This window comes from Netta rufina (assembly GCF_964035555.1).
Source record: "Netta rufina genome assembly, chromosome: 9".
NCBI lineage: Eukaryota > Metazoa > Chordata > Aves > Anseriformes > Anatidae > Netta > Netta rufina.
In genome coordinates, this window is record NC_140132.1 from 16,429,476 (window position 1) to 16,499,033 (window position 69,558).

At 52.9% G+C, this 69,558-nt stretch overlaps 3 protein-coding genes across 3 annotated transcripts; all 3 read left to right on the forward strand.

Annotated features, from left to right (window-relative positions):
- The first annotated feature begins 4,313 nt into the window (after positions 1 to 4,313).
- Positions 4,314 to 21,593, forward strand: BCL6 (BCL6 transcription repressor). The gene is made up of 10 exons (XM_084291856.1): positions 4,314 to 4,503; positions 13,178 to 13,216; positions 14,220 to 14,387; positions 15,347 to 15,568; positions 15,705 to 16,688; positions 17,241 to 17,422; positions 18,497 to 18,664; positions 19,641 to 19,771; positions 20,086 to 20,223; positions 21,061 to 21,593. Exons 3-10 carry the CDS (start codon positions 14,227 to 14,229, stop codon positions 21,202 to 21,204), a joined length of 2,130 nt encoding a protein of 709 aa, XP_084147982.1. The 5' UTR covers positions 4,314 to 4,503; positions 13,178 to 13,216; positions 14,220 to 14,226; the 3' UTR covers positions 21,205 to 21,593.
- Positions 21,594 to 27,936: 6,343 nt separating this feature from the next.
- On the forward strand, positions 27,937 to 29,161 carry SST (somatostatin; the record flags this gene model as incomplete). Its single annotated transcript, XM_084291672.1, has 2 exons — positions 27,937 to 28,074; positions 28,949 to 29,161. The coding sequence occupies 2 exons, from the start codon at positions 27,937 to 27,939 to the stop codon at positions 29,159 to 29,161; spliced, it is 351 nt and encodes a 116-aa protein (XP_084147798.1).
- A 5,306-nt stretch (positions 29,162 to 34,467) lies between these two features.
- Positions 34,468 to 40,892, forward strand: LOC311212641 (cytoskeleton-associated protein 5-like; the record flags this gene model as incomplete). The annotated part of the gene is made up of 3 exons (XM_084292140.1): positions 34,468 to 38,082; positions 38,315 to 38,607; positions 40,751 to 40,892. The coding sequence occupies 3 exons, from the start codon at positions 34,468 to 34,470 to the stop codon at positions 40,890 to 40,892; spliced, it is 4,050 nt and encodes a 1,349-aa protein (XP_084148266.1).
- Between the last annotated feature and the right edge of the window lie 28,666 nt (positions 40,893 to 69,558).

The following is a 69,558-nucleotide window of genomic DNA, read 5'->3' on the forward strand; positions in this document are numbered from 1 at the left end:
ATCTTGTTCATTACAGGTTTCGGTGGCCAACAGGGACGGCAGGGCAGGGAGCACTGTCCCTGCTGAGCGCTGGCCTCCCTGGCCCCAGCCTCTGTCGGGGAGGAAGGAGAGGAGCTGATGCTGACAGGCAGAAAGCAGCCCGGTAAACTTGAGCAGTTTGTTATGATGATGCATGAAAAAAAAAGAAAAAAAAGAGGAAAGAAAAAAAAAAAAAGAAAAAAAAGAAACCCCATGTGATTTTTATGCAAATCAGGTGAATGGACGGTTAAAAAAACCCTAAATGTCAGGTAGATAAGATCGCGTACACCTTAAGCAGTGTCATGATATTCTTTTGTACGTTACATTCATACTGGAAACCAAAACGTGTTACAGAAATCAGACACCCACAAAAAGCTCTGAGATTGCACTGCGAACAGGTTCCTGCAAAGCACCAACCTCTGACAAAAAAGAAATAGTAAAAAAAAAAAAAAAAAAAAAAAAAAGTAGGTTAGATTAGAAAACAAGATAGTTGGGCTGAACCAGGGAATACAGTGTCCCCGTGCAGCGTGCGGCCCGGCCTCGGGCACGCACCTCCATGTGCACCCAGCTCCCTTCCAGCAGCGTCGTGCAGGCTGCGGCCGCCACCGTCCCCTGCTGCCTCCGGGTGCTCCTCTTTAAGGCTGAACAGCCCCCTCCTGGACACAGCTTTGGGGTCTGCTTTTTGGAAGGGGGCTGGAGGAGGCTCGTGGCCTGAAGGAGTTAATTTCTGAAGGGCAAAGTGATCACGGGGCGCTGTTTATGTCCTGAGCTCAGGCGCTTCTTGACAGGGTCACCTGTGAAGAGGTGCGGGCTGCGGGGATGCCTCGAACCCACCGACGTGAGGGGAGGTCCCGCAGCCCCTCACCTCTCACCCCTGGCTCCGAAGGTCCCCATAACAGAACTGTGGCCCTGGCAGGGGATCAGAAAGCGTCCCCAGCGCCACTCAGCCCAGCAGCTCAGCCAGGGCACATCACCCTCCGTCATGCCCAGCACGGCTCCGGCCCTGCACAAACGCTCTGCCAACACCACAGGGACCATTTTGTGGTGGCGATGCCCCCATCCTGGCATCACCGAGCAGCACCGGGGTTGCAGTCCCAGCTCCGAGGAGAGGCTGCCCAGGGCTGGCTGCATGATGTGGGCATGGGGGGCCCTGTGCCAGAGGGGTCCCGGCAGCCCCGCTGCCCCTCCGTGTGCTGCGAGCTCGTCGTCGCCTTCCTCTTGGGCAGCTGCCACCAGCTGCAAAGTGACCACCCCGAGCCAGGGCCAGCGGGCACCCAGCTGGGCCAGGAGAGGGGCAGGAGGTGACAAGGCCTCGTCCTGCCCGGCACGGACCCCTCTGGCCTGTGGGTGACAGGCACGGCGAGGGGGATCCTGTGGAGATGTCCCCTTCCCTAGCACCCCGGAGCTGCCATTGCTGCTTGCATGGGGTGCTGAAGCTGTGGTGGGAGACAGCGTGGGAGCCCCACGGGTGATAGGATAGAGGGATGAGAAGGCATGAAGCTGCGGAAGAAATAAAAAATATAATAAAAAAATAAAGAAAAAAACACTCTATTATAGCACCCAGGCCAAACAGGCACCCGCTGAGTTCCCGGCCCAGCAGGGATGCCGGTGGGTGACCTCCGCATCCCCACTAAAGGGGGGGGGGACACGACGCAGACTGAGGCAGAGCCAGCCCCCCTCCCAGTGCCACCATAGCAGAAGTCACGCCTGACCCCGGGGCTCTGCAAAAACCCCGCTGCGAGCCCTCTCGCCCTGCCTAACTTTCTGCAAGCGTTGCGTCCAGCCAGGCACAGGGGCCGGCTAAACCGAAAGCGTCACGCTGCAGAAAAATGACAAACAGCAAGAAACCCTTTTTTTTTTTTTTTTTTTTTCTCTGCTCTTCTCCTTAACCCCTCCACCCCCCCTTAGGCCTTTTAATTTCCGTGCTGTAAGGAAGCACAAGCCCGGAGGGCAGTCGGTGCGACTGGGTCCCACGAGCCGGCCGCTCGCAAACACCTCCCGAGCCTGCTCCCGGGGCCCGGAGCCTCGCACGGCTCCGGCCGTGCTCCCTCGCTGGGAATCCCATCTTGCTTTTTAACTACAGCTTTCGAGCATATCTGAACCATCTCAAGTGTCTCGGCAGCACCGTTCCGATCTTGCCACCGGGCTATTTTTAATGATAAGATGAGTCGGATTAGCAGAACGGCTTTCTTCTTATTCCCCCCCCAACCACCACCACCACCACCACCACCCTTCCACTCCCTGACTTCAGAGCAGGCACTGAGCATTTCGGCTCCCGAGCCCGGCTGCAAAACCAAAATAAAGGCAGCACCCGGCACGCAGGAACTTCCCAGCAAAGGCACCCGTTTCGTGGGGCTCGGCGGCGACTGAATCAGTAGCTCCGAGCGACTGTATTAGCGGAGGAGCGAGGGCACCGTGACCCGTGGTGGTTATTCTCATAAACAAATTTCTATTAATTGCAATGGGAAAGGCAGCCCGGCCCGGAGCGTGCCCTCCCCCTGCTCGGCCACGCCGGGCAACCCGCAGCCGAAAAAGTGTCGGGGCAAACGGCACAGCGGGCTGGCGATGTGCTGATGCACCCCCCCACCCCCCGAGACAAACCCAAGCCGCAGGCCCCAGCGCCGGCACGGTCGCTCGAAATAAATACGCAAGGCTCGAGGCTGGAGAAGTATAAATCTCTACAGATTTACATACAGGGCGATACATTTACATACGGGACCGGAGCAACGCTCGGGTGGCGGCCCCCTCCCACCCCCCTCCGTCCTCGCCCTGCAGAACCCAACTGGAAGAAGGGTTTGCAGAAGTCTTCGCCTTATCCCCACCGCCTCCCCGCAAGGGCCAGCGCAGGCCTTCGCCCTCCCCACTTTACACCCGGCAATAGGAAGGGGTAAAAAGTGCCCGGAGAAAAACCCCGGGCAGCCCAAGCTCGTCAGGAGGAGCCGCCGGCGTTTTTGCACCCCAGCAGAGATTCGCGGAGCAGCGGAGGAACGCGAGGATGTGAGCACTTACAGGCTGGGCTGCAATAAGAAGCACAAGAGCTACAGAGAATTAACCCACCGCTCGGGAGTCCTGGGAAGGAAAAGAGCGAAAGCGTCTGAAAATAAAGGAAAATAATAAGGAAAAAAAAAAAAATTGACATCGTCATCCTTTCTTTTTTTTTTTTTTTTCTTTTTTGCCTCCTCTCCTCCTCGAGAATCCCAGCGTTAAGGAGCAAAGCCGAAAAAAAAATAAAAATGCAAAAAGTAAAAATGAAATAAAATAAAAAAGAGAAAAAAAAAGCGCATGGGGGTGTGGGGGGGGCTTTCAGGAAAAAGCTTCTGGCCCCAAGAGTAAATCCCATCTGAGGCTGTGAGCCGAGCGTGGATGTGTTTGTAAAAAATTAGCAAAAAAAAAAAAAAAAAAAAAAAAAGAGGCAACGGAAGGAAAAATAATGAAAAATGCAAAATTCCAGTGCAGTGCTGCAGGATCCAGGCTTTTTCTTTTCTTTTTGTTTTTTAAAGGGGGGGGAGGGTTGATTGTTGGCATGAGAAAGTTGTCCCCCCCCCACAAAAAAAAAAGGATAGAAGGGAAAAGGAGAAAAAAAGGAGGGGAAAGGGAAAAAAGGGGGGAAAGGAGGGAGAAAAGGGGGAAAAGGAGGAAAAGGAGGAAAGGGGAAAAAAAGGGGGGGGAAGGAAAAAAAGGGGAGAAAAGGGGGAAAAAGGAGAAAAAAATGGAGAAATAAAGGGGATAAAAGGGAAATAAGGGGAGAAAAAGGAAAAAAAAGGGGGGGTGAACAAGGAAAAAGGGGTAAAACGGGGAAAAAAATGAAAAAAAAAAACCAAGAAAAAAAAAGGAAAAAATGAAAAACCAAGTTAAAAAAAAAAAAAGGGAAAAAAATGAATTATCATTTAAAAAAAAAAAGCATATATTTTTTCACACGCCCTCTTTGCCCCCTGCGTTATATTTTTTTTGGGGGGTAGGCGAAGAGTTGGGGGGGGGGTCCACGTGCGCTCAGCCCCGTCCCCGCTCTCGCACCCGGGACCCCCCTTTAGCGTCCAGCGCGGCGCGCGCGCGCGCGCGCTCCCCCGCGCCCGCCCGCCCGAACGCGCGCGCGCGCGCGCGCGCTCTCGCCGCCACCCCGCCGCGCCCCCACGTCACGCCGCCGCCCGCCGCCACGTGACCCCCGCGGCCGGGCGAGACCACCGCGGGGGGGGGGCCCACCGCGGCGAACGGGGGGCTCCGGCACCCTCCCCGCCGCCGCCTCCCCACCGGGACCCCGGCGGGGGACGCGGAGAATCCATTCGGGACCACCGGAGGGGGGGCGGCTCCCCGGCGGGGCGGCGGCGGCGGCGGGGAGGCGGTAGGGGAGGTCCCCGTCCCTCCCCGCGCCGCGCGCAGTGGTAGGGCCGGCAGCTCAAATTCCGAGAATTGGGCTCTGTTGATTCTTAGAACTGGGGTTCTTAGAAGTGGTGATGCAAGGAGTTTCTAGGAAAGCCCGGAGACCAGGTGATTGCTGCTTCTATTGCCGCGGCCGATTTTACCCTTTAATTCTCTCGCTCTTTTTTTTTTTTTTTTTTTTTTTTTTCCTCTCTCTTCCCTCCTCTCTCTCTCTCTCTCTCTCTCTCTCCCTCCTCTTTCCCTCCCTGCCCCGCTCTGGCGCCCAGCCGCCCCTATATATTTCTTACCCGTTTTTTTTTTCCCCCCCTTTTTTTTTTTTCTCTCTCTTTTTTTCTTTTTTTTTTTTTATCCCTCGGCAGGTGCCCCGACGGCACTTTTAATCCATCCAAAAAATAATAATTTTACCACCCCCTATTCCTCCTCACCCCTTATTCCCCCTCACCCCCTTCTCCTAATTTCCCCCCGTATTTTTTCATTATGATAACAATTCGCCTCCCCATCCTCAATTAACGCGCTCCTTATTAAATCAACCCGGGGACACCCCAACCCCCTCCTTACACCCTTAATAGTAAAAACAAAAAAAAAAAAAAAAAAAGGAGAGGGGAAAAAATAATAATAATAAAAAAATCCCAGCCCCGGCTGCCCTAACGGGGCCGGCTCCTGCAGGGGGGGTCCCCGACGGTGGTCCCCATGGGGTGGCTGGGGGGTTTTGTCCCCCCGAGCGCTGCTGTCCCCCTGTCCCCATCCCCGTGTCCCCCGGGGGGGCCCGGCGCTGTCCCTGCACCTGCAGGCGGCCGCAGGACGGCGGCGAGCGCGGCCGCCGGGGAGCTCCGGGCTTTTTATTTTGTTGGTTTGTTGTTTTTCTCGGGCTCGTTTCTCGGTGGATGGAGCTCGGGCAGGGTGTTTTACGTTCAGTTTGTTTTATTATTTGGTGTTATCGTCCTTTCGCTTCTGGGGGCTGTTCCGCTCCTGCTCCCCGCGTGTGCGTCGTGGCGCGGCACCGGGCGGCTCGGCCCTCTCTCGGGGTGATTTTTTTTTTTTTTCTTCTTCCCCCTTCTCGGAGGATTTTTTTACCGCAGTCCAAGCTGGGGCTTTTTTCCCCGTGTGTGTGTGTGTGTCCCATTTCGGCTCCTTACCGGCTTTTTGCAACCTGTGGCGGGGCCGCGCCGGGATCTGTCAAAAGCCCCCGGGGGGCGAGAAGCCGGGCGGGGATGGAGCGGACTTTGCGGCATTTTGTCGGCCCGGGGAAAAGAAGCGGCGTGGGGCTTGGGGGGGGGAGAGAGAGAGAAAAAGAGCCACGGCGGGGAGGCTCGGCTTCCCTCCCGGCCTCCCTCCTCCCCGGGGCTCGGTGGCAGGAGCCGCGCCGGCCCCGACGGCACGGGAGGCGCAGCGAAGGTGCGGGGAGAGGGAGAAGCGGCTCTGAAAATACCGCGCAGGGGGGGGGCTCCGAGAGGTTTTATTCCTTCCCCTCCCCGTCTTTTTCCTTCCAGCGATGCCGCCGCAAACAGCGCGGTGGAGAAGGAGGAGGACGGGGGGTTCCTCCGGCCGCTCGGGGATGGGGTGCGCTTTGGGGAGGGGGTCGCTTGTCGGGGTACGGGGGAGCCCGACAACCCAACCGGGTTGTGTGTCCCCCCCTTTTCGCCGTGGCAGCCCTTTGCCGTGTGTTTACTACCGCGGCGGACTTGGCGCGGCGACAGCAGCTCGTAAATCTGCCGCCGGGAGCTGCGCGCCTGGCCCCCGGCCACACGCTATTCCTGGAGCGAGCCGCGCAAATAGCGCGCAAACAGCGCGCAAACCCCGCGCCCGGCCCCCTCCGCACCCCCCTCCTCCCCCCCCTCCAAAAAAAAAATAAAAAAATAAATGCGCAAAAAAAAAAAGGCAGCAAACAGCGTTTGGGAGAAGGGGGAAAGCTCTTTCGGTGATGCGTGTTTTATTTTTATCATTTCATTATTATTATTTTTACACCCCCCCCCCCTCCTTTAAAAAAAAAAAAAAGGGAAAACAAAACCGAAAAAGCCCAACTTTGTTGTGAAAACTTTCGTGGTCGGGCGGCAGCGACCTCTCCCGGCCGTCCCCCCCCTCCCCTTTCCCTCTCTCCCCCCCCCCCCCGGCCCCAGCTCTCCGCCTCGCCAGCCGGCCCCCCCGCCCGTAGTTTGCAAAGTCACAGTATGAAATGTTATGAAATCGCCTCTTGGGAAGGAGGGAAACAGAAAGCAGGGCGTTTGTTTAGAGAGGAAAGAAAAAAAAAAAAATCAGCGGCGGCCTCTCAGATGTGCCTAAAAAGCTGCCTTTGACCCCCTGTTGCATTTCCAGGGAAAGAGGCGAGTCGGGGCTTAAAATCACGGGTCAGAAACAACAAAAACAAAGCCTGCCTCGCTTAGTTTTTTCCACTGGCTTCGGCTAGGCGCAGGATCGGTGCGAGGCGAGGCTGAGCCAGCCAGCTGGGGCTCAGTCCGTCGGTCCCGCAGCTGTCCGGGGCCGAATTCTTCCCCACGCCGCTGGACGTGTCAGCAGGGCAGGCTATGGGATCAAGCCCTGGTTCGATCCGGGGCTGCGTATCGATTCCTGTCCGGAGGTTTTAGATGCTTTAAAATATATATATATTTGCTGTGTTGTTTTAAAGGTCGGCAGGATAAGTGCTTGAAGAACAAACGCAGGCTTCCACCTGCAGTCCCTGGTTGGGGGGGTCTGCAGTTCAGAAATCCCTTAGAAAATATTTTAGGGCAGACCTCTCTTCCTCTCCCTCCGTAGGCAGAGCTACGGAGGCAGAACCTGAGGTTCTGTTATTTTCCTGCTAGCGATGGGATTGCTGGCTTCAAAAAAAAATAATTAAAAAAAAAAAAAAACACCTTACGTTACAGATAGCAATTTTTGCCCCGTGAAACAAATCAGCCACCCATCTAAAATATTCAAAGGGTGTCTAGCAATTTTCCAGAGGAATGGATTATTACATTGTTCCAGTAAGAAAAGACTTCATCTCCGAGCATTCAATTTTGACTGGCAAAACAGATCAAAGATCTCTTGGGATGCATTTCAATTCCAATTTCCAATCCCCCTCAGTTCTGCCTGTCTGAGTCAATATTCAGAGAGGAAGTGGAGGTTAACTAGTTAGTTATTATTGAGAAGGAAGAAGTTGGAATGAGAAGTGATTCTTACAAATCTCGCTTTAAAGAGGGGAGGGGAAAAAAAAAAATCTGTCAAAAGTCTTTATGCTACTTTTTAGACGTCCCTATTTGCAGCCCTGGGAGGACGTAAGCCTGCTGTCTGATGAGACAAAAATAACCCTAGCAGAAACATTAAGTTTTGAAAAACAAGGCTGGAAAAGCTCATAAAAATAATGTTGCTCAGACGCGTTTTAAGAGAAACAGAATTACATCGACAAAATTATATGTTTTCCAGGTTTGGTTGGGGTGTTTTATTTTCCAAGGGGAAAAATTGGTCCCGCAGCAAAGCTGACTGGTGCCATCTAGTGTCGGGTCTTCTCCTTCCTCCCCGGCCAGGGGCTGAGCCGGGAGGCTCGGGAGAGTGGGAACATGTTTATTAACGCTGCTTTTTAAAAAAAGAAAAAAATGCTTGCTAGCTCGGAGGAAGGTGGCAGAGGAAACTCCGGATGCCGCTGAACTTACTTAAGGAGCCTAATTGGAAACAACCGAGTGCTTATTAAAGTCACTGACATTTCCATATGGAGCTCTCTCTGCATCTGGTCATGAAATCACATGTGAAAATCTTTCCAAGTTGTGGTGCTAATCTGCCCTTGAATTTCTGCCTAATTTAGGTTGTATTGTAAAGCTATGCTTCTTTTTTTTTTTTTGCCTTTTTTTTTTTTTTCTCTTCCACATCATCCCCCCCGGAGGGGCTGAAGCGTTCAGCCACCAATGGCAGCAGCCTCAGGTTAATTTGTAGGCATGTTTTTTAGTAATAACACCGACGCTGTCCTCCAAAACCCATTACAAAGACAGGTGGTAAAACTTACTGAGGCGGTCCCATGTTTTTTAGCAGCAGGGGTGGATGTCGTCTTAATTTGCTGGAATACCCCATTAAAAATAAACTCGTGTTACAGAGTCTGTAGGTGAGTGAAATGAAGCTCTGACCTATAGACAGACTATACGGTGTTTGTCGTGGCTGAAAAATACATTTCATGCCCGTTTTAGTCCGTGTGCGGTAGTGTTTGGGCTGCAAACTCCACGAGAAGGGCTTTTACGGGTTCAGTTGGATCCCAAAATGTTGTTTTCAGGTTTCTGAGAAGTTTGTAAAATCTAAATTTAGTGAAAAGTTGCCTGCATGCTCGTAACCTCTCGTTCCGTTTTTATAGCGGCATGGGAGTCTATAAACAGGAGCCCTGTATGCTGAGTGCCTGTATTCTTTTCTAATCTATTTTTAAACCATTCTTCTGTTTGGCAAAAAGTGACACTTGGTTTCCATGTTTACAGCAGGCATTGGCAAACCTCAGGAGTTCACAGTTTGCAGTTTGGTTAGATGAATATCCAAAAGTTAGCATCTGACCACTCAGCTTCTTCAGACTGCAAATTTAGACTGCAGATGTAGTCCTGCCTGCTTTTTTTTTTTTTTTTTTTTTTAAATCCGTGCTAGGTCTTGGGTTCCCATTACAGCAGGGCACCGGCAGCCAAAAGACACACACACACCCCTGGCCCTTCAATCAGAGCAATTCAGGGCTGCTTTCAAAGCCCAGCAATCTCAGTGGAGCTTCGCACCTAGAGCAGGGAGAGCTGTGGGAGTTGAGAGGGGGGCAAATTTGGGGCTGTTTTTTGGTTTTGTTCCTCCCCATTAATTTCTCCTGACTGGTGTGCCCCCTTTGGCTTGCACACCAGGAACCCATGAGGACAGTGGGCTAAATAAACACGGAGGTGTCTCTCCCCTGCCCAGGGACCCCCAACATGTATTCATGTCTCACCCCAGCTAGGGGGGATGCCGAAGCTGGTCCTTGCTGCCACAACGAGCTGTGTCTCCCTATCAGCCCCAGGCAGACAGAGACAGGGGGGTCAGTACAGGGTGGGGACAGCGGGACCCCTCCTCTGAGCCCAGCTGGGACAGGGATACCCGGCCCCAGCTGCACCCTGCCGTCGGCTCGGCGCGGGGCTTGGCAGCACGTGGCGTCAGTCCCTTGCTCCTTTGGCTTCAGCCGGGACGAGTCCCTGCCTTCCCTTGAAAAATTAATGTGCCAAATTGCTTGGGGTCATTGGAAATGCTGAAGGAGGCTCAGCTCCTCGCTTCCCAAGGGCACTCGCTGGCTCTGCCTCCTCGTCGGCTCTCGGCTACGTGAAGGGCAGGGGGAGTCTTCCTTAGTGGAAAATGTTGGAGGCAGCTCTGATGTCCCCCCCCCTCCTGCTCTGCTTTTTCTTCTGCAAAGACCAAAACAATGCGGAGACTTGAGCTGGGCCAGCTTTCAAGGGCAATCCTTTTAAACCCTCTTTTGAAGTACAAACTATAAAGTTCCCTGCAGCGCTCAAGAAAATATGCAGTTTTCCTGGTTCCAAATGCTGATAATAAACCCGTCCGGATAATGTATTGCATTTCCTAGAAACATTTGTTTGCTGGCAGGAAATTGGATCAGATTGAAAGTTAGCAGAGACCGCTCGATATAGCGAGTGCAATCTGCTCACGGAAGGGTACGATGGAAAAAACTACAGGGCTCGCACTGGCGATGCTGCTTTTGATCTGTGCTGACACAGTGCGCTAGGACTCCTCTCCGTCTCTTCTTCGGTTATTATTAACCAAGCCACGTTTTGGCCTAGACGCCAACCAGAAGCTGCTAAATTAATAAAAACCGTGCTGTGACAGCTAAAGGACGCTTGGTGCCCCCTGATTGTGTGATGTGGGGAAAGCCGAGCTGGGAACTTGCATACCCCCAGCCCACAGCATCCTCTTTACGGTGGCTCGCGGCACCCCTGACTGTGTCCTGGGTCCCCCCCCTGCACCCCATTTCTCTTTCTGTGCCTCTGCTCCCTGCGCTGGACAAAGCGAGCATCCCCTCTTGGTTTTGGGGGAAGCTGGCAGCCTGCTGGGTAGGCAGGGGGGTGCTTCCCTCTGGGGCTGGGCTGGGGGGGGGGGTGGCAGGATGGAGCTTCCCCTGGGCGGGCAGTTTCGGAGCTGTGTGTGGGATGAGGCTGTGGGGAAGAGAGACTTCACCCAGCCGCCCCTCCAGGGTGAGGTGAGGGAGTCAGCGCTGCGGGCTCTGGAGCAGCACAGGGTGGAGGGGTAGGAGAGCTGAGCTCGGGGGGGGGTGGTCGGTGCCCCCACCCAGATTGTGTGTGGTGGGGGGAGAGGGGCAGGATGCGGGGTATCCCCCAGTGCGAAGAGGATGGGGAGGAAGGCGTCTCCGCTCTGCACAGGGCTGTGGGAGGATGGATGGAAAGGGATTCCCTATAAATAGGGGAGTGGATGGCTGCAGGGATTTCCCTGTGAATGGCAGGAAGGCAGGATGGGGGGTGGGTCCCAGCTTCTCCCCCCACCCCCCCCCCTTCCCGTGCCTGTGGCCGGGAACAGCTGCAGGGGTCTCCCCTTTGCATGAGGTGGAGCTGGGGGGTTCCCCCAGCCGTGGGCACTCCCTCCCTGTGCCCACTGTACTGGCCCCGGGGAGGACAGTGCTGGCCCTGGGCTCCCTTCCAGGAATGGTTTTTCTCGGGGAGGTGCCGGCAGGGAAGGGCCGTTCCCTGAACCGCTGGGGCAGACCCACTGCCTTCCTGGAAGGCAGCAGCGGTGACAGTCCCATGTGGCCACCCCCGAAATGGGCCCCGACCTTCCTCTCCGGGCACAGCAAGCCCCGGCGTGCAGCCCCGAGCACTGCCACTGGCCCCCACCTGCGAGGTACCGGGCAGGAAAACTTGGTGAGGGGGGACACTGGGGTGATGCTCTGAGCCCAACTAAACCTTGGGGGCACATCCTGGGCTGGAGAGGGGTGTGGGTGGAGAGGGTCATGCTTGGTGGTTCCCTAGTTCCCCACCGCTGTCCTTTTTTCTGCTGTCCTCCTCCCCGAGCATCCTCCCTGGGGTGCGGAGCTGGTGCTGTGCAGCGGCCGGGAGGGGCAGGGTTAACGCAGCTGTGCTCGGAGGGGAAGGAAGGTCCCTCTCCCTTGTGCTGCCCGCATCCTGCAAGCCGGAGGGCTTGGGATGCACCTGCCCGGCTCCCATACCCCACAGCACTGCGCTGGGGAGAGGCGATTTGGGGAAGGGGCTGAGCGGGGTCCGGCGGTGGGAGAGGAGCGGGGTGTCCCCGCAGCCGGCAGCGCTGTGGGTGAGGGAATTTGGTGACAGCAGCAGCGTCTCACGTGATGCTCACGGGCACAGAGTTCATCTTGCAGTTTGTTGGTTTATAGACGGGTCAGTCCTGGCGGCTGTGACACCGGGGTGAGCCACCGGGAGCCCGGCCGAGGTCAGGATGCGCCCCGGCCGCCCTAAATACGGCTGTCTGCTGGTATAGGAAGCACGGATGCGTGCTGGGCTGCTTGCAGGGTGCTGTGAGTCCCTGGGCTTTCGCTTGCTGGCAGTGAGCAAGTACAGAAAGGTCAGAGTCTGCAGTATTTGGGAAATGAGTCACTTTGTGTGTGTGGTGGAGTTTGAAGATAGCCAGGCTCGGAGTAGGTCTAGAAGATTTGCATTTTATGGCCGGGATAGGGCTGTAAGACACCCTTCTGGGCTTTGCGTGTGACACCATGCCTTAAATCACTCCTCTTCTTCCCACCTCAAGGTTTCTGGGGTTTGGGGTGCAGACCCACATATCAGCTGTGAGGGAGAGGGCAGGGGACACCCGTCCTCGCAGGGCTGGATGCGCTCCCCTCAGGTGCTGGCTGTCCTGCCGGATCCCTCTGCATTTTGGGGTCAGCCCTAAAAATAGCATGGTAAGGTTTTGGGGTTTGTTGGTTCACTTGCTCATTGCACTTCCTGTTCCTGCTGGGGCGGCTGCTGGGGACCTTCCTCCTGGTCGGTGCCAGGTTGGTTGTGTTTGTTGGTTTTTAGTCAATTCGGAGGTAGCAGCACGAGTTCTGGCAGCGAGCTCCTGGGTTTCCTTGCCCTGCTGCCCCAGCTGCGTTACCCGCGAAGCCAGCTGCTGGAGACAAAGCCTGCGGTTTGGGGGAAGGCTTTTCCAGCAGCCAGAGGAAGGCATTTGTTTTGGGTCCCCTTCCGTCTCCGCCACCAACTTCCTACGTGATCCCGGCCAAGTCGCTTTGTTTGGTTCTTGACGTCCGCATCCTCCCAGGTCCGCTTGGCAGCGCCATCCAGCGCGCTTGTGCTGGTGTCTGGGGCGTGTTGGTGTCCCGAGAAGGTTTATCGCTGCTTGGAGGGCCACATTCAGGCTCTTTCCAGGTTTCCGAGCGGAGTGGCAGCAGGTGTTTGTAAGTCATACCTGATAACGAGGTGCTGGGAATATGACATTGGTCTTGGATGTGGCGCTGCCCGGGAATTCGGTCTTGGCAGGGGAGAGCTGTCCCCGAAAGAAGTGGTGAGAAAATTCTCACTCGACTTCCCTTCCCCACCTGCCTTCAAGTTCCTGAGTCATGGAAATGAAAATCTCCTTGGCATACGCCCATGGTTTGGGCTAGAGGGTGTGGAAGAAGCTATGACGGGATTCTCAAAGCCTGTGGTTGTGATAAGAACGTACTGTACCGGAAGAAACAAATGTTAACCTTACTGGAGAGTGGAAGGTTTGTTATCTCTAGCTTTTATCCCACTGATACTCGAGGGAAACAGCAAGCTTGTGCGCTGCCCCGGCCAATTCATAATTATCGGCTAACGTGGTGTTTGTTTTCTTCTGCTTTTATTTATAGGTTTGAAAGAAACTTTTGGACTGTGAATTGAGGCATTGGGTATGTAAATTTAAATTTTGTGCTTCCCTCCCCCCCCCCCCCCGCTTCCCTTTAAAGTGTTGAATGAAATGTTTCATTAGCCCCAGCTGGGATTTGTTTTCGGGAGAGCAGCTGCTCTGTGGAAAACGCTGTACGTTCGCATGCCGCTGGGGAAGGAGGAGGAGACGGGGCTGCGGGAAGGGGCTGGTCACTGGGGAACGTGGTGCTGGAAATGCACGATCCAGCCCAAACCCGGGGCAGGGGGAGGTGCAGGCTGCCCCGAGAGGCTGGTGGCAGGGACATCTCTGAGACAGGTCAGTGTGTGTTGTGCTAGGAGAAGGCTTTGTGTGCCTTGACTAACCCAAGCCTTCCTCACTGGGATTGACTGGGCCGCGGTGTGGGTAGCAGCCCGGCAGGTTGGATGGGTTCTGCTCCTCACTGCCACCATCCATCCGTTGGGAAACCATGGACAGGTCTTCTCCAGGGTGGCCACCTGATAGCAAGGAAGTAGTTGGGCGGTGGGTGAGGGTTGGGTTGAAATCAGACAGCTCCAGCTGGGACCTCTGAGGCCTGTTTGGCTTCCCGTGGCTGGGTTCGCAGCCAGCAGGCTGGGGGCTGAGGTGGGTGGCAGCCCAGGAGGGATCTGAAGGCTGGCAAGCTGTGCTGGGAGCTCCTTGGGGATGAACCTGAGGAGCAGTGGTGGTGGTGGGAGGAGTGGGCTGGGGTGGAGCCGCCATGGGCGAGGCGAGGAGAAAAAAAAGAGCCGGTTAGCTAATCCTCAGGAGGGTCTGGGCTGGGTGGGACTGAGGCACGCCAGGTCTTGCTGTTGGCCTACAGACCTCACCAGGAGACCTGGCAGGCACTTGGCACGATGCGGGGCTGTTTGTCCCAGCACCGAGGAGCTGGGACACCCATCCTGGCCACCCGAAGGCAGCCCAGAGCAGCAGCTGCCTCCCCGCTGGGGTTAGGTGCTCTCCCGGCTGCGTCTCCATTCCCGTCCTTCTCCCGCTTGTGTTTCGGGCAGACCCAAGATGGCCTCGCCGGCAGACAGCTGCATCCAGTTCACCCGCCACGCGAGCGATGTCCTCCTCAATCTCAACCGCCTTAGAAGCCGGGATATCCTGACGGACGTCGTCATCATCGTGAACCGGGAGCAGTTCAGAGCCCACAAAACAGTCCTGATGGCCTGCAGGTGAGAGCGCCTGCCGCTTCTGGCCACCAGCACCGCTGCTGCGTCCCCAGGGAGGCTTGTGGGTTTTACGGGCAGGGAAACTGAGGCAGAAAAGCAGAATAGAAACAGGCTGCCAAGCAATTAGCACCAGTAAAAAGGGATTACTGAGACCTTACATCTCCAGCACGGTGCCCACGTGCGACCCATGGGGACAAGCAGGAGCACAGCGGACACGGGGCATCTCTGAAGGCAGGGCACAGACGCTGTGTGGGATGGGACAGGACGGGAGGGCTGGATGCTGCTGGGGTGAGCGAGTCCTCTGTGACCGCGGTGTCCCCTGCTACTGCTATTTTTAGAGCTATTCCTCCCAGGCTGCTGGCTGCACCCACCTCTGTGGATTTTCAAGCCTGGTTGGGTCTGAAATCCCTTGCCAGGTCCAGGATTGCTTCCTAGTGACCTGTAATTAACATCCCTCCACCGCCTAGCTGCATTAACTGCGGATGCCTTTCAGGGTTTCGTGCTGACAAGATGAAAAGATACGGAAAAACAAGGATTTGACTGCTAAGACATCTGAAAAATATTTTATCAACATTTCCTTTTTTTTTTTTCCTCCTTGTTAAAGAGGAGCATGGATGCCCCAAGAGGCTTCTGAAAGAAATGAATCACAGTGGGAAGGGGGTGGTGGTAAGAACAACAGAAAAAAGGTGAATTTCTAAACCGAGGCAGTGGGGAGTTGTTGAGCAGGTGAGATCTAAAAGCAGGCTGTGCCGGTTGGTAAAAGTGCAGCGCAGAAGACGCTTACTAAGCTAGGAAACCAAGCTTGATAATAAGGGGGAAGCTCAGGGAATACTGTAATTGCCTCCTTCTCCTCCTTCCTTATCACGCACAAAACTCTGTGAGCTAAGGGATTTCAGGTAAATTCTCCTTTCTTCCTCTGAATCGTCGTTAACACTCATCTTCCCTCTGCCTCCTCTCTGCAGTGGCCTCTTCTACAGCATCTTCACTGACCAGCTCAAGTGCAACTTGAATGTCATCAACCTAGACCCTGAAATTAACCCCGAGGGGTTTTGCATCCTCTTAGACTTCATGTACACATCCCGCCTGAACTTGCGGGAGAACAATATCATGGCTGTGATGGCCACAGCGCTGTACCTGCAGATGGAGCACGTGGTTGATACTTGCCGAAGATTTGTCAAATCTAGGTGAGCACCTTAGGTGAACTTTGGAGTTCCTGGCATGGTGTGTTTGGGTGGGAGGGGGGGGGACTGTCTAAATATCTGCGAGCTTATCCTTATGTGCTGAAAATGACTGCATCTCTTCCTTTCTGCCTGGTTCCAGTGAAGCTGAGATGGTGTCTGCTGTGAAGACCCCGAGGGAAGAGTTTTTGGCTGGCCGGATGCTGAGCCACCCAGAGGTGATGGCTTATCGGAGCAGAGACGTCTCGGAGAACAGCATGCCTCTCCAGAACGGGTCCCTCTGCAATGGGAGGGCTTTTGCACCTGGCTTGTTCAACAGTTTGTCTGGATCCTCCATTCCCTACCCCGGGTACAGCCCCCTCCCTCTGAATGGCTTCCTTGTGGATGACGAGTTGCGGGAGATGAGGATGCCTCTCTCCGAAGTCTCGAGGGCAGGCGCCTTCCCCAAGGAGAGGATCCTGCCATGCGACAGCTCCAGGACAATCCCCACCGAGTACATGAGAACCATCACCGACATCTCGGCCAACATGTGCCACGCCACCATCTACGCTCCGAAAGAAGGCGCTGCTGAAGAAGCCAGGAGCGACATGCACTACGGCGTAGCCTCTGGCCCCAAACCTGTCGTCCCCTCGATCCGGAACAATCCCTACTTCTCTTGCGACAAAGTGGCCAAAGAGGAGGAGAGGACCTCTTCAGAGGATGAGATCAGCCAGCACTTTGAGCCCACCAACACCCCCCTGGACCGCAAGGGACTTATCAGCCCCCAGAGCCCCCAGAAGTCAGACTGTCAGCCCAACTCGCCGACCGAGTCCAGCAGCAGCAAGAACGCCCGCATCAGTCAGAACTCCAACTCCCTCTTCACCAAGAGCCCCACAGACCCCAAAGCCTGCAACTGGAAGAAGTACAAGTTCATCGTCCTCAACTCTCTGAATCAGAACACCAAGCAAGACAGCGCTGACCAGAATGAGATGGGAACCCTCTCTCCTCGCACCTACATGCCCATGTCCACCTGCCAGCAGTCCATGGAACCGGAGCATCTCAACGTGCAATCCCCCACCAAGATGAGCGTGAACGGAGAAGACTCCAATATCCCCCAAGCGAGCAGACTCAACAACATCGTTAACAGGTGAGAAGATGTCCCTGGGGAGACAAGGACTCCCTTTGTTGTTGGTGAGGGTTTGGAAGTGTGTGAAATAGATGTAGCGTTGCACTGGGGTGTCCGGCCGCGGGCAGGTGGAAACCTCTGCACGTGGTGAAGCGCTGCCAGCGATGTCGGCTGGTGGTGGAACTGGGAACACTGGGTCAGGAATTCCTGGCTCGCTTCAGCAGCTCTGGATGGTTGCTGGAGCCTGGATTCGTCGAGCCTGGTTTTCACCCTGTGCCTAGAGCTTTTGGTTGGCTTTAGGTGCTGGAAGGGCCAAACTAGCGTGGAACAGTGTGCTATCCCCTGGACCTGGATGTTCCTAGAGAACTTTGAGGTCATTTTGTGATGGGCATCTGAAGGATGTGGCTCAGGGACCTGTTGTTGATCAGGGCTATGCTGTGCATCTCACCGCAAAGGTCTCCCCATAAAACGTGGATGTTCCTCGTGTCTGGAAGGGTGCAAACATCAAGGGCCCAGTAGCTCAAGCACAGCAAGAGCCTTCTCACGGCTGTGTGCGTTGCTGTCCTTCCACAGGTCCCGGGATGGGTCCCCTCGGAGCAGCGAAGGACAGTCCCCGCTGTACATGCATTCGTCCAAGTGCAGCTCCTGCGGCTGCCAGTCCCCACAACATGCTGAGATGTGCCTTCATACCCCTGGCTCAGCCTTTGGAGAGGAGATGGGGGAAACCCAGTCTGAATACTCTGACTCCAGCTGCGGTGAGTCTTGCATCCCTGCTCGCCTTTTTTTTCAACGGGCATGCGAGGGGGCTGTGCGCTCTGGGGACCCGTCCCCCTGGTGCCCCTCACCCAAAGGGCATCAGACCCATCTCAGAGGCTGGTAGATCCCAAGGTGCTTTACCCTTTCAGCTGGCTGAGCAGCATGTGAGATGCTCACACGTGGGAATTGCTTCCGTCCTCCCCTTCCCCAGACACCTTGTGCGGGGAGTTAGTCACCTGCTGCCAGCTTGGCAGCTCAGGACAGGAAACAAAGCGCACCCCACCCCGCCAGAACCACACGAGAACAAGCTTGGCAGATGTAATGACCCTAATGGGGATTGGGCAAGCTGGTGTGTCTCATGCATCCGTCACGGTGTCTTCATTATCAGGGAGCCCGATGTGCACATCTGGAGAAACGCAGATAATGAGGCTTGCAATCTCGTTGCAAAACTCCCCAAGCCCAGAGAGGAGTATCTGTGCGCTGATCTGCCTGCAGCTCAGGGAGGGGGAACGCAGGATTGGCACTGTGGTGTGCTCAGACGTCCATAAGGGAGCCAGGTGTAATGCTCACAGCTCCGCAGAGCGTTTAAGAGTTAAGCCAGATGGGCCTGCCTGCCTCTTCAGATCATGGCAGTCTTCCCGTTCTCAATGTAGACATCTGTACTCATAAAGGTTTGCACCTCTAAAGGTGCTGGAGGTCCAGAACTGAGCACCTGGCCTTCAGAGGATGCCTGGTAACTTGGGTGCCGTTGTGGGCCTCTGAAAAATGCCCAGGTGACCTCCCTGGCTTCTTAGAAGCAGCTTTATAGAAGCAGTAGCTGGTGTCACACTGAAGGAGAGGTGGCTCATGTTGCCTCTTCTCTCTCAAGCCATGCACGTTGATCCTGTGTGCGTGAGAAGGCTGTGGAGGTCATGGCATGGCTGACCACAAACACATCTGGGCCTCCCTCCTTGTTCCAAAACTCGCTCTGCCTTCTCCTCCCCACCTCCCCAAGCCATACACAGGCCCATTTTGGTGCTGGCCGCTCAGTGCCCATCTCATCCATCTCATCGCTCCCCTCTCTGCCCTCCCAGAAAACGGAGCCTTCTTCTGCAACGAGTGCGACTGCCGGTTCTCCGAGGAGGCCTCCCTCAAGAGGCACTCCCTGCAAGTGCACAGCGACAAGCCCTACAAGTGTGACCGCTGCCAGGCCTCCTTCCGCTACAAGGGGAACCTCGCCAGCCACAAAACCGTCCACACAGGTACGGCGACGTCCTGGGGGGCTGCCAGGGGCTGGGCTGCGTCTCCACGAGGGCTGAGCTCATTTACTGTAAAGCCCTGGGCTTTTCTAAAGGCCGCTTGCACAACGCGTGGCTGGGAGCAGATGTGTGGCCACCAGGTCACTTTGTGGTAGATTTAAAAGAAAATAAAGAAATCATTTAGGGGAAAAAAAATCTGTTTTGTTTTGTTAGTTTTTTTTTTTTTTTTTTTCCTACATCCTAGAAATCCAGATCCTATCTAGCCTGGCAGAAAGTCTGCTGATGGGAAAATCTGTGAGCGGATGGACTGTGTGAATCAGCACAATGAAAGCTGAGAAAGGAAAGGGATATTAAGGGTTTAGTCATTTGCTGACAAACCTGGGGATTTTTTTTTTGTGTGTGTGCTTTTATTAATGCCTAGCATGTCAACAGCCAGCTCCCCGGCTGGGGAAGGGAAGTGCGTGCTGCTGGGCTGTAAAGACACCATCCCACAGCCCCAGCTGAGCTCCACGTGGCCACGGGGGTAACCAGGGTGACACAAGCACCAGGGCAGGGTTTGAGGGTGTGGGGGCCAAAGTCCTCTGGCTCCCCAGGTCCTCTGCATACCCCAGGCCGGAACAGATCTGCTCTTGAATCAAAAACAAAAGAAAAAGGCAGGAAGGGTTAGGCGATGACTGTATCCCAGTCCCCACTGAGCTCATCTTAAAGCATCCTGAAGAAACTGCTTAAAACTTTTTTGCAGCTCCCCTCTAGCCATCTGAAAGCCAGCCAGAGCTGACAGCATTAATCGTAACCAAATAACGAATGGGAGCTGGGCTTGATCATCCAAAATTCTTCTTGATCATCCAAAGAAGCGCAAAATGGCCAGGACAGGATGTGCTGGGAGCACAGAGGGAGCCAGGTGGCTCTAGGTGGCTGACTCAGGGCCAAGGGGACATCTAAGGTATTTATGCCTTGCCCTTTTTGTTGGTCTCTGCAGGAGAAAAACCGTACCGCTGCAACATCTGTGGGGCACAGTTCAACCGGCCGGCCAACCTGAAAACCCACACACGCATCCACTCCGGAGAGAAACCCTACAAGTGTGAGACCTGCGGGGCCAGATTCGTCCAGGTGTGTGTGACCGCCGGGGCAGGGGACATGGCCGGGGTCCTGCCCAAGACCTGGGGTGCTGTGAGGGGGCTGAGGGACCACGCTTGCTGCCTGGGGCAGTTTTTCCTATGTGATTAGGGGATAAATAGGGACTTTGAGGTCTGTGGGGACCAGTTTGCTGGCTTAGTAGGAAACGTGGTTTCTGCCGGTTGCTGTTAAGGATTGGAGAAATCAAACCTCAGACATGTGGTCCTGGCTCCCTACTAGAACCCATATACAAATAAATACATAAAATAAGCTGCTGGGAGCTCTGACCCGGGACTTACTCCCCGCAGGTGGCCCACCTCCGCGCTCACGTGCTCATCCACACCGGGGAGAAGCCGTACCCCTGCGAGATCTGCGGCACGCGCTTCCGGCACCTGCAGACCCTCAAAAGCCACCTTCGAATCCACACGGGAGAGAAACCGTACCATGTGAGTGACCCTGCTGCTTTCTTGAGGGGCTCTCAGCTGGAGGGGGATGCTGCCAAACCCAGGGGGTGGGAAGACACCCCCATGCCCTTCACCAGCCTCTGCTCCGCGTGTCCCGTCCCCGTGTTGTGTGTTAGCCACAGGCAGCCTGGGCTGGGCACATCCGAGCTGCTCTCCTTTTTTTCCCCCTTCTCTGGAAGAAGGTCATGCTTCCCCAAATAGCTGCTGCTTAAATTACAGCCTCCTGTGGTGCACCAGGATGGGGCAGAGGAGCAGGCAGCCTCACTGGTGCTGGTGGTACCCCACCCTGCCTTGCTGCAGCCCTGGAGGCTCTCGGCTCTTTGCTGAGGCTTTTTTATCTGCTAAGGAGGGAACCAGGGCAGGGACTGTCATCCAAACATCCCTCTGGAGCCACCCTCTTGGCAGGGGTCAAAAGCAGCTCCCAAAATAGCCCTGTAGCTACTTTGAGTGTCTGGATTAGCAGCTTGTTGGTGCATCCATCAACAGCCAGGGTCACATCCTGAGGGACCTTTGCACGTCCCATAAATTTAGGTGTGCTGTGGAGAGCCTGGCATGTGGTGTGTGACCCCAGTAGAGGTTCCTGAGCTGTGGGGATGGAGCGACAGGGCAGAGGGACAAGGTCTAGGGACTCAGCAGCCTCCCTGCAGCTTCTCCCCCCGTGCCTCCACTTCCCCGGTGCCATCTGTGCAATGGGCGCAGCGTGCCCAGGTAGCTGGGGGAGGATGGGATTTTGCTGCAGTCAGGCCACCAACTCCAAGGGAAGGACATGTCCCCTGATGTGATTTTTGATGCCCTGCACCTTTGCCTCTCGCCCCACAGTGTGAGAAGTGCAACCTGCACTTCCGCCACAAAAGCCAGCTGCGGCTCCACCTGCGGCAGAAGCACGGGGCCATCACCAACACCAAGGTGCAGTACCGCATCTCGGCGAGCGAGGTGCCTCCGGAGCTCCCCAAGGCTTGCTGAAGGCCGAGGATTTCCCAGGAGGAGGTCAGGGGGGAAGCTGTCCAAAGGATACTTGCAACACTTTAAAAGAGGAGAGGAATATTAAAAAAAAAAAAAAAAAAAAAATTCATCACATGATGGAGTGCCTCTAAACCCATAGTGCAGATAGGTGGAAAAACATTAGAAACAAAACAAACAAAAAAAAAAATACACGGGTTTTATTTTTCCCAGTTATGTGAAACTAAAAGAAAGATAAAGTTATTCAGATCTTATTGTATATAAAACATAAAAATAAAAATAGTCATTTTAAATGTCTGTGCAGTGGAGTGTTAATAAACTCTGGAGTCTAACCTTCACAGCCTTTGCCGTTTGAAGATGAGGAATGTAATGTTGATTTATGGGAACAGATTTTTTCTTTTGTATGCAAAATGTGTGTTCTTTTAAAGAGAAAGTATGCTATTAAAGAGAGGGCTTTAACTTTTTTAACCAAAGGTGAAGGAATCTATGGCAGAGTTGTAAATATATATAGATATAAATATATAAATATATATATAAAATAAATATATATAGACCTTTAAAAAAGCTATATTAAAAATATATAAAATGCATTAAAGGCTCAGTTGGACTCTGCAGGCAGAAGCCACTCTGAGAATCTTTATTATGATAGAGCACTTAACGAGATATTTTAAAGTATTGCATCTGTACAAGTAAGAAAATATTTTGTCTAAATGCATCAGTGTATTTGTATTTTTTTGCAAGTGAAGGTTTACAATTTACAAAAAAAGTGTGTATTAAACCAACAAAGCTGCAGAAGGAATTTAAAATAATAATAAAGTGTAATTTTTTTTGTTCTAGTTCTCAGTCTGTATATATGTAAAATGTGGTTTCGCACGGTGCCTTTCTTTTCAATGGAAGTTTTCAATGTATGGACTATATTGAGCTCAGTTTCTTCTTCAAGGTACAGCCTGATGTTGCAAAAGGAGTTTTGGTGGAACTCTCTATCGGGGAATGTTTTTTTTTTGTTTGTTTCGTTTGTTGGTTTTTTTTTTTTTTCAGTCTTATTTTACATGCTTGTGTTATAAACAATCTCGGGAGACAGGGTTTGGGCTGTGTCTAAACTGCATTAATGCGTTCTGTAAAATATAGCTGTACAAATAAAAGAATAAAATGAAGAAAAGTGAAGCATGATGCTGTGAGAGGTCTCTTCTTACCCCTCTTCCTCGTGGAGCACCCCGAGCCCCAGATGCTGTCCCCGAAGGGGCTGAGCAGATCTCTTGGACAGGTCCCGCAGAGATGGCTTCTGGCATGGCCTTGGAGCAAGGTCCCCGGGTCCTGGTGGGCACCGTCCCCCTGTGCCACCTCCGTGGGATTTTGTGTATTTGAAGCGCAAAGCTGGCAGAGAGAAGGCAGAGCCTGCTGCCAGGTGACGAGGCATTTGTTTGCATTTCCTGGAAACCTGTGCGATTGCCAGGGTGGCTCGGGGAAGGGGGCTGCTGGTTCAGCTCCTTGCACAACATTTCGGTGGAGCCGGGGCGCTGACCTCCTCCAGGAAGCTGCTGGCCCACAGCACTGGGCTTCCAGCCCCGCAGCCTGCTGCCCCTGCTTTTGGTCCATATCCAGGGGCTGAAGCCATGGGGGGAGAACTGATTCTCAGGAAGCTTGTTTAGCTCCAGAGAAAGGGCTCTGTGCAAGCACGCAGCAGCAGCGTGTCCACAACTGGCTGCAGAAAACCAGGCTCAAAGCTGTTTGCACAGCACCATCTGTAGCGGAGCAGGGCCCCTGCTCCTCGTGACCTGGGTGGGCTCAGGGTCTGCAGCTTGTCTTTGGGTTTCCTTCACTTAATCCCTGGCCAGTTTGGGAGGCAGGGCTGGGGGGAAGTGATTCACAGAGGAGGACTTTGAAACGCCAGCGGGAAGGGGAGGTCCTGGCTGTGAGCGGTGAGGAGGAGCTGCAGAGAGGATACGCCATGAGGCACATGGTGCTGAGAAAAGCAGGGCATGGAAGGGAAATGGTAAGATGGGGGCAAGCCAGAGTGCAGGGCACGCCTCATTTCCCAGTGCCCAGGGTCTGCCAGCAGGTGAAGACATCCCCATAAGAGCAAGAGCTGAGCAGCCTCTGCCTCCTCCTGCAGCCAGCCTTGGCCAGCAGCAGGACCTCAGCCCCACAACCTCTCTCCAAGTGCTACCCCTATTTGACAAATATTAGGTTTCTCCCCTCTCTGTTGCGATCTGACTGCCTTTGAGGCCACTACCTCTCAGGTCACTTCAGCTGGCACTTTTTGGAAGCTGCTGGGCCGTGCCAATAGCCCCCGCTTCGCCCAGAGGAGCAGGCTGCGTATCTGCACCCCCATTGAGCCGCTCGGCTGCGTTTGCAAAATAAATACTGTACTTTCCTGGATCATGGCTGCGTTTCCTCCCTGGGACAGATTTTGTGTGTTTGTTCTTTTTTATAGCGATGATGTCACGGCTTTTCCAGGCAGCTCGGCCAAAGCGATCGCAATCTCTGTCCCTCTCTGTCCACGGGGCAGAGGTCTGCAGGCAGCTGGCACGGCCAGCCTGTGCCGGTGAGCTTTGCTCCATGTGGGCCGTGTTGGTAGAGGCGAGGGAGCAGTCAGACAGCTCTGCATGGCGTGTTTTAGGGCTGCCAAGCCCGCAAAGGGTGACCTGGTACTGCCTGCCCGTGTCGGTGCCGCTGGGTTAGTTGGAAATCCAGCTCCAGACAGGGGGGTTGGTGCCTCCCAGCCTCAGAAGGGCAGGCACCAGCGAACTGACAAGCTGGCCGCTTTCCAGGAAGGTTCCCAGAATATGTTGGAGCAGCTCCTTTGATATCCATCTCCCCCTCCTCCCACATGAAGGCAAGCCCTAAACATTGGGATGTGGTCGCGTTTCCCTTCAGATTTCTTCAGCACTGAAAAACATTTCCCACGCTGCCGACACCTGCCTCATTTCACTTCCCAGCACAGCCTGTGGGGCAACCCCGCAGAGAAACGGAGCTTCGAGTTTCCTTGGGCCAAGCACTTTTGGGGTCTCCAGCAGCAATGCAGCAAGGAGCTGGGGCTCAGCCGATGCTGCACTCACCCATTTATCCCCTGGTCCTCGGGTTGGTGCTGAAAAACTCGTGCTGACACTGAAGTACGGAAGGTTTAAATGCAGGCACGGCAGTCAGCTCTTTCCAAAATGTGGAAATGTGCACGGCCGGGCCCTGCGCACCATCGCTGCTGGCAGCCCCGCAGCCTGCGCCCAGCACCGGGGGGGCCCCGCTGCCTTCTGCGGCGTGCCCACGAGAGGGCGGGCGAGGATGGAGTTTGGGAAGGATCCCGGCAATAACCGAGCCGCAGGAATAACTGAATAGAGATGAGAATTAAAAATAAAATTAAAAATAATAAATAAATAAAACCTCTATTTTATTAACCAGAGCATCTATTAATTCATATCTGCATGTGCTCACCCATCACCTGTATCCATCATCTCTTGCCTTGTGCTGATCGTTGAGGAATAAATAATAATCCGGGCAACTGGGAGACTCCAGTTCTTATGGATTTGCACCCAAATCTTGCTACAGAAACTGCTTTTTATCCAGATACCTCTCAGCACAAGCACCCTCCAGCCCTCTCAGCCTACCTTCGTGGTGAGTGTGGCCCTTCCCGGGCTAAAAGCCACGAGCTCTGCGTGACACCCACAGCAAGGGAATTGCAGTCAGTGCACAGGGACGTGACCTAGCAGACTGTGGCCTGGAGACCATCACCATATCTGTCAGAAATGGTGTGCACAGGCAAGCAATAAAACGTGATCACAGTTCTTACTTGTGCCCAGGCACAGAGGCATTTTGTCTCAACTCTACTTCTTTAAGGCTCTTTTCTTTTTTCCATATGAGGGAGTAAGAGAATTTCTTGACCTCTCATGTTGCCCATCCCTGTGGGAAGCAGAAGGCAGCCCGCCACTTGCTGAGCTGGGTCTGTCCCCAGCACCCTGCAAAGGGCTGTTACAAACCCATATGGCATCCTGACACCACTGCCCCCTGCACAGCCCATCCCAGGGACACACAGCACCAGCTGGAAGGAGTTTCTCCCCTTTATTTAGCCCTTGTTTCTCATTAACTCCCAGGCACAGCTGATTATTCTTATTCACTCATTTGCATCTATAAAGCATATATGCTTTTCCAGAGGAATTTCATGATGAGGAATTTCAGAGCCCTGGCTCCTGGATCACAGCTTGGCACTACACCCTGGCTGAGTGCTACAATATAATTTTTTTTTTTTCCTTGCTGTCAAGGTAGTGATATGTGGCAAGGTTTTTCTGCTCATGGAAAGGGAGCTGAGAGAGCCTGGGAAGCATCTTGTAGGCAGCAGCTGGGGTGAGGAGGTGCGAGGAGAGCTGGTCCTGCAGGCACGGTGACAGCAGAGGGCACGCTTCGCTGGCGCAGCGCTGAGCGCTGTGCACACAGTCCGGGCACTGCTGGACTGCTCCGGATTCGTGGAGCAAGCTGGAGGAGAGCTGGGGGTAAGGAAGCAGTCCCAGGAATTCAGTGCAACCCAGTCGTCTGCAAAGCCACATGCCCTGCAGCGCTGCGGCACAGAGGAAGGAACAGAATCGCCCTCGCCGCAGCCGAGCGGACAGATGATGGATTTATCTGACTAGGGAACGAGGGGAAAAAAAATCTGAGCGCAGTAATCCCCCGGAGGAGCCGTGGGAGGGGGAAGTGGTGAATGGATCTGCACCTTGCTTGCCCCTCCGTGCCTGTGCCAGCATCCTGAGGATGTCTGACGGTCTGCCCTGCGCCGGGGGCACGGCAGGAGACACCACAAAGAGGCAGGGGGCAGGTGGATCCCCCCTTCTCCACTCCCTCTCTGCTGGTTTCCTTCAGGTCAGCACAAGAGGGTTTTCTGAACCAAAGCACATATTTTCATCTTCGATTAAATTGTATTTTTCTTTTAGGCATTATTTGAAATGGAATCCCAAAAGTTTTTGGCTGGAGAACATCAGAGTGATCCCCCCAAATTCTGCCTGAGGGAACCAAGATTATTTTGGTCCTTTCAATATTTTATCCAGAGCAAGGTTCAGATCTAATAGGAACTCAATTTTACTCCATTAAAACAGTCAAGTTCCCACTGGTGCCCTGGCACTGGTCCTGCCTCCACCCAACCTCAGCTGAATCCCATGAGGGGATAAAGGACCAGGGTGGGTGTCAGAGCCTTCCTGAGGCTGTTCTGGTGCCAAGTCATCTCCTGGTGGGGCACAGGACCAGAAAAAGCAAAAAAGCACTGCCCTGCTTTTGTCAGGTAGGTGTCTAAAGCTCAGTGGGACAAATTCAAGATGTTTCCATGCAGAAATGTTTCTCCTACTGTCAGAGGACACCCCTATAATTCCTCCAGCATCCCCAGGCAGGGGCGCAGGTCTCACCCCCAGTGCTGGAGAATGAAGGAGCCTGAGCCAACCTCGTCTTCCAAATCTTGTCCCCGTGTGGCTGGCAGAGCCACAGCATGCACTGACACCACGAAAACCTGGATCCCCAATGGGACTGAGGGTGCTCCTCTTGGGTCCAAATCAACCCTGTTGCACTCATTTGCAGCGTGATTTGAGGAGGAGGCAGAGGATGAATGTAAAGTGGCTGCAGGTATATCCATAGAGAAGGGGGTGCATCATGCAGGGAGGGCAGTGCCTGCTCAGCCCAGAGGTCTGCCCGGTTGGGAGCCAGCACCCAGCACCAATTCCCCTTGCTGGGCTGTAAAGTGGAGCAGGAACACCTCGGTACACTCTCCTCACTCCTAGTCCAGCCTCAGCAAGGCAGTCTGTGAGTGTGCTGGGTGGGTGTTAATTCCACATGAAATGAAAGAGTGCTTCTGGAGATTTCTGGAGACCTCTGAGCAGCAGCAGCCTTGTTCCCACAAGCCTTTGACTTCTCCCAGCTGGGAATGGGAGGAGAGGGCCCCTGACACCACACAGTGGGGTGGTAGCAGAGCCCCAGCCTCTGCTCCTGCTGCTGGCAGAGGGCTGGGGAGTCCCCTGGTGTGGAAGGATCCATCTGTGTGGGCACCAGCCAGCCGTGGGGACAGGCTGGGGGAGATGGGGAGACTGGTTATCCCAATGATGGGCACATCCCCCATGGGACCAGCATCATTGAACCCAGGACCGGGGGGACACACACGACCAAGGCACCAGCTGTTCCCCACTTTGCCCAGCTGCAGAGATGCTGCAGAGCCAGGGAGGTACAAATTACCCCCGGGGACAGCTCAGCACCCCCTGTTCCCTGCTGCTAAGCCGCTTTTTAGGGGAAGGTTTGCATTTTCCCCCATTCTGAAGCCTTTCCTTACCCGACGGGGCGGGCAGCCCCGCTGGGGCGCACAGCCGGGGGGTTCCCCACAGCCCCTCGGGGGGATGCTGGAGGCTCGGAGAGGGGAGAACAGACGAGCAACGTCGAGGACCCAGACGGACGGCGGTTTGGGGAGAAAAGGAGGCGGGGGGCAGCCGGAAAGCACCGAGGAGGGGAGTACAAAGTGGGGGGAGCGCCGTGGGCGCCTGGCCAGCCCCGGGCAGAGCGGAGCATCCCCGGCCGCGGCTCCCCCCCCCTCCCCAAGCCCGGGCAGGGACCCACCCCCGGCGGCGTGGGGCGAGGGGGGCGCCCCCGCCTTGACGTCAGGAGAAGGGTTTATAAAGGCGGCGGGAGGCGAGGAGATCCCCAACGCCGGAGCCGAGCCGCAGCGGAGCCGCCAGCGCTTCCCCGCCGCCTCCTGCCCGCGCCCGCCCCGCCGGCGAGATGCTGTCGTGCCGCCTCCACTGCGCCCTGGCCCTGCTCTCCATCGCCCTGGCCCTCGGCACCGTCTCGGCCGCCCCCTCGGACCCGCGGCTCCGGCAGTTCCTGCAGAAATCCCTGGCTGCCGCCGCCGGGAAGCAGGTGAGAGCCCCCCCCGACGGGGCGGGCACCCCGCTGGAGACCCCGACAGCCCCGCTGCGCAGCCCCGCTTCTCCTCCTGCTTCCCCTCCCCTGCTCCCCTCTATCCCCCCTGGCAGACCCCCTGCTTTCCCCTCCGCAGACCCCTCCGCTTCCCCGCAGCGCACCCCGGTACCCTCAGTGCGTTCCTCCCGTTCCTCACCAAACCTCCCCGATGTCCCTGCTCCAGACCCCAGGCCGCTTGCTGCAGCCCCCGGTTCCCCACCAGAGATGGGCCGTGGTGGCTGGATGGCTGAGGGCAGGATGGGGAGACCCCCCCAGCCCAGTCTGTGGGGGATGAGGAGCGGCCGCTGTCTGCACAGAGGGCACAGCCCCTGGAGAAGCTCCCCGAGGTTTCTCCAGGGTGCAGAACCAAGGCAGCTGCCTCGATGCAGCAGGAAGGTGTCTTCTGCCATGCAAGGGGGCAGCCGGGGCTTGGAGGGAGGAGAGGAAAGATCCCCCAGTGAGAGGGTGCCCCAGCTCAGCTGCTTTCCCAAAAACCTGCCCCGTGCTGCTTCAGCAGCATCCTTAGCATCCTCTCTGAGTTCATCTGGGAGGGATGGGGTGGCAGGGAGATGCTCGGGTGAGCTCCTTCCCTGCCCAGCAATCCCTTCAGCACACCAGGTAGATGTCGGTGCTCTCCTGCTCTGCTTTATTTTGTAGCCACGGCTGCTTTGGGGCAGCTGCTGGTTGGGCTGAGCTGCTGGGGAGATGCAGCTCCCCGTCTCCTGCGGAGCTGTGCCGCTGTCCTGGGCACAGAGCAAGGGCACAGAGCGAGCCCCAGGTAGCCAAAGAGTAATCGTGCTCTCTCTCCCTCTTTTTCTCCCTTCTCCCCAAGGAACTGGCCAAGTACTTTTTGGCAGAACTGCTCTCAGAGCCCAGCCAGACAGAAAATGAAGCCCTGGAGTCTGAGGACTTGTCCCGAGGGGCCGAGCAGGACGAAGTGAGACTGGAGCTGGAGCGCTCGGCTAACTCAAACCCCGCTCTGGCGCCCCGGGAACGCAAAGCGGGCTGCAAGAACTTCTTCTGGAAAACTTTCACATCCTGTTAGCTTTTGAAACCCACCTCTCCTCCCCATCCATCCCTGCCTTCCTCCTAGCCCCCTGCCCCGAGCAGAACCTTCACCACACGAGGCGAAGACTGTAAATACACGGTTATGGTGAAATGAAACACACGAGGAAAATCTGAGTTCGATTTCAAGTTGTTTTAATAAAACTTTCTGTTCCAATTGTACACGATTTGCTTGAGTTGTGATTTCTGACTAGTTCCTTAATGACATGCACTCTGCGGCTCTTTCAGATGTACTATTTTTAATCCTTCGTTGCAATAAAGTTTATGTTTCAAACAGTGATGCTGGGACTCACTGGTCACTGAGGAAACCTAATTCACCTCTCTCAGCCTGCTTGTCTTGGAAACGCTGCCCGTCTCGGGGCAAGTGGCAGCACAGCCCCCACATGCACATATATAACACACAATTTCTTTACGTAAAATTTTTTGCTGTTGTCTTTCTGAGGGACCTAGGGACACTGCAGTATTTTAGACATCAAATCCCTGTAATTGGGATTGAGTCAAATCCACAGCACCGGAAATTCAGTCGGGCTAGAGGATTTACACCCTGTTCCAGTGACACTGCTGGAAATCACAGCTGTGTGTTGGAAGCTGTGGGTATCAAAAAAGAGGTTCACAGTGCTGTTTTACCCCCAGTGTGCCTTTTTTCTTTTCACTCACAAACACCAAAACATTTTCTTACCTGGTGTATTTTATCCCTTGCAACATCCCCAGCAAACACCGCTTCTGAGATCCCTTCAGAAACTTCTTCTTTGTTCCACTGTGCAGGGGGGTCGCATCCCTGTAAAGGCAAGGTGCTAGCCCCACGCCATCAGCATCTTTCTACCTAGTAAACCCGCTACAGCAGCTTTTCTACCGACTACATCATCATTAACGACATTATTAAAAATGTCAGCTGAGTGAGATGGCACCAAAAAAAAGAAACACTTTCCTCAATGGAAGATAAATTCGTCGTGCTTTTCCAGAGCCTCTTCCCCTCCCAGCCATGCTGCTTTCTGTTGTGCAGTCATGGGTGAGCTGGAGGCGTGGGGCACAAATGTCACTTTGATCAGAAATTCATCATTCGGGAGTAAAGGTAGGAAATATTTTGCAGACATCGTCTCCGAAGGTGAGAACTGGGGTTGCTGTTCTTTGTGGCTGGTGCAGCTGAGCTGGGTGCAACATTAACTCACCCCTGGGAGGGAGCAAAGGGGCAGCCCTGGGGGAGCCTCCTGGAAGTGCTGTGGGAAGTGCAAGCAACGCAGATCGTTTTGCTGCCCTGAAAGCAGATAGGGTGAGAATAGGACCCCCTTGGAAAGTGTAGATGCAGACCAAGGGGAAAGCACCAGTCCTATATCACGTCTGATTCCTCTGCTGCTGGATGTCCTCTAAGGAACACATTTTAGGGGACTCAGTAAAGCTCAGATCTCCCCACCCCTGTCCCTTTGCTCCTCTCCTGACTGAGGATCCAGTCAGCTTTCAAAAAGCATCCAATTCTTCAGTGCCGAGACAGCTGTAAGACAGCAGCTATAGGAACAGAGAGGGGGGTGGAGGTGCTGGGGGCTCGAATATTCTTATGCACCGAGTCCATCCTTCACGGGCTATAAATAGAGCGCTCCTCGCCTGAGGTTTTTCCTCTTGGTCACTATGCTCAGGCAGTTCTTTTGAAGGGAGTTTAATCCTGCCAACTGCAGGAGTGAAACCCGTCACAAGCAGGGATATGGATGATCCACGGGCACAGCCAGGAACCAAGACGAAGTGATTCACATGCTACACCAGCCCGGCGCGGCGGCGCGGCTGGCGGCACGGCGCGGCGGCTTCTGAGTGGTTTAATGAAGATGTACCGGTGGAGGCAAGTGTGAGTGCCCTCTGCTCGGAGGCAGACAGACAAACCTGCTCCTTCAGGCAGCTCAGGAGCTCCTGGAGGCTGGGGAGGTGGCTCCCAGGGCATCAAACACAGCAGCATCACACGTAATAGCACCACAGCAGCACCTGCAATCCCAGGGACTGGGAGCTGTGCAAACACGATGCCAGAGATGGACTTGCCCTGCTGAGCTACAGAGGCTACAAAGACAAAGAAGGATTTATTGCTTCTCTTTGATAGGTGGGAACTATGGGCTAAAGGGATTAAATGGCTGTATGTAATCCCTGGTTACACAGCCACGGCAGTGTGTTGGTCTGGGAAGGCTCGTGCCGGGCTGGATGTGGGGTGAGAGCACACGGTGAGGTCAGCTCCACGGGCCTGAGCTGCCAAAGGGGAATAGAGAGGCTTTGAGAGAGGTTTTCCAGTGAGGTTCTCGGCAGCTCAGAGCCGAGGCTCCATGGAGGAGCAGCTCCTGCATCATCTTGGGGCAGCCTGAGGGCTGTGATGATCCCCGCTGGCTGATTCACCTCTCCTCGTGCACTCAGTGGCACGGGCAGACCCAGAGCGATCCCCACCCCAGCAGGTACCTTCAGCTGGTGATTCATGAGGCACTGCAGGGAAACGTCCATGAGGAGCCATGTAAAAGGGCTTGAAACTGCTGTCCGAAGGATTGCTTTTATTGAAAACCAGAAAAGATTGTATGAGGCCTGAGAGCACAGATGCCCCCATGGGAAGCCAGCGATGAGCTGCTCATCCATCCCCAGCAGCAACCTCTCCAAGTAACGATGCCAGGAAGGGCCATTGGCTCTAGCAAGCAGGCCAGGATCTTCGTTATGTGAAGCCCAAATTGTTAGAAAGGCCAAGTCTTCCTTGGCCCAGAGGGCTCGTTGGTGACAGATAGCTCGAAGCAATCCTAGCTGTGGTGCATGAGGAATGCTTCTGGGATCCTGACTTCATAGCCTGGGGCCGCTCTGGCATCAGCTTGCTCTTTTTGGCTCTGTAGAAATTACAAAGAGCCCAAACCCCTGGGCACAACTGTCCTTCACCCAGAACAGCCTGTAAGATGTTCCATGGTAGTTTTGCATTTTATCTGCCCCTGTAGCTCCCAGCAAGCGTCAGGGCAGACTCATCATTGCTCTGATCTGTGGGCACTGGGAGCATCCCCTATTCCCAGGCTCCTGCTCTCACCGTGGGAATCTTTTTCCCCTCCATCCTGCCAAAATCCCAGCACCTCTGGGGAGCACTGGAGCAGCCCCCAGCCCCTGGGTAGGTCAGCACCAGGCAGCTGGAAAGAAGCATTTGCTGCTGTAACCGAGCCCTAATGCACTGAAAACAAAGCAGCAGGATGCTTATTGACCGGGGTGAGAAACTATACCTAGGCAATAAAAGTTATTATGATAAAGGAACAGGCTGTACTCTCTCTCCTCTGAACACCTTCTGACTCTTTGACAGCTTCTCACCAGAATAATGCAGTAAAATTCACTTACACTGAGCTTTTTTCTTCCTCCTTTGTTTTATTAGTGAATTATTTGTCGCTTTTGTTAGCTCCTAATAGCATACCCAGAAGAATTTTTTGGCCAGATACTGTGAGTACCTCAGCAGTCTGGATCCCAGTCTTGGGAGAGTTATCCTGCAAATGCCTGGCAGAACCCCCAAAATTAACAAGTTCTCTAAAAATATCTCCAAGTGCAGTTTTTCTCATATGTACAGTACACATGGCAGTTTGTGCCATGACCTGATATTTCCAGCATCATCCAGCGAAGAAACCCACCTGGGTGGATCCAAAACCCACTCAATTAACAAAACGAGGCTTCACAAAGGTCCACGGTATTTCTTATAGAGAGATGCCCTGAGAAAGCATGAAATGATGTGCTCAGAGCCAGGCTTTGCTCACTGCTGGGGCAAAGGGAGAGGGACTTGGTTCTGCTCACCACCCAGAGCATCGCTGCTGCTGCTCCCTGCTGCCTGCATCCCGATCCCTCGCAGCTGCAGGCAGGCTGCCGTGCTCTCTGCTAGTGGGAGGAAATACTCCAGCCTCCAGCCCCGACAAAGCTGGCCCCAGAGGGATGCTGCCAGCCCTCCCGTGCCCGTCCCTCAGCACTTGTTAGGCTCTGTTCCCCTGGCATGGAGCAGAAGTGGTGAATCCCTCCCAAGTATTTGCTCCCTTGCGCAGCTCTGGGTTTTGCCTTCAAGGAAAATCTGTCCCTCCAGCTGGAGGCTTAGGGAAGAAAAGGATCCTCCTGGAAATCAGCTGTTGCATTTGCAAGGCTTTTTGGGGAAACCTCGCTGCCACATTTTTCCTTCCCTATTTTACTTCTAGTGCTCGTTGTGGTGTGTGATCCTTCCCGGAGGCCCCAACACGGGACTTCTGTCCCTGCTGCTCTGCTCCCCACACCAGCCTCTTCCCCAGGGGTTGCAATGTTGGGGGACCCCCTGAGGAGCACCAGCCCACGAGTGGGGTGCACTGCAGCCAGCAGAGAGAGCCAAAGAGCACGGATTGTCCTGTTCGTGGTCTGTGCATCCCTGTCCGTGAGGGCAGATGCTCTGCACAGGTCTCCTCTGCACCAGGAGCTGTCCGAGCAGTGGAGCTGGATGCAGGGCTCCTGCAAAAAAAGGAGCTTTCCCTGTAGGATTCTCACCTCCCTGTGAGGACGCAGGCAGTGCTGCTGCACTGCCAGAGATTTTTGCCCACGGCTGAGTGCCTGTTTTTCATTTCTACAGGGCATTTCTCATGCAAAAGGTGTCAACTTGTAACAGGCTGGAAGAAAGTTAAATAGCATAAAAGTGAACTGTGCTATCTGCGTTTAAAAGCGGTGGGTTTTGTTCTAAAGAAAACCTTTAAAAAAATTGGCTCAGTGAAAATCTTCTCTCCCCTGGCAATTTTGTTGTTGTTCAGCATCCCAAACTACTCCTTACTCACTCAGCTGCCAGCCTCCCAGTCTCAGCAGGAGCCATGTGGGCAGAGGGAGGAAGGGTTATGTCCAATTACAGGCTCAGGGGACCAGATGGCTGTGGTGGCACAATGCATGGCAGTCCCTGCCTCTAGACTACATCTTCCACAGCCCGAACAAACCACCCCTGGGGGCAACGAGGGCTGGAGGTGATGCTGCCTGTGCTGATGCCTCCTCCCAGTGGCTCGGACCCACCTGAAGGAAGAGTGGTCGCTGCTGGTGACAGTGGTGGCACTGGGACCCCACCGCAGTGCTGTGGCTCCCCGTGGGTGGCTCCGACCTCACAATGGCCAGCACTCGTGGCAGGCGGCTCGTGGGCTCCATGCACCCTGCCAGGAGAGGCCCAAAGGTGCCGCCGTAACATCTGCACCTCTCCATTGGCAAGGACACCCTGCGCCGCCCTCTTGCTCCTCGTTTAGGGTGCTTGGAAGGAAACCTGGCCGGCCCTGGAAGGACAGAGCCCAACAGCAGATGTGAAGGGTGGGCTCGAGCAAGATGTGTGAACCAGAGCTCTCGGAGGAAGAGTGCAAGGAAAAGGTGGCAGCGGTGCTTCCTGAAACCTGCATTCAGCATTTGGAAAGCAATGATTGGAAAGAACGGATTTCCAGCATAGAGACCCTGCAGAAGGCTATCAGGGAGATGAAGAAAAGCGAGATACCGTGCCAAGCCCTGGTGAGACTGCTGTCACGGGGGTGCAAGGAGACAAAGCTCCAGGTGATGCAGAAGAAACTCCACACAATCACTCTGCTAGCCCAGGAAGGGGACTTCTCCAGGACGTCTGCTCAAATTGTCCTGGAAAGTGTGGTGGAAATGGTAGGAGACGTGCTGTGCAGCACCAGTGCCCAAGGAGCCTTGACAGCTATAGCAGAGGCATGCTCATTGCCATGGACAGCACAGACAGCTGTGGCACTGGCTTTCTCACAGAGTAATTCCAGGATCCAGACCAAAATCTTGGACTGGGTGTCAAAGGCAATCCTGGAATTTGGTTTTGCTGGCATGGAGGCCAAGACACTGATAAATACCCTGAGGATTGCTCTCGCTGCTGCTCAGCCCAGTGTGCAGAGATCGGCCATCACTTTGCTGGGGGTTATTTACCTGTACGTGGGAGACCCGCTCAGAGAGCTGATGGAGAGTGAGAAGCTGCCCCTTCTCCCCCAGATAGATGCTGAGCTGAAGAAGGTGCACGGGAAGGTCCCACCAGCTCCCAGCCGTGCCAACCCCAAACCAGGCCTGGGTGATGAGACCCAGGAGGATCACAGAAGAACAGGAGCCATAGACATTAGTGACAGGATCACGCCACAGCTGCTGGCCAAGCTGCAGGAGAAGGATTGGAGCGTCCAGAAGGAGGGCCTGGAAGAGGTCGCCTGCATCCTTCAGGATGCCAAACGCATCCAGCCAAACATAGGAGAGCTCCCAATAGCCCTGAGGGCTTGTCTCCATGACCCGAACCCCAGCCTGGTACAGATGGCCCTGAAGGTCCTCCAGCACCTCTCCACAGCCATGGGCTCCAACATCGCGCAGCACATGAAGGACTTGGGCCTTCCCCTCATCGCTCTGCTCAGGGACAGCAAGAGCAGCACGAGAGCGGCCGCCCTGGCTGCCGTGAGTGCCTGGGCTGCACAGCTCGACATATCACGGTGGCTGGGTGGGCAGGAGGTTTCAGGAGAGCTCGGAGAAGCAATGGCCTTCCAGAAGCAAGAGCTGGCGCGGTGGCTGGCCGAAGAGCTGCCCACCCTGCGGTCAGCTCCCTCGGACCTGCTCCGCTGCATGCCGCTGCTCTTCTCCTGCCTACAGGACAGCAACAGGGACGTGTTCGCAGCCTCACAGGCAGCCCTGCCCTTCTTCATCATGCACCTTGGCTTTGAGAAGATGGCCGAGGCCACCAGCGAGCTGAAGGCGGGTGCAAGGGACCACGTACTGGCGATCCTGGAGAATGCCAACGCCAGCCTGTCAGCACAACCTGCTGCTTCTGTCGAGTCACTGTCTGGGCACCCTACAGACAACGCCACTGCCACTTTGCCCTCTGTTCCAACCACACCACCTGCAACAACCTTCTCTTCACAAGCCTCAGCTGAAGAGCCAGCACCCAAACTCAACAGAGAGCAGAAGCAGGGTCCCAAGGAGCCCACGCCAGGAGAGGAAGGCGTGAAAGACGTGGGTGCAGCCAAGGGGAAAGCACAGGCAAAGCCCACGCTGAAGGATGAGGACAACGCCATACCCATCTTCATTGTTGTTCCCAGGGGGAAAGAGCAAAGACTGAGGGATGAGAAAGGCAGGAAAGTGCTGCAGTGGAACTTCACTGCTCCCAACAAAAGGTACATCGAGCAGCTGAAGGCCCAGATGAGCAGCTGCGTGTCCAGGAGCTTCCAGGTGGAACTGTTCCACCCCAGCTTCCTGCACCAAATCAAAGCCTTGGCTGTGATGATCAGGCATCTGGAGACAGAGAAGGAAGGAGTCATCAGCTGCCTGGACCTGATCCTGAAATGGCTTTCCCTGCGTTTCTTTGACTCCAACACGTGGGTGCTTATCAAGAGCCTGGAGTACCTCAACCTGCTGCTGACTTTGCTCATCCAAGAAAAGTACCAGCTGACGGAGAATGAGGCCCTGTCCTTCCTTCCATACCTCGTCCTGAAGATGGGGGAGCCAAGGAAAGTCATTTGTAAATTGGTGCACGCTGTCCTGAAGGGCACGTGCCTGGTGTACCCAGCTAAGAAGGTGTTCAGCTTCCTCATGGAAGGCATCAAGTTCCAGAACACCAAGCAGCAGGCAGGATGCCTGGTGGAGATGGGTTATCTGCTTGAGGTGTACGGCCTGGAAGTGTGTGAGCCCAGCCCTGGCAAAGCCTTGAAGAAGATAGCTGCCTTCCTTGGAGACAAAGACAGAGCTATTCATAATGCTGCTCTAAACATCATGGTCACAGCTTGCAAAACCCATGGGGAAACTGTGCTCAGAATTGTTGGGGATCTCCCTGAAGAATATATGCGGGTGCTGGGACAAACTGCAGAGCAGGAACCTGGCAGGCCACGAGTGTTTCCGGCAAAACAACTTTGTGAAAAGCCTCAACAGGAGTCAAACACCGGCTGTGAAGGTGTCTGCCAGCAGGCAGGAGGTGCACCCTCAAAGCCAGAGCCCACCAGCCCTGAAGGAGGAAATCTGAATAAGGCAGTTGAGGCTCCTCGGTCTCTGCCTCCACATACAGGACAGCACAAGTGCAGGCTGGTCTCCAGAAAATACAAGCACTTAAAACTGAGGGACATCATTCATCTAGAAACGATCCCTGAATTCCAGACCTTGCCCGCCTCCTCAGACACCAACGACACGTGTCATAACATCACCCCTGCTATTAATTCCCTTATTTGTGGCATCAGAAATAGCGATGCTGACACCAGCATTCAGGCGGTGGAAGAAATTGAGAAGATCCTGAGGCAGAAGAACAAAGCAGAAGCCATGGCTGGGCACGTTAATGAGTTCCTTGTAGCCAGCTTCCAGCCATTCAAGTTGATCCAAAAGCAGAAGGAATCTGATGAGAAATGTGGGAAGGACCAAATCATCCTGCGATGCAAAGGCGTCATCCAGGCCATGATGTTTCTCTTCCAGGAGAAGAAACTGGCTCAGGAGGCCTCGATGGAGGTGCTGAAGGACGTAATGCACAACCTCCTTACCTTAATGCTGGAATTCCTGGAGGGGGACCGAGAGGAGGATCAGAAGCTCATACAGTCCATTAATGTCCTCATGAGAAGGGTCTTAGAAAAATCTGACCAGACGAGGATCTTCTGTGCCTTGCTCAAGCTGCTCCAAGGCAGCCTGAGTGCCGACGGCAGCCCAGATAAGTTTTCTGACCTGTTGGCCAAATGTCTCTGGAGGACTACACGTCTTCTCCCACACACCATCAGCACCATCGACCTGGACCAAATCCTGCTGGATGTCAACACCCTCCTGAAGTCAATCCCAAAGGAGAAACTGAGGCAGTGCACGAACGAGCTCCCCCTGCGGACCCTGAAAACTCTGCTGCACACTTTGTGCAAGCTGAAAGGGGCAAGGATCCTGGACCACCTCACCCTGATCGAGGATGCAGCTGGCTCCGAGGTGGAAGCTTACCTCCGAAAGACGGTCAGTCCTGCTGGGGCAAATAAAACAGCTGTAGGGGCAGGGGGAGAGGTCCCCTGGACAGCTGGCAGGCTTGCAAAGCACAAAACAGGCAATGCTTTAGGGAGCATCTTCCAGAATATTTGTTCCTAGGAGAGGTTTGAGGGAGGGTCTGGAGGAATTGTAGGAATGTAAGAAAAAATGTTTTAAGTGAAAGTTGGAGTCTTTCACGGTAAACCTCTCCCTCTTCTTGCAGAGCTATTTGAATCAAAATCTGGCTGTCACCAGAACAGAGCAAAACACCAGAGAACATCTTCCTCCACCCCCCCTGGACAAGTCCCCAGAGGCAGAAGCAGCTCCCCTTGGATCAGCGGGGATCCCAGGAGCTGCTCATCCACCCTGCAGCCTGGAAAACCTGCCACCCACAGCTGGCTCCCCACCGAGGGGCCCGTGTCACACTTCTCCCTCTGTTCCAGGGCTGCACAGCAGCGGGGTCCCTGAGGGCACAAAGAAACAACAGCAGAAATTGGAGCGGGCCCTGAAGCCAAGGTGGGTGTTTAGTCACCGGTCCCAGAGCTAAGCTGGCACTCTTCTGGGCACCCATTAACGGGCAGGTGGTGTGAATCGTATAACCAATAAAGAAAATCTCTAGCATGGATGCCAGGAGAGATATCTGGGATCTGGCTTCCCAGGCTTGCAAAGCCCAGGAGCTGGTCTGGGTTTCTGGTTGATGTCTCTGTTGCTGTTTTTCGGAAGCAGGGAAGTGCTGTAGGACTTGTCTGTTTGCAGAGCTCAGTCTTCATAGCAAAACCAAGTCTGGGAGAGAGGTCTCAGGGCAAAACAGGGCACAGAACCAGTTGGGATGCTGACCCTAGCTGGACAACCTCCACGAGGGGGTCCACGGCAGCCCCGGACCCACAGATACTGTGAGTGATAAGAGATAACTGCAGCAGCACAGGCACCCAGAAGCCTATAGGAGCAAGTGGTCTCTTGCATATTTGCAGCACTTACCCATCAGTAAAGCCTTCAGCAGCAACCAGAAGTGCCCTGAACATCAGGACAACGATCTACAAGGTATTCATGCTTGCCGCTCCTTGCCCCTGACAGACAGCAGCGTGCAATGGGGTATTGAGGTCCAGCATGGGCTTAGGTGCTCATCTGAGGTTTCCCCAACAGTTGCATTGCTTCAGGTGGTGCTAAGAAAGAGAGCAAGGACTGCAAATGTGCTTTGTTCAACAGCTCTGGGCAGGAGCTACTTCCAGCACAGGTAGCACAGCCTGCCAGGAAATCCTGCCTTCTGCCAGGGAAATTTTACATTTTTAGACAGTCCTTTGAAGACAGAGGAGCATGATCCTGCTGGGGACATAATGCTTAAAGGATGGGTCCTACCACACAGGATGAAACCTCAGGATCCTGGGATGCTCCTGCCAGCACCATGTGTTTGTCAAGTTTTCCTGAAGGACAATTCAATCCTTCCCCATCCCACTTCCCTGCCAGCCAGCCCTCCAGCCCATCAGCCTCCTCCACAGCTCTGGGGAAGAGCAAATAGCAGAAGAGCTCTTGGGTCAGGAGGCAAGAAAGAAAGATGTGACGAGCTCGGGAGGGAGAGCTGACCCATACCTTTTGCTCTTTCCTGGTTCGGGTCAGACTCCCTCTTCCATTTGCTGGAACCGTGACCAAACTGCAGGCTGGGGAGGTAGCAGGGTCAGGGAGATCAATGCATTATAAATAAATGCAGCATAAACAAATCAATCAGAGAGATAAAAACATTGGACAGAGCCACGCTAATTAAAAATATAATAATCCAGATAGCGGACATTTATTTAAAATGGTGCAATTACAGCTTTTAATCATCTTGGTTTAAATTAACAGCAGCAGTGAAGCGGCTGTGCAAACGTGTTCCCTATAATGAACTGATATTAGAAAGCCAGCTCGGTGATCTCTCCCTCTCAGGCTAATTCTCCCTCCTCTCGTTGTAAAATAACCTTTTGATGTCGTTTTCTTGTAGAGTCTTGAAGATGAAGACACAGTATCAGAGCTAAATTAAATCCCCTTCACATATTTCTCTCCTTTCAAGCTGTAAAAATTGCTGGTATCAGTCATTCAGTCTCTAGTGCTGACGCAACCACACTTGAGGAGAACATCTGGGGGCCCCAAGAGTCATTATAGGGAAAATAAAATCCTATATTACAATCAGTCAGCAATTAAAAGGCAGGATGCAAGGGGGCCAATCCTGCAAGATGCTGAGTTGGCTTGGTGGGGAAATCAAATGGTCGGTTTGTGACCCTGCGGGGCTCTTTTCTTTGAGAGGACTGGGAGGAGGCTAGAAAGTTCCTTAATCTGCCCCTGCCCAGCACAAATGATCTGGGAAGCAGCTTGTGTTAATTTAGGTCGGTGCTGGTGCAGAGGTCACAGGTTTAGCACCTGCTCACGGCCATGTCTGGTGAGCTGGGGGCTGTTTCTGCCTCAGCCTGGCAGGTCCCAGCCAGGCTCACATTCAGACAGGGAGGTCGTGGTGACCACTGCGTGGCTGCAGGGTGATGCCCCCATGGGAAGAGGGGCTCGATGCGGATGTTTTTAAGTCAGAGACGTAAAAGCTGTGTGCCCAGTGTGGTTCTGATTTAGTGATGTGATGCCCTGGGCAATCGTCATGTTTTCCCCCAATGTGCAGACCTACTTCTGCCTTATAAAGCATCTTTCCTACAGAAGAGCCCAGTGTCCACCAGCCAAGATGCCAAGAATTGCCCAGTGCACTGATTGAAGTGAGCGGATTCATAGACATGGGCAAGCAAACTGTTGAAGGCAAAACCATCCAGGCACTGAACTGGGCCTGAGCCAGCAGCCAAGGAGAGGTAAATATCCACTGGCTGCAGAGGAGCCAGGGCAGAAAGAGCCCCAGAAGTTCCTAGGTTTGGGGAACCCGAGATGTCGGTGACAGCACGGTACTGGCCCTGCTCACAGCACCAGGATGCTTCACGTCTCAGCTGGATGCAAGGAAAGGGACAGGGAGAAAAAAAATGGGGGAAAAAAAGTCATTTTGGAATTGTGGAAAGATGTGTGTGTGACATGAGAGAGCTCCTGCACACATGTGTACGCCCACGGACACGTCTCTGCCCGCGTAAGCCATGGCTCCTCCCGGAGCTGCTCACCCACCCCTGGGTTTGGGCCGCTGTCACCAGGCACAATTACCGAGCTCACAATTAAAATCAGGAGCCCTTTGCAAAGGAGATTTCGTCTCCCTAATTAGCACCAAACCCTCCTCGTTTTCCTGTTTACCCAAAGGGTGTGCAAACATACAGCGAGAGAGCAAGTGAGAGTCACGCAGCCCTCGCTGCCGCAGCGGGCAATGCAATTACCTGGCCTGCACATTAGGATTAATAAATATTAACTTTACTCGTGTTTTTACTGTCCACCTAAGATGGAAACAATGAGCTTTGCCGCTTAATCAAATTAGAGCTATAAAATGATTTCCCTTTTAGAAGGTTCATTTCTGTTTCGCTGGCAATTAATGCTGATGATTTGAGTCCCATCTTTAAAACATTTTGAAATACAGAAAATGGCAGAAATGCCACAGTGCATTAACAGAGCCATAATACACATCAGGTAATAAAGCATGAAGAGCCTGTTTACTTGGAGTACTCTAATTATTTGAGAGCTTTTTTTTTTTTTTTTTTAATAATAAAAAACAGCAAAGCCAACATGTGAAAACTTTTATTTCATTTGAATTAATTTTTAAAAACAAACAGGAAAAAAAAACCTTTTGAAGTGTTGCTTTGAAATTCCCTGCAGACAGGCCAGGCCCTAAGCAGACACAGAGGAGCAAATTCCCCTTTCTGCTTTTTTTTTTTTTTTTTTCTTTTTTTTTCTTGCTTTTCTCACTTTGGGGTGTGCAGGGCCCAGGGCTGAGGGGCTGGAGCACCACGCAGCCATGCCAGCACCTTCTCAAGGCATCAGCACACCATCCCATAGGGCACCCTCACCCTTGTCACTTCCTGATCTGGGAGACCTGAAAACCCCTCACACCTCCAGCACAACCGTGGAAATGTCCTCAGCTGTAGCTTGTCTGAGGCTCAGCTCTCTGATGAGGCAGACTGCAGATCCCAAAACATCCTCACCTCTGTGGGACGAGCAGGGTTTAATTCCTTCTCCTTGCAAACCAGCCCAGCAGAAGCAGAGTGACTGAGGCAGGATGTGACTTCTGGAGGCCTCCAGCTCTGCACAAAGGGGCCAGCTTCCAAGCTGTATCACAGGCTTGTCCAGCTGAGGTTTGAGCATCTCCAAAGGCAGAGATTCCCCCATCACCCTGCCCCTGTCCTGGGGCTGAGCCTCACATTACAGATATGTCGATAATGTCCTCCTCCCACCTGCTGGTCCTCCCATCCTGCTTCCACCTCCACAGCACAGTCACAAAGATAAAATTACATGGAAGGGCCCAAATGGCTGCTAGCAGCTGGAGAAAGCACAGCAGGGTGCCTGTGGTCTCCATCCAGCACTACCCAATGAAGCTGCCCATGGGGAAAGTGCAGGGCACTGGGCTCGAAGCCGTGGCACTTTTGGAGAGATGTTGGCATGGGGCAGCCTCTCTTAGCCTGCTGCCCGTGTCCCAGCACTCCTGCTCTGACCACTGCCCTGCAGCTTTTGGGGACCTCCGTGGGCATGTGGCACACATCAGCCTGCACGCTGTCACCCGGGTTGGGTGGCACAGCCTTAGCTCAGGACCGCAGCCACCACGCGGAGCACAGGGCTGTGCAAAAATCACCCCCAGATCGTTTGGCCTGGTTTTTCTGCAGCAGGCTGCGCTCCCTGTTGCAGTTCATGTATTGCTTCACCAGTCAAGCGTATTTGCAGCGCTATACAAGCCAAGATAAATTTGCCCCCAAAGTAATAACTTTTCAATTACCTTCCTCATTCCTTGCTCAACACAAGAACAGCACAGCTCCTCTTGAGGGAGCAGCTGAGTATTTCTCTCCAGGGTGCACATTTATTATTTTAAGAATCATTTAATTTTCCATCTGAACATGCGGGGCGAATGTAGGTCCTGAATGACTCCAGGGCCCCGTTCAATACCACGCCGCGTTATCCATCATGGCAATTACACATGGTAATCCATCTCTGAGAAACTTCAATACGCAGATCAGAGAGCATTTGAGGTACCTGGCATGGCTCACAACTCTGGGAGCCCGTAGAAAGAAGGCGTCGTGACTGGGAAGTGTACCACTGCTCCCCAGAAGCTCAGGCCAAGCCTTTATTAATACAACAGGACTTTTAGCATACCAGTTGGTTGTCCAAGGCTGTCTCCAGGTACCCATTTGGCAAAGGCTGCCTGGTCTAGAGAAGCTGCCGTGGGCTGTGCATCCATCCTTGGCACAGGCCTAGGCAGGATCAGGTCCCATGGGCATCCTCCAGCCTCTTTACACGGCTGCTTGTTGGTGCTGGGAGCACAGCCCTGGTCTGTAACACAACAGGGACAAGCATGGGTGAGAGATTGCCCTCAGTGCTGCTGCCACATGTGCCCATGTTCAGCACCTGTAGGAGCAGAGTGTGTCCTAAGCAGGCACACAAGTGGTGTCCTGGCTCGGCTCCCACACCATCCTGCCCCCGAGCCCATCACCCAGACAGACTGGCTCCAGGTACATCATTTCTTTTCACTTTCTAGATGATATTCTTGAGAGAAGCCCACCCAGAAGTCTAATAAATACTCCTGACTGAAGGGCTGGCTGCCTTCAGGCTGCTGGACACCCCAAAAGCTCCTGATGCTGCTGTAGCTCCAGGACTAACTGGGTGCAGTCGGTGTGGAGACCCCTGTCCCCTCCAGCCAGGGTACATTGGCAGGCCCAGAAGGTCCTTCAGGCTGCATTGGAAAAGCCACCTGAGAGCCTCCAAGGTACAGGTTCAGAGAAGAAAAAGTATTAGATAAGCTGGTAGTCACAGAGCTGGTGTGCTCAGAGCGAGATCCACCCATGAGGCCGGGATGGAAATGACAAGCAGGCTGAGTAATGCGCTGCTGAGGAGCTCTCCACACAGCTCACGGGAGCCAGCCTGAGAATTTGGCTAATTGGAAAATCATCTCAGATGGCTGCCAAGGTAAAGGGCCTCTCCTGAATTATCACTGCTGAGAAAACCATTGCTAACAGGGAAGCAGAGAAAAGATATCTCGTGCATTTGCGTCCCCTGCTATTTTCTCCTCTTTGTTTCTTTACAATCCCCTGAATTATCACAAACCTGGAAATGCCCACCTATTGCCTCATTCAGCAAACAGCCCCCCACGTTGCCAAAAACAGCTCAGTTAAGAGAGAAGCATGGCAATGCTCAGATGTTATCAACATTCTTGTGTCCCTCATGTCCTCCCCCATGAGATTCCCCAGGGACACAGCTTGGCTTTTTTTTTGGGTCACTTCTATGCCCAGTTTCTCCCACTTCTGGGGTTCAGCTCTGTGTACCAAAACATTTGGTGGGGTATTTTAAGCCAACAAATGGTGTCTTGGATATAACAACAAGCACTGCCCCAGCTCTGCTGAGATTCTCCTCTGCTTTGCTGCACTCCTCTGGCACAAAACCCACAGAGGGCATGGGGAGGCCATGGTGTCTTTGCCAGCAAGGTCCTCTGGAGTGGCCAGAAGAGCTTCCTCGATGCTGTGCAAGAGGCTAAACCAACAAGAATGCAAACACAAAGCTCCGGCATGTGTAGCTCTCTCATCTCTGCCTCATCTTGAAAAACAAAGCATTTAGCTCTGATTGTGCGCTGGCTGTCAGCTGAGGGTAGGACAGCACTCAGAGTCACAGAGGAAGGAACAGAGCAATTTTTCAAGCACTCTGGGGTGGGCTTTTTCCAGGAAGACCAGAGCATACCGGCACCCCCAGACACAGGGAAACAAGCAGGGAAGGTGTCAGGTTTTGGTGGCACCGACAGACCAAGGAGCCATGCACAGACCCTGGCCCTGGGGCTGTGAAAAAAACACGAAGCAGCAAACCCAGCCTTCTTCCAGTGCCGTGCCTGGAGGATGCCCTTTGTTTCCACTTGCTGGTGACTATCAAACATCTGACACTGTAGAGGGGTCCCAGAAATAACAAGAAAATAACACAGCTAATTAGCCCTGTGGACGAGTTAAAGCAGCTCCCTCCGGAATACCTTTGTTGGACAGGGTTAGGTTTCTTCCCTTCCCCCTACAGCTCATCTTCCCATGTAATTACACTGGAAACCTGGCTGTGCCCGGCTCGGATGGAGTATTTTACTGCTTAAATGGTCTTTGCAGATAAGAGGTGCTGCTGTTATTGCACAAGTGGCTCTGAGAGGCCTTGTGTCTCCTCTGGGAGGCTGCAGCTCCAGCCTCCTCCATCCGTGAGACCAACACAGGCAGAAATCTTGGAGGGGAAGGTAATAACTCCCATGCCTTGTACAGGAGGAGCAACACTGCCATTGTGTCGATCCTTTCTTCTACTTGGAGAGGCTAAAAGTGATGAATTGTCAGGTGAATGGTCCACGCGGGAGAGAGGAGATAGGATTGGTTCTGGTGGAGGCCAGACTGATCTCCAGGGATATCAAGCCTCGTGAACAGCTTGCTCAAGGGCAATGCCAGGCAGTCTGGAGAAAGCAGGCTGGGCATCCATTTCAGACAGGCTATTCAAGGCAGTGTCACCTACAGTATGGTCAACAGTCGGGGTGAAACTGCCGCGTACGACATCTTCCATTTCATCAGTCAATCTATTTTCAAGGAGCACGAAACTGGGCCCCTGGGAGAGAAGTGATGATCCCATGGATAAGAGACAATACTGGGCTGTGAATTTAACATTTAATCCACTTTTTTTTTTTTTTCTTTTTCTGCCAACCACTGATAAGATCTTTAAAATGGGGACAGCATTACACTTGTTTCCTGGGAACACCGTGTCTACTTAGGCTACAAATTCTTTAATATCGAGGTCTTGACATCTCCTCTTCCATCCTGACACCATTTGTCACCCCACTACGTAATGCACGGCATCCACCCACAGCCAGGGACTGTGTCTGCCCCAAGACAAGCCCAGCAGAAAGCCCAGCGGTGTCCTGGAGCTCTTCATGAGACGGTCCGACTTGGTTTCCTTGATAGACTGGCAAGAATTATGCTTGAGTCATGTAATCATACAAAATTCTCATCCTCTCAAAAGTTATTTTCTCCTGACAGGTTGAATCTCTCCCTTATGTTTTTCCTTACACTAATATGGAGCTTTTCAGACAAAAAAATTCAAACTAATTGTGCACAGCGGCAGGTTAATATGATCAAAGGAGGCTAATAGGCTTTCATATGTATTTACATTACATAAGGCTCTCAAATTCAAAGACTGGATCAAGAGATTTGCGATAAATTGCACGAGGATTACTTGTCTGCCTGTTGCGTGGTGGAGAACTTCTCTGTTCTGTTGCAAAAGTCAACAGAGCATTTGCCTGGGCTGGGAAGCAGCAGCTTTTTTGGTAACACTGTACTGCTTTCACCACCCCTGTGCACGCAGGGGAACCTCAGCAGATGCCATCAGCCTCACCTCGTACAGAGGAGAGGAGAGCAGAGCTGCCCAGCTGAGAGCCAGGCTGGGTAAAGGTGGGAAGATGCTCCTGAGCTGAAACTTTGTGCTGAGCAGGGGCACCACACAACAGGAGGAGTGAGCAGAGGCTGGAAAGGGAGCTACGCACCAAGGGAAGATTTTCTTTGGAAGGATCAAGCACAATTTGCCTACCAAGATCAATGCCTTTTTCATCTTTAGCTGCTTAAAATAAGTCAGGGCAAGGCAGGGAGAAACAAAACCCAGAGGGTCTATTCTATTTAAGTTGTGCAAAAAGGGAGAAATTTGAGCAGAGGACAATGAGAGAGGTTCATGACAGATAACTAAGCTTTTTATTTTGTAGGAGATGTAGGTTCAAATCTCCTATCCAAATCAAGCAGTTGAGGGACACGAACCCAGGTTTCCAGTCCATTGGTAGCACAGCTTGTTGGGAACCCTGTGCTTTGTTTCATTAAAATTCCACAAATCCTCTTTTTTTTTTTTTTTTCCCCCCAGTTCTGAAGCAGGCAAACAAAGTTTTAAGCCTCTCCAATGTTGCTGGCTTTTGAAAGCTGTTATAATGGGAAATGTTTAGTTTTAGTGAATTCATGCTTTGTTTTTCTTTGACCTTTAAAGCTATATCAGATATATAGAGGGAAATATGTATATAATAAACACCGAGTTTGCTTTTGCGTGAAAACAGAGGAAAGATGGAAACCATCCAATGCCAGCAGATGAGTACAGGGCAATTTCCTAGACAATATTGTTCAGAAATTGGTATGTTTTGAAAAATGCTTCCTTTTAAATGAAAATAGCCATTTTCATCCAAAACTGTAAAGCTTTTCTGGCCAGCTCTGTTTGGAAGCTGGCTGATTACCATCTCCTTCTCTTGGTATGACTGCACTGAACCCAGCAAAGCCCACTTCTGCTGCTGGGCTGTGACAGGCTGTGACACGGAGCCGTGTCACACTGCGGGGCTGGCACAATACATGGGGACAGTGGGGTTGGAGGGGGGACGGCGTTGTAGTGCTGGCAGGGAGGCTTTGCCATCTCCCTTCCTGTCCCCTTGTGTCTCAGGTTTGGATTTGTTAGCATGGGGTAGGAGATGAGAAGGGCACGGGGAGGACAATGCCTTGAGCATCACCGCTGCAATCTCCTGGGTCTGCGAAGCTCTGTGAGGCGCCGCAGAGAGGGAAGGAAAAGTGAGGGAAGAAGGAAGAGGGAAGAGCTGCCTTGCTGAAACACCCTTTGCGTGGACCAAGGAGTGCTGCGTTGCAGCCCCAAGCCTGCCCATCACAGGCAGCACACCGTGGGCAATGAGCTCCTCTCCTTCCAGCATTACTCCTATTTCCACACACAGACTTCAGGTGTGAAGGCCCATTTCCAGGAAACCAGGAGCACAGCAACCAGGCTGATCCTTTCTGGGGCAACGAGAGAGAAGGGGACATGTCCTGGGAGGCAGAGAGCTGGTGGGGTGGGAGGCTTGGTGTCAAGCAGCGTCTCAAATATCCTCTTTGCATCATACTGGCTCTTAATTGTCACCAACCACGGAGGAACTGATTGAGCCCAGCAAGGGTCCGGCAAAATAGATAATTTCTCGCAGGCATCTAAAATTCATGAACGCGGCGGTGGTCCCGTCGCACCATTGCTATGTTGTTCCACGGCCCAGAGTCTCCCTTGAAGGGCGAAAATATCAGGGGTAATTTTTTTATTTTTTTTTCCCGAGCGCAGAATACATTTGGGTGGTTAACACGCGGCTCGCACTTCAGGCAGATCCTCACCGAAGGACCAGGAGCTGGTCTCAGACCGCGTGTTGTAAATTAACTCTTAATGTGATGAATGCATTAAGGGGCTGTTAGGCCTGAAGGATGTGCTCGGAAACCCGAGCTTCTGATTAAGGGCTTGATTCATAAAAGCTTTACGCACCATTTACGCAGGTCTCTTTATTGGAAATGTTACTTGGAAAGAGCTCTGGAGTGGCTTCTTCCCAGAGAAATGGAGCTGGGAGTCTGGACACGCAGGCACACACGTGTGCTTGCAAACATGGGGACTCGTTGGGCAAGCAGGAGGGATGCACACATGTAAGTGTCTGCAGGGGTGCACTCACACTCGTTACACACCACTGTCACGTGTGGCTGGTGTGCACCCAAGCAGGAGCATGAGGCTGTCCCCTACACTGCAAGCAATGATTCTCCTCCAGCCTGAGGTCTGTGCATTGCCCAGGATGCAAACCTCGGTCCTGCTCAGGGATTTTTCCATGGGTGCTGGCTGCTGCAGTCTGCAAACGGAGAGGATGCTACCTGGGCTGCTGGGTGCACGCAGCATGTGTCCCCAAGGGGCAATCATCAGGGCCATGTGCCTGTGGCCAGAAGCGCTGGAGCAGCCTGCCAGCTCTGCTACCTGGGCTGCTCAGGGCAGAATATGTCCCTTGAGGAAGCGAGTTATTTAATTTCCACATTGGCTGCATGAAAGCAGATATTTGCCATTTTCTATATCGTGCAGATCTATAGAGAGGAGCAGTCAGAAAATCGCTGGAGGGTAAAAAATAATTCATATTAAGTATGTCATTCCAGGGGGATCCAGATGAATCAGGTTTTAAGTGACACCCCACGCTGATCATGACAAACATCCCACTTGCAAAGCAGCCCCAGGAATTTTACAGCCCTTACTTAAGTAGCTTCCTGGGGAATCAGAGGAGAGTTTGCTGAGCACTGGGGATCAGGGTGGTGGGGAGATGCTTGCTGCTTCTGCCCTGTGCCGTAGGTTGAAGGACAGCCAGGGTAACACCAGCTCCTGTAAGGGCGGCCACAGTGTTCCAGCAATGTGCTGCCTCTGGGCAGAAACCTGCCTCCTTGTTTCTGGTTTAAATTGGTGTTTTGCTAGCTTTGGTGAGTGTCCCAATGTCTCAGTGCTGTGGGATGTGGTGAACAAGTCTGCAGGCATCTTAGTGAAAACTTTCATGATTTTCTCAGCCTTCTCCTCTGCCTGCTGAAAAGACCCAGGGTTTTTATTCTCTCCTCATAAGGCAGCTTTCCCATCCCCTGCACCACTTCACTCTTCCCTGCACCCTCTCTAGCTCCCCTGCATCCCGGACCCCAGGACTGCCTGCGCTGCTCAGCTCCAAACCCAAGCAGGGCAAGGGTCCCCTTGTCCCACCACCCAGCTCCCATTCTCCAAAACCAGGGCATGGCAGGCATTATCACCTGCTCAGAAAACAGCAACAGGTCTTTTGTATTCCCTCAAGTCTTTGCAATCACCTTGTACCTTACACCCAAAGTCCCCCAGAGCAGCACAAGCACGATGTGCCAAGGCAGAGGGTGCTGCAGAACCTGTGCTCTGCGCTGCACCCAGCATGCCTGGGTGTGCACAAAGCCAGCAGCTCTTCTCATCAAAGTTCAGTGATGACATTTATCCTGGTTTTAATTATAACGTGCTTCTGTGAGTCTGCTATTAGTGGGACAGGATAATGGCCCGTTCAATCCAAGCAGTCTGCCTGATTCCAGAGATGTTTAATCAGGCAACGGCAACTGTACCTGAAATCACCACATTAGCTATATGGCAACATCCCTCCTCTCCTGATGCTGTGATAATAAGCCCCTGTTCAACAGGAATGGGCTTTATTTGAAAGGCAGAAGGAGCCTGCCTGCCTGGAGCTCACAACCAGAGCCTGCTCCAGAGTTAAGGGATAAGACGGCCATCGGTGGCTCGTGTGTCCCATCCCTTGCAGGGGTGTGTCTGTCCTGAGTGCAGCTAAATGAGGAAAGAGGAGAAAAAATCAGGGGATATCAAATAAAAGAAAATAAATAAATAAAAGTGATTGCTCATTTATAGCATGAATAGCTCTCTCATTTCCAAATGTTCCTACAGAAGAGTTTCTCAGCAGGCAGATTCGTGGAAACGCCGCACAGGGAGAGGAGCAGCCGCTGTGACCCAGGTGCCTGCCCCCCAGGAGGAGCAGGAGCAATGCCCTTGACACCCAGCAAGGTCTGCCCAGGGCAGCTCCCATGCCAGGTACGGAGCCTCTGAGCAGCCCGGAGAGCAGGAGCAAGCAGCAGGGCTTTGTCCAAACAGAGGGAGCCAGGGCTGCAGGTACCTGGCCTCTGCTCTCCTCTCCAAGTGCAGCTCGCAGTTGAGCTGGAAAAAATGAACTTGGGGAAAATAAGAACCTGAACAGTGCAAAATCAAAATGACAGATGCGATTCCCTGCCACGTTTGAAATACAAAACAGTTCAGCCTGGCGGTTTTTAAGTGAACCTCAGAAACTGGAAGGAGGAAGCTGGTGTTTGCTGTTTGCTTTCTGTACACACAAGGTGAGCAGGGCAAGCTGGAGGGCTTCTCCTGAGAGCTTGTTTACAAAGCTACTTTTTTTCTTTTTTTTTTCTTTTTTTTTTCCTTTTTTTTTTTTTTTTTTTTTCTCCTGGCAGCATAAAGCTTCAGTTTAATCACTGTTTGCTGAGGAACAGCCACAGGAAGCTCTGCTCCCTTGAGCAACAACCAGAGATATTCAATTTTGAACCTGCCAGTCAACAAAAGGGCATGAAGTTATTAGCTCCAAAGACTCCATTACCTGCCAGCTTGGACCCCTGATACCATCTCTCACAGATTTTTCTGGGGATTCCCATTTCGAGTAGGGTCAGAAGCCAGGTGACTGACAGGTGACTTCCAAAACATCTCCAGATGGGAAGGGCTCAAGGTTCAGATTTTGCATTTTTTTGTGGGGAAAGAAGAAAGCAGCTTATTAATAAAATAACCATGCCCAAGGACATTTCCATGCAGAGCTGCAAGTGTTCTTAATGCAAGTGGATAAAAAGCACAATGATGATAAATGTCATGGGCTGATGAGGTCGTTTTCCTTCCCCTGTCCCCTACGGTCCCCTGGGAGGGTCCCCAGCTGGGGCATGCTGCCTCATGACCCAGAGGGATGGAGCCAGGAGCATCCCTGGGCAGAGCATGGACCTGCAGAGGCAGGACAGGCTATGCCTCATAGAAATGCCATAAAGTGTCTGTTCTGAGCACCGGGAAGAAAATAAATAAGGGTTTGCTGCTTAATCCCTTCTCCAGCCAGGACAATTTCAGATTTGGCAGTTTAAGCTGCAGGAGGATTTATCTATCAAAGAGCAACTTTGAACACCTTAAAGAAATGCAGGCAAAGGCCACTAAGCGATGGTGTCAGGCAGAGGGAAGTGCTCAGATATCATGGTGAGGAGTGAGGGAGGGATCAGTCCCTGCCCACCCGCCCGTCTGCCTTCAAATGTAAGTGGATTAAATGAGGAAAGTGAGCAAAATCCCCCAGTGTGGTGAAGAAGGTTTAAACAGAGCAGCTTCAGTACACACCCCAATCTCGGTGGTTAATAGACTGGGGAGCCTTTTCGGTATGTTTCTCTCGAAGTTATTCACATCAGTTTTATCTTGGGGAATCAGTGGCTTCCCGGTCCCATCCCTCGCCTTCACGGCACTGAGCTAACAGGAGCCTGAGCTGCTCACAAAGCACAGCCTCCCCGCTGAGGCACAGGGCTATAACTTTACAATTTGCCTGTAGCTAATGGAGTAAATAGAATGGAGTTCATAGAGCCAGGATTTAACAGGAAAAAATATCTGTATTTATGGTCAGCGAGGAACGTGCTCGGAGATATCCTCTCCGTATCGAAGCCGGGTGATGTTAAGCAGCTGGATGCCAGGATTCAAAACCTGCTGTGTTTAACAAGCAGTGGTGGCGTCTGGAGGAGATCAGAGAGGAGGGGAATGATCCTGGGGAGCTGCGGGGAGCTGTGAGCAGCACCAGGGTGGGCTTGCCCACACCAGAGGGCTTGCTGCCTCGCGGGGCTTCAAAAGGGATAAATTCATGGGGGGTGGCTCGGGTTTACAGGCAGCCAGGGAGGAAAAAAGGCATCTCCGGGGAGCAAGTGGGAGGTGGCACCATGCCTGAAGGTCTCCTTGAGCTCTGATGGATGCCCCTTCTCTTTGCTTGTTGGGGTCCAGAAAACCCATACAGGTGGCCGAGGACGGGGCAGTGCCTGGGTACAAACAGCCTCAACCCCCACCACGAAGCTCAGCACAGGGCAGTGCTGCCCCACCATGGGACCCAGGAGAAACCTCTGGCAGCATCACCCACATCGCGTCAGAGAGCCCCAGCCTTGCCTTGCTCACACATTAGGCCGAGTTGCCACCCAATTTATCTCCACTAATCTGCTCCTTTATAGGCCTGTTAAGATAGAAATCTCTGAAATGAAGAGAGAGCTGCCAGAAAGCTTTTGAATTGACAGTGGGTTGCTCGACTGTTTTAACACACTATCATCCTAAATTGCCTGCTGCTTGGCGCTCGCACCAGCTGCCCTAATGGCACTTCTGTACCACGCAGAACTGGAGGCTTCATCTTCCTGCATTTATGAGAAACTAGGACATTATGTGAAGGGGGTGTAAAACAGCTCTGAGATCAGTTGTTAGCGCCAGGGACATTTCATCAGCTGGTTCGTGGGAGAAAGTTTGGGAGAGCAGCAGGGATGTCCCTGGTGCTGAGCAGCCAGACAGACAGTCATCGCCAAAAGCCAGGATCGAGCCCTTGGTTGTGAATCCATGGGCAGATAAAACACTGGTGGCAGCAGCAGGAGGCTCAGCTAATGTTTTTTGGCCTTGGTTTGGCAGGACCTGTCCCAGCACAGCTTGTAGCTGCCATTCAGAGCCTGGGTTTTGAGGATAATCTGCATTTACGTTTTCCAGGGCAGGGAAGCAGATGTTCCCCACCCCGGCCCAATAGCCCTGAAATGGTCACAGCTCCCTAAAACCAAGCCAGGCGCTGCCTTTAGAAGTGAGTAACTGAGTACTGCTGGGACCTGGAGATGCAGCATCCTCCAGGCCCTGCTTTGGAACAGTATTTTTTGAGATGTTACTCAAATGAGACAAGTGGGAGCCCTGCTTCTGAGAGCCAGTTTGCAGCCAGCAACATAAACAAAGCAACTGAGTCAGAGACACGCTGGTTCAGGAAAGGGGGGTTGCTCTGTAACTGGTAGGAAGGACTTTGAAAAACCCTTGTTTTATCATACATCACTGCTGAAGGAGGCAGTGAGGAACAGAAAACCATCCTGGCTCTCTGTACTCCCCAGCAGTCCCAGGCACAGCTCTGGGGTAAGCAAGCAATTCCCAGCACACTCCTTCACCTAGACCATGACCCATACCCCCTGCTTGGCTAGGCCAGATGTTGCAGAAGGTTAAAACTGTGACTCTGGGTTCCAAACCGGTGCTCCCATCTCCCTGCACATGAGCTGTCACATCTTGGCTGCAGGGGCAGGAGAGGTTTCCCACGCCAACGTGATTTGGAAGAAGACAGCTCAAGGCTTGGTCTGTCCTGCAACCCATCATCCGATCCGCTCAGCTACAAAGACATCCCACATCCTGGTTGCCAGCTGTCTGCATTTCCTACAGCCCTCAGCCTTCCTCAAATTATTGTCTCGTAGATGAGCCAGAGCATGTTTTACCCCGATGCTATACAGGAAGGCTGCAGCGGAGACAAGGAGCGCGCCGAGCTCCTTCCCGCACCTCCTACACCATCTCTCCTCCTGTTGCAGGCAACAGCCTTGTTCCCAACAACCCAGCTCACCCAGATCAATAACTCTAAAGCCTCCTGCTCAAAACACAGGGCCTGGGGACAGCGGCAGGCTCGGCGGCAGCTCGCTCCGTGTTTCATTAAGCTGCTGCCTCGGGAGGGTCGCGCTCGTGCTGCCGGAGCGGCTCGGCACCCCCTGCGCAGAACGGATGCACGCTGCTATTTGCGACGCTGTTGTAGTGAAGAGGAAACAAAAGTGTCACATTAGCAGCCGAGGCGGGTCAGCAGTGTGATAATTGAGTACAAGAGCCATCCAGAGGGGGGGGTAATAGAATAACAAGCAATCAGCTACAATGCAGGAAGAATAAATTAAGCGGCGTGCGTCTGCTCGCATCCAGGCATAATTAATGCTGTTAGTCCTGAGAGATGATCTGGCTTTCTGGGGATAGCTCAACGAGACAGGTGGCACAGCTGAAAGGTGCGGGGTCTGCTACCAAAACCCAGGTATCCAGAGCTCCGAATTTCAACCCCATCTTGAACACCATTGGTGTGGCGAAGAGCCCTGCTTACAACCTCTCAGCCAACAGCCGAGTCGCCTCCTGTCTGCCCGTGATATTTGTCACCTTATAAATTAATCACTTTCAGCCATTCCTCAGCTAAAGCTGTTAAGATCTGGAGAGTCTGGGACAGTTTAATCTAGAGTAAACAACTCCACAGGAGCTCTTCTTATTTCTACCATGTTTTTATTTTTTTTCCCCTCTATCATGGTAAAAAAAATGGTTTTATTAATACTTTCCTGATGTTTCGTCTCAGGAGCAGAACTTCAAAGTGATTTCACGGTCTAGCTCACTCCTGAAAAGAAATAAATCACGAAGTCAAAGAGGCTGGTGGCAGAGCCGTAGTGGGGATTGTTAAAAATGCTGTTTTCAGCCTTTTCCATTTTCCAGGGAGCTCTCCCAAAGACTGCCCGAGGGAGATATTTATTCTGTGTTGCTTTGGGAAAGACACATCTGAATGGTGCAGGCTTGCTCCCACGCTGGTGACTGATGTGACAAAGCAGGGGGAAAGGTTGCAGCCCCATGACCACAGCACGGGGAACCCGAGGGCAAAAGGGTCTGTGGAGCTGGGATGCTGCTGGCCACGGATGGTGGTGGGGCTTGTGGGGGCTGCAGCAGTGTTCTTTGTGCCCAAGTAGGAGTACCTGAGGCAGTTTGTACCTTCTTCCCCTCCCAGCACCACCCCTTGTGCCCCAAAATGCAGAAAGAGGGATGAGTTTTTTTTTTAATTATCTTTGTCTCTCCCAAAGGCAGATTCCCCAAGCAAGGGCGGATGAATAAATATTTGCACTTTGCAATTTGGAAAAGGGAGACGGGCTCCCCGGCCCCGCCTGGATCCCCATCTCCTCAGGGGGATGCTCTGGGGGAGAACCAAGGGCTGATTTTGGTGATGAGCCAGAGCCACCACCGCTGGCTGAGGGAGAGCTTTGGGTAACAGTTCAGCTACTGCGTGAGCAATAGCAGGGCTGCGAGAAGCGGTGCTGATTAGTGTATTGTCAGCGCTGAGGCCTCCCACACAGACAGCTCTGTCTGCGCTCCCTTCCCTCGCATCCTCAAGGATGCTACATTCATTAGCGTGTTTCTGTGCTCCGTGCCCTCCATCCCTCACCCAGTGTCCTGTGCCTGTTTATTCAAGCTTAGTGCTGAGGCAAATAATCCACCTACGAGGCACTTTTCCGCACTCCCGGTGAGATGCTCTGTGCTCCGGGTTAAAAGCAGCGGCCCCGTCAATGCTTCATCCCCACGAGGGATGGGGACAGCGGGGTCAGGGCTGGCTGCCACATATCCTACACCTGGAGACTTCAAGTGCCTTGAGAACATGCTGCCACCACGCTGCCACCGCCCCTCGGTAGCACTGGGGAGCTTTCCTCACGTCTTTTGGGTGGCTGGGTTTTAAAAGGGTGAGTCTGGGTCCCAGAACTACCAGAAACCACCAGAAATACTGATGGATTGAAAGGGTTTTTTAAACGGACTCCCTGCATGGCCTGGGTACTCCGCGCTCTGGGATATTCCCAAAAACAGACAGAGGATGGCCTCCCATTCATGCTACCCTCCTGAGAAACTGGGGATGACCAAGTCCCAGAGCCCCTAAGGAAATTTTGGGCTAAATAACTGGGAACTTTGCATTCCTCAAAGCACGTTGTCTTGCCTTGGTCTCACAGAAAGCCCGCAGCAAAGGAAGCAGTCTGTGAAAAGAGCAGGGCCGGGCTTTGTGTTCTTAAAGGTGGTGATCACAGGCTAAGCCTGAGAAATAAGGATTAATTAGGGCTGCTCGACATGTGGCCACAGGGTCTGCAGTGAGGGGCATTACTGGTGCCCAGCAGAGCAACATGAGCCTGTAGAGCTCCCTGTCCTCCTATAAGGCCACCCTCCTTCTCAAGGACCATCATCTGAGAGCACAACATTATCCATGTTCCTACAGCTGCTGCACCCCCGCAGCCCACAACCAGCAGGGAAGGGGCTGCTGACATGTCAGTGCACGGAAAAATCACGGAAAACCACCGCCCCTGCAGCTCTGAGATGGATTTGGGTCAGTTCCAGGGAGATTTTGCTCAGGGACCCTCAACCCCCCTGCGTTCATCCTCATTAATAGAGGCTTCACTAAGTCTCCGCTGCAGCAGCAGGCTCCATGGGGAGCAGGGAGCCGAGGCAGGGCAGATTTGGGAATTTACACATGCAGAGGATGCCCCGGCTTCTTATCGGCATCCCAGGCTCCCAGAGGAGAGCTGCGATAGCATCCCAACAGTTAAACAGCAGCCAGGCTCATTTCCTCACTCTGATGTTCCTTTACGTAAAGGAGCCTGGGATGCACAGCGTGTGCTGGAGATCTGGAGGTGGGAGCCCCTTGGAAATGAGCTGTGCCCCCCTCTGACTGCCACCTTCAGCAAGAAAATTGGCCTTTCAGTTCTAATTAAAAAAAGAAAAAAAGAAATAAAGGAAAAAGATCCATGTGCTTATGTGCACAGATATAAAAAGCAATTGCAGCCCCCACAGAGTGAAAGGAATAAATAAAGGAGTGGGAGAATGATTCAGTGGCAAAGGCTGGTTATGTGCGTGCCCATTAACGAAACTTAGAGAGGAATAGCACTAATGACACTGGAATAATAAAGTCATTAGAGTGAACAGCCAGAGCTGGTGCTTACACCAGGTAAGTGCTGCCATGTCGTGGAGTAGATTGAGTTCATCCTAGTGACCACGGCTGCCTCTTCTAAAGTAATTATTGACAGATCCCTGAGCTGTTTGCTTTGCCTTTAGTGATCAATTAGAATGCAAACACTCTCCAGACCGGCGGGAGAGGCGGGATGTTTCCGTGGTTAATTATTTAAGTGCTTAGGTGACAGGATAACGGATTTCAGGAATTTTGTTGTATTTGAAGCCTGGCTGTGCCCCGCGATGTGGAAACAATCCGACTCTCATTTTAAAATTTCCATCCCAGCAAGAAGTTGCTCAGCTAGAGAGGGGAACTATCTGCGGATGCGTCATTGAGATCCTGCAATAAAGCGCGGTGTTATTGCAGGGCTCGGAGCCGGGGGTGTGCTGGCTGGGGGGCTGGTTTGGGGGCAGGCACAGCAGGGGCACAGGGAGAGCCAGGAACCTTCATTGGTGATGAAGTACCAATGTGCTTGGCCATTCCCCTTTTCCCTGCCCATGTAGAGCCGGTACCCATGGATCCATCCTCCCTGTCCCTGTGGGAGCACAGAGGGCATGTGGGGAGTCCCATGTCCAGGCTGTGTGAACGTGTTAAACCACATCCAGCCTGAGTTCCATTATCCAGTTCCCAAACCTTCCTCTCCTCCAGCACAGCATTCTTTGCAAAGCAAAACACTATTGATTTCAGTGCCAGTTTTCCAGTCCCGCTATTTATTCAGCATGAAAAGGCTAGTTTGCACGCTGTCTCCCTCTCTGCTTATCAGTCAAGGGATGTTTACACTGTGAAAGGCATCTGTTAAGACAACAGCATCTTTCTCCATAGCAATTTATTGTTCTCAAAAAAAAAAAAGGGCAGTTTAATATCTTGTTAACGAGTCTGTCAAACAGACTGCGATGACCGGGGAAAAAAATAAAAATAAAAATAAAAAATGGAGCTGATATTGAAATCAATGGGAGTTTAACTACTTTATAAAATGGCATTTTTCCCATTGGGTGTCGATTAAGCTGTCAGACTTAATAGGCCTGTCCCAGGAAAAAAATATATCTCTTCAATAAATAAATGGCCTAGATAAATACATTAATAACTGGTGTGTACTGAAGGCTCCTCTGTTCTGATATTTTTTATCTTTTTTTCTCGTCTCTCAAGTTTACATAACTGTCTGAGAGCTAAAAAGCACTTAATTCTCTCCTAGCATATGGCTATTAAGGAGGATTTACTGTAGAAAGTGCTTTCTGACATGTGGCTAATAAAGCCTGTGTATGTCTCGGCTCTTTAATAGGCTCTTGAACCGCAGCCGCATTACCATGCTGCTGAGGACTCAACACAGTCTGCTCTCTCCTGCTGCTGCTCTCCGCCAGCTCCACGGTAATGTAACGAACCTGGGGAGTGCTTAATTACTTCGTCCTCCTCCCTGGTCCCAGCTCCCAGCCCTGCCTGTGGAGGGACATGGGGACAGGACCCCAGGTGGGTGCAGTGATCCCGCTGACCCGGCTTCTCTGCCAGCCCCAGAGCCCCCACATGCTGCTGACACCCACGGTCACAGCGAGGCCAGGACTGAGAGAAGAACATCACCAGGATGGTTAAAATAAAAGTTTGAAATGCTCTGCTCTGAGGTTTTACCCCACCACTTGGCCACGTGTCATTTATCCACCTGAAGACTCAGTGAGCAGGGGGTCTCTGGGGCTGGGTACCCGGGCTGAGGTGTAACACCATCTCAAGAGCTTCTCCTGCTCTGGGTTTAAGCTGCAACAGAGAGCCTTGAGATGGCTGGAAATCTCCCTGGGGAGGCAGCCAAGCTCCTGGGGATGAAGTTTCACCATGGGGCACGCACATGGGGGTCCCACGTCACGGCGAGGCAAGGCGGCAGCCCCCCCGGGCTGAGCTGCATGGTACAAGTGGAATTGCTTAGATATGCACAGCCTCTTCCCCCGTGGTGTTTACTGGGATTTACATTCCTGCAAACACTTTGATTTCACTGTGTTTCCTTTCATTCTTCCCCCGGGGAGGGTCGTGAGGGGAGGTTTCTTCCCCTTTGCTTTCCAGCAAAGCTCCCAGCCCTCACATTTCAATTTGGCGTGTTTCCCTTTTCCCTTTCCCCTCTCCGTTTTCCTTCAAAGGGCTAAAACAAAGAGGCAGCGGCCTCCCCCACCTCCACAACCACCACATAAAAGCTCTCCATCCTTCCCAAGCACTTTGCCCACAATCTCTCCTCCGCTTTTGCCAGCAAGCAGCAGCAGCACTGGCAGGCGGCCTAGCCTCCGTGTGCTGCTGGGCCAGCTGCCACCACGCTTGCTGGCCGTCTGTCCATCTGTCCCCTGCCATTTTATGGCCACCAAGCTGGCCAGGAGCTGCCTCTCCTCGGCTGGCAGAGCCCGCAGCTCCTGCTTCTGCAGGCCAGATGCTGTGTGGGTCTGCACTGGGGTAATAACTGTAATTAATAACAATAACGTGCCTGCAAACCGCGAGGGCAGCAGGCCCCGATCTTTCATAATACTTTTAAGACAGGAAGAGGAGAATCCTGCCACACGAGTCCTGCTCTATATCAGTTTGGAGCCGATACTTGGAGGAGGCAGAAGAGCTCTTTAATGCCATGTAAATCTGTTTTTCATTGAGCCGGGTTCTAGTAATACCACCAACCCTTACGCTGCCTCGGGATCCGCTTCATCCCGCGCCTCACAGGCAGAAAACATGCAGGAAAATGGCAACGCAATGTGATTACAGCTGTTCCCCCAGGGGAAAGCAGGGAGGATGCCGTGCCCTGCAGAGCACACGGCCTCTGTGCTGCTCTTTGTCCTGTGGTGAGAGGTTTGCTTTGGGTGGCTGGCAGTGGTGCTCCTGCATCTGCCCCAGCAAAGCATCCCTGCCTCTGCCCTGCAGTGCCAGTCCTGTTTAAACCCCATAAAGCAGGACATTGCTTACCCCATAGCAGAAAATAGCTTTAGTGGATGGTTTTTGGCAGCGGACTCTTCACATCTGCTTTAGCTGACCCCATGCCCCTCGTGGGCAGAAGTGAGTGCCCTGCTCCTGCTCTGCCTCACAGTCCCTGCCTCAGTTTCCCCATCTGTGAGACGTGGGCTGGGTAAATCCTGCTGGATGAACTGGGAGGATTTCAGAACTGTAGGCAGCCCGTGGGTACCTTGGCTGTGTGGCAAGCATTTGTGAAGCAAGCAGAGCTCCATGGCAGAGGTGTTTCCACACAGGCTTCACAGAAACAACAGCTGCTATTTACACAGCGCTGCTGCTTTGTTTGCCTGCCCCTACAAGCTGGGATTACAGGAGGCTCCCGGCGGGATGTCAGAGCTGACGGGCCCCTTCGCCCTGCGGTGTGTGGAGTTATGGGACCGTCTCCCACAACAGCCACCATAGCTCAGCGCCTGGGTGGGCTCTGCCACAGCGGACACATCTCCCAATTACACTAATGAGGTGTGCAAGGCCCCAGAGAGGTCTGGAGATGAGACACGTCATTTGAGGTGGATTTTTAATTGGCCAGGGAGGCTCAGGGCCACCAGAGGCTCCCAGAGGTCCTGCTCCGGTCTCAGTACAGAGGCCTTGGCACATCACAGCTGGAAGGATGTGGGGTGACCTCTGCGAGGACGGGGAGCTGTTTGCAGCCACATCGCCACAGCTCTTGGAGGCACATGTGGAAAATCACGGCTTGCTTTTCAGAGGGTCCCCTTGGCACTGTGCCCCATGGGATCCCGTCTGCCTCCCCCCCAGCAGGATGGGCGAGATGGACAGGGCTGGAGGAGAAATGCAGGGCAGCAGCTCCTGGCTTTTTCTGCTGTCCCCATACTCCCAAATCCTCTACCAAGGACTGGCTAATCACCACGTGCTTCCCAGTGCCCAAGCATGGAAATCCCAGGGCTCTTCTTCCCTTCACTGAGTGGTGATTCCTGCCATGATAGCCTGTTCTGAGGTGGTTTGATATCAAACAAAGTAACCCATTTGTGTCTGCGTTATCAGGAAGGTGACCTTGGGAGGAGCACGTAAAATTTACTAAAGAAAAGATATTTTTTCTCGATAAGCACCACAAGGCTCTGCTCTGGGAGCTGCCACTGCATTAACATCCCCAGCACACCTCTGCTCTGGGTTTTGGGTTCTCTCATTCCCCTGCAGGAACAGCACAGGCATGGCACAGAGTACCCAAAGGGGCCGTATCTATTCGTAACAGGAGGGCTGGACAAACCCAGAATCCTGACCAGATTTTTCCAGAAAAGGCCTTGCAGAAGGACCAAGCCCCACACACATTTCCTCAGGTCCCTTTGGCAGCCACTGATCCTGAGTTGCAGAGCCCAAAGTGCTGCAAGAAGAAGTGACAACAAAACTATGGGGAAAAAAAAAAAAAAAAAAAAAAAAAAAAAAAAAAAAAAGGACTTTTAAAGACTTATGATTAATGTGCATTTAATGAGAGCTTCATTGCAATCTGAGCTGTGTACCTGCCCAGGGGATAACACAAATCTCTCCTGCTTTGGCCAAAGGACCAGCTCCAATTATTGCACAGCACCTGATGGCATGAATCAGGCTGAGGATGGGACAAAGATACACACTATTTTTGCTGGGGTTACAGTAGAGGGCATGTCTGAGTGTTGGTGCCTGTGTACACCGAACCCACCCACAGCACTCCTAGATTGGTAGAGAGAAATGTGAGGGTGGATTTGGGGGTAAAAGCACTGTGTTTGTACATCAGTGCACAGCTAACTGCAGGGATCAGGGAATATGGATGGACAGACGGACGGATGGATGGATGGATGGACGGGTGGGTGGATTCACTAAACAGTAAAGCAAACCAAATCCTCAGGAACAAGTTATTTGAAAACTCTTAGTAATGCCTGGTCTGAGCTCACTGCGACTGTCTGCTCTGCCAGTCTCAGGCTCACAGAAATGGGAAAAGCTTTTACAGATTTCCTTCATCATGCCAAAGGGGTAAACAAACAGGATTGCCTGTTCCTCTGGATTGGGGTAAACTTGTCTATCAGGTGATTGGAAACCAGAATGCAATGGGAGCTTTAGAAAACACTACCATTATCTATCAGCTTTACATTTGTATTCTGTGTTAATCCTTACTTTGTTTCCACACAGACAAAAACTGTCCTTCATTTTGGGGGGACTCTTGGTTTTTTGATGCATGACTGATATTTTTTAACACTGCAGAAAGTAATCTATCTGTAGGGGAGGATGAATGTTATTCTTCCTGTTGAGAAAATTATTAATCGAGGAGGGGGGGTGGTACCCCCGCCTGTGATTCAGGTACAGAACTACTGCATCGTGCTCCAAGCTTAGTGTAGTAATCCCCTTCCACATCTGCAAGAGTAACACAATCTTTCTCTGGAAGGGCCGTAGGCAGGATCAGCAAAGCTTAACATACGTTATATATAAGTGTACAAAATTGTTCATATTTTGAACGTAGGTAGAATTTACCCATTCCCTCCTAGGCTAAGGGCTGAAAGAAACACCAAGCACGACAGGCTGATCGTTATAATTAACATTTTCTACAGCAGTTTAAAGGAGATAAATTCAGTTTGGTTTCTTTGGGTTTTTGTTCATACTTTCTAAAGTAACTACTTGCTATCTTAAGAAAAGCTTGTACAGATGAGGCAGAGACAGAAACTGCTTATTCAGAATGTTCCTTATTATGGAAATGTTTGACTGCCCTTTTGGGATTATTTCAGAGGAATTAGGCACACAAGACTGGAAGGGAAGAAAAGGGTCTTCAAGCCACATCCCCTGCAAACACAGCCTCAGGGCAGCTGCATGAAACAAGCATCCCCAGTGCATCTGGTCCGCACCCAATGGGTAGGTCACCCCAAAGTCTCCTGAGATGGCACAGAACAATCACATGGCACAGGGAGAAAAGGCAGCAAAGTTGCCACTAAGAGCATGAAATCACAGTGGATTTGCTTGGGGAAATGCAGAGATGAGCTGCTCAGGAGATGGGACATGGGGTACTGCAGCCCATAGGGCTTCCACCAGCTGCTCCATGCTGAGACCACTGGTACGGGGCAGGGTTGTGCTGCAGCAGGACCTGCAGCCTGGGTCTGAAAGCACTGGGAGAAGGGTATTTCTTGGCAGCCTCTTCCAGGTAGAAGCCACGGTGTTAGAAGTGCATGAGTCATCCCACGATCTGCCTGCAGCCCCCAGCTGCTGGCTGCTCCTCTGTTTGCTCTGTCTGCCCACAACACCTCCCAGCACTCATTCAGCTCCCCTTTGCCCCATGGCCAGCTTGCCCCCCGGGCTGCCAGCCGCTGAGATGTGCAGAGGTCCTGCTGAAACCTGGCTTTTGCCATCTGTGTCATCCACTCAACAGATGGACACAGTAAATAGGGGTCCTGAGCGAAGGCCCACTTGAGCCCTGGGTTTTGATGAGCTGTCTATCAAACCCATTAGCAGGGCCCGCTCCATGCACAAGCAAATGAGGGGTTGTCTGGCCAACAAAATGAAGAGGATGGCAAAATGATGAGCCTTTGGCAAGGCCAGCGCTGCACAGAGCCAGGCTGGCTGCAGCTGCTGCCAGGGGATGGGTCAGAGCCTGTCCCATGGTGGCTCCATCCCTAGGAAGAAGTGCCTCCACCCAGCGGCTGCAGGCACAGAGCGCCCTGCCCTCCTGGCTCCTTCCTTCACGTGTCCCTTCCCGTTCCCGTGGCACAAGCAGCCCAAATCTGCACTCCCACCATGATTTGGTCTCAGCCTCTAGAAGCAAGGCCTGAAAGCTCAGAAGGAATTCAGTTAACAGAGCCAAACAGCTCCACTGATAAAGGTGCAAGGCGTTGATGGCAGAGATTGCTTGAACATCATTCAATGCATTTATGGCCTCCGGGACATAGTCCCAGAGCTATAAATATGCCTGTGTGGCCCAGACTCCTAGCTGTAGGAAGAAAGAGTCAGAAAAGGCTGAGGGAGCCTGTTCTACACCCCTCAGCCCCCAGAGTGAGCCATTTCAAGTGAGCAGAGGTGGCCGGCCCTTCCACCCAGCCTTCGTGCAGGGACACTGACTCACGGTGATTTCACCCAGTGCCTCCGTGGGTCTCACCTCGTCCTGCTGTATTTCTCTCCCACAGCCCTACCCCAGCTGAAAACACGAGTTTCCCTCCTCTTGACTCAACAGAGGCAGTAGCAGGGCGGAGGGGCAAACGAGCTTCCGCTCTGCCTTGCACATCAGCAACAAAACATGACTGACTGCCTCCTGATTGCAGACACTTTATTCTTGGTGACAGCGTGGTGGAGGCACAAAGGATACAGCTGGATTCGCAGAGCCCGAGATGAGCTCTGCAGAACTGGTAATTAGAAGAAATCATCTTTTTGACTTGTGAGCTGAGCACATTTGAACCAAGATCAGTGAGGGGGAATAAATACGAAAACCAATTATGTCATTTGAACCAAGCCACTTCCCTGATTATCATCACCTCCCCGTATGGGCATAAAAAAGGTGAAAAAATGCCCGTGTCAAATTATTAAGCGAATTAGGGTGACCAGACTGTGCTTAATGACTCTGTCTCTAGTAGAATGTAAGGAAGTTGTCTGATGGGATTCTGAAGTCAGACGTGCACCGGGAAGGATAATTGGAGCATCGAGATGAGGATTTATAGCACCGTGGTGGCAGAGGACTCGACGTAGCTTGTAAAGCACTGCTCTGCTACAGGAGGAAAGCTTTCTGCTGGCAGGGAGCAAAGCCTCGATGTGCTCATCCTGCCAGGAGTTTTCCCTCTGGTGCAATCCAGCGTTGCACAGCCTGGTGGTCCAGCACCACTCTTGGCGTCCTGGTGATGGCAGCAAACAGAAGAAGGGAGGAAATTTCACTTGGAAAAGCAGGGAGAAGTCAGAAGCTGCATGAAACAAGCAGCTGCCATCTTCTTGTGAATGGGGCTGAGACCAGGCAGGGTCAAAGAGCCATAGGCACTGCCTCCAGAAGCAGATATCACCCCAAAGGGTGCAGCCCAAAGCTACTTATCACCCGTTAAAGGCCGGATCCTGTAAGACGCTGAGCATCCACAAAGAGGTACCCAGTTTATTCCCTAGAGCACATTCAGATTTCTTCTCTATCAGGCCTAAATTCACCAAAATTAAGTCCAGCATATGCCTATGCTTTCATGCTCCAGGCAAAAGACAAACCCTGCCAGGAACCTGCTCTAGCACCCATCACATCATTGTGACCCTCTTAAAAGTCTTAAGAAGAGACAAAAAGCTTAAAGAGCTGTTCGCTGGCTTCTGCACAGGCACGAACCAAGCCTGTGCTCAAGAGCTCGCAGAGCAGTGTTTATACCCCTAAATCCACTAAGCTTCAGCAGCTTTGTTACCTCTTAGTGGAGATACGTATTTGATCCTCTGCTAGTTACCCACCGGAGGTCCTGTGGAATCTGAATCAAACACCATTAATCTGCAGTGTTTCGAGCAAAACCAGCTGGTGTCTCTTGAGCCCTCCTTCGCCAGAGGCTCCCCGCCACGCGCATCCCTCACGCTGGAGATCAGACAACCGGCCGGGCACGCGCCAGGCTGGACTTGGCCGCCTTCCCCTGCTGTTGGAGGGGAAAAGCCAGCCCGTGCCAGCCAAGGGGCTGAACCAATATTTGTTCACGGGGAGGAAATCAAGGAATTTGGGCAGCTTTTCCCAGCGGAGTGCCAGGAGCATCTGAGAAGCTACAAAATCCATTGCTGTCCTCCGTGCGCAAAGCAATGCGGAGAGGCATGAGCGCTTATGTCTGTCAAACTGTTTAATCTCCCTGGCTTAAGCTGTCTGTCCAAATTTGAAGCCTAACTAGATTTTCCCCAGACTGCTTGTAAGTTTGTCTTATCCTTTTATTAAGATGAGGAGGATTATTTGAGGCTTTTGTTCTTTACAAATCCCCTCGTGCAAAAGCAAGGTGGTGCTTTAGATGAAATCTTCATCCCGGGCTTCTTGGAAGAGATGCAGTCCTTTCTCTCAAAGGATTTAATGACATTGGATGATGAAAACTGATAACAGATTTTTTTGTGTGTGACCTATGGAGCTCCAGTCTCCATGGCTTCTGCTTTTCTTCCTTTGAGCCTAAGAAGCTCTGGCTCTTCAGCCCCGCAGAAGGTGGCAGAAATCCTCATTTTTGGTGCTGGAAGCATAAAAATATTCAAACTTCCACTTGAAATGGAGGACAGGAAAAGAGTTCCCTCCAAGTGCTTGAAAACATTGGCTGCTCTGACAGCCTTTGTTTAGATGCATCGCTTGTTCTTATTTTAACTTGGATTAACTGATTGGCAATCAGCACCACTCAGCTGAAGCATGTCTAAATCCGAGCCCTGGATCCCTGCAAGCAAAGTGCCCAGGGGCACTTTGACGTGCATCAGGGGTCTTGGGGAATAAGGAGGGCAGGTGGGAGCCCACATATCACAGGGTTTAGCAAGCACCTGGCCCCCCTCACATGCCCTGGATGGGATGGAGAGATGGGCAATGAGTGGGATGGAGGGATGGGCACAGAGCTGCACCTGCAAAGGTGTCACCTGCCAGCTGCAGGTGGGGGTTCGGTGAGCAGCTCAGAACCAGGAGCAAGGCATGAAACCCTGTTGTGGTACAGCCACTTCCTTGTTCATTCTTTTCCCAAGCATTGCTCAGCAGAGGGAAAAATGCCCCTTTTGTTGCTGACACACCCAGCTGGGAGCTGTGCCAGTTCTGCCATGGCCTTGGGGGACTTCACAGCATTGCTGAGTGGCCGAGGTACTTAAATACCTTTCTGGGGCCACCTCCTCATTTCCCTTGGCTTCCAGCCTGTTTTTTTTTTTTGTTTTTTTTTTTTTTTTGTTTGTTTGTTTTTGGTTTTTTTTTTTTGTTGTTTTTGTTTGTTTGTTTGTTTGTTTGTTTGTTGTTTTGTTTTGTTTTATATATAACCCTTTTAGTCTGTAAATGTTGTTAGAGCAAGAAGTCTCCCTTACCACACACAGCACCAGGCACCCCAGAGCCCCCTGGACAGTGTCACAACAAGCCCTGCTACATGCCACCAAGGACAAGGGTGGAGCAGAATCAGAGGAGCTCTCATTAGCAAGCCAGGCAGGGATGCCGAGGAGCTGCCATGCTCCCTGACATGCTGCACAGGCACCCAAGAAGCCACCAGCTCTTTCAAAGCCACATGTTGCCCTGTAATCCCCTTGCAGGATGCAGGGAAGCCAGCAGGGAAGCGATGTCCGACAGGCACATTGCAGTGCAGAGGATATCAGCAGGATCGGGTGCTGGATCCATCCCCCCGTGCCCGTCTGTGCCTGTTTTTCTCAGTATTTTTTATGTGGCTGTGGCAGAGCCTTCCCTCCTGTAGGTATCTTGCCGGCAAGTTGCAGTGACTTTGGCTTAGTCTTTGGGAAGTCATTCTGGGGAGTGGAAAGTGGAGCATCCCGTAAGCAATTAGCAGGAGGAACACGTGCATTGCAGATGGTTAATCTGCCTGCTTTCATGTGAACAAAAGAGAAGTCCCTTGAATGAAAGGAAACGGGTAACTTTAATGCAAGCTACAGTAAATGCAAATTAATTCCACAAATAAAGAAGCTTTTCTTCTTGTAGCCAAGAAAACATTTCTCAAAGTCTGTATTTTAGATATACAATAATCTCTTTTATACCTCAGAAAGCCATCCCTGCCGTGAGCAGTCTGATATCTTCCTTGCAGACTGTAATCAGCCCATCACCAGCACTCAAGGATGAATATTAATGTCTGATTGTTCTCTTTGTGTTCAGGCACGTCCAGTCGGGGGCTGGAGCCAGACCAGCTTCCCCGGCACACCGAGAACCCGAAGATCTTGGTGCAGACCCACCGCCCTCCTCAGCACTAAGGGCAGATGGGGTTTTCAATCTATGATCCTGCAAAAACCCTGCTTCAGTTCAGATTGCCCCATGGAGCTCATCCCTTGCTAGGGGTTCTAGAGGTGGACAGGGCTGTGTGTCCTCTTGAGGACATCTGTCCATCCTCGGCTGCTCCAGGACACTCCAAGGACCACGCAGAAGCAGTATCCTTTATCTGATGGGGGAACACAGCTGAGACAAACAGAAATCTTGGGGCACAGCAGCACTTCTTCAGGCAAGGGAGCTGGTGCTGGCTAGGAGAACAGTCTCTGCCCTCCCCTAGCCTGCAGGCTGGAGGCAAGAGGGTGCCCAGCTGATCACTCTGGGGCTCAGATCCCATTTTCATGCTCAGGGCAAAGGGCGAGGGGCCCGGCAGCACAGGGTCTGTGCTGGTGGAGCAGCTGGACCAGCACTAATGGGCTGGCTCCTGTGTCTGCAGGAGCCAGATGGAGCTGGCAGGCTGGGTCAGGCGGCCAAAGAGCCTGAGGAAGCATAGCCTGGAGGTAAATATGGCCAGGGCAATGCCCCAGCCCTGCAACTAGCCAGCAGAGACTGCCAAAGGGATGACGCCAGCCCCCTTGGCACAGACCAGGGCTGCTCTCGGCTCTCTTGAGCATCTCCAGCCCCAGCACTGCTGGTCCCACCTCCAGCCCCCTGCTCAGCAGTGGAAAACAGCCAAGAGCCAGTGCGGATGAAGCAGGGGAGGAGATGCAACACCGGTTTCCAGCATAGCCTCCGACGGTCCCACTGCTCTTTCCACCTGAAGCTCAGCGAAGGGCCATGAAATCCAAAGCAGCGGCAGGCTCCGCAGCCTGCTCCAGCATGACAGATTTGTAAGTCGGTGAAGCCGATGGCATTTGTGAGGATTTGGTTGCAGATGGATCAAAGCAAACCCATCCCCGGAGAGAGCGTTTGCAATGAGAAGCTAAGTCGGTGTGTGAGACGGGGAGGGGGGAGCACAGTGGGGGAAGAGGGACGGATACAAAGCAAAAGATGATTTTAATTTCCTTCTCTTTATTAACACCCTGCCAGATCCCTGGCTGCTGCTGCGGTGTTAGGGGCCAGGCGTGGTGCAAATCAGAGGCAGAGACCAGGGCACCTGCAGAGGCCACAGCAGCAGAAGCTGGAGGGGAAGAGCTGGAGACGGGGAGGGAGCGAGGAGCAGGGACAGCTCCTGCTCCTGGGACTGCTCCAGGGGACCTGCTGCAAACACAGCCCCGAGAGGTGCTAGCAGGGGACTCTGCAACATCATGGTCAGTCTGTACCTGTTTGCTGGCCTTGTCTTCAGGAGCAAAATGCCCCCAAGGTGGCACCCGTGGCCGGATCCTCACTGGGACATGCGGGCAGGGAGGGAGGAGACAGCCCAGAGCAGCTGATGATGATGCTGGGGCTGGAGAAAAGGGAATCTCGTGGTACTGAAAGGAGCAGCCAGTTTCAGCTCTTGGGTGCAGAG

What these genes read in the sequence shown, in the direction of transcription:
- BCL6 (XM_084291856.1), top strand. Translation starts at nt 14,227, where the DNA reads ATGGCCTCGCCGGCAGACAGCTGCATCCAGTTCACCCGCCACGCGAGC. An exon ending in CCACAAAACCGTCCACACAG is followed by an intron (nt 18,665 to 19,640) that starts GTACGGCGACGT and finishes TGGTCTCTGCAG; the next exon opens with GAGAAAAACCGTACCGCTGC. An exon ending in GCGGGGCCAGATTCGTCCAG is followed by an intron (nt 19,772 to 20,085) that starts GTGTGTGTGACC and finishes TACTCCCCGCAG; the next exon opens with GTGGCCCACCTCCGCGCTCA.